This window comes from Centroberyx gerrardi, chromosome 16 (genome assembly GCF_048128805.1).
Source record: "Centroberyx gerrardi isolate f3 chromosome 16, fCenGer3.hap1.cur.20231027, whole genome shotgun sequence".
NCBI lineage: Eukaryota > Metazoa > Chordata > Actinopteri > Beryciformes > Berycidae > Centroberyx > Centroberyx gerrardi.
In genome coordinates, this window is record NC_136012.1 from 3,785,877 (window position 1) to 3,857,965 (window position 72,089).

The window sequence follows — 72,089 nt, forward strand, 5'->3', positions numbered from 1 at the left end:
TGGCAATTAAGATAAATGGTCCGCAGCCTTTTTATTTTAAAAAGTTAACTGCATTAATTAATGAATAAATTAATTTTAAAGCATCTTACAGTCTCCTGCCTGTATGAGAATAACAAAATGAGGGGGAGGGGGAGGCGGAGTTCTCCGTTGTGTTGTTATTAACGTTATGTCTCCAGCAGTGGAGAGCAGCCTCTCTGCACCGTTAGCTCCGGGGAAAGCCATCGTTGTCCAAGACACTGAGCGGGCGCAGGGTTTTTGAGGTGAAACAGACTGAGCTCCAAGTTATTTTCTTCACCTCAGAGTTGGTTTAAGTTGTTTAATGCTGCAGTGTGTGTTGGTCAGCTGGTCTCGTTTGTTACTGCTGATCGCTGCTCCGCTCTGCTAACATTAGTTTCTGAGTGAAGGCGTAGAAAGTTCACAATATACTTCACGTTCATCTCGCAAAGGTAATTATTTAGTCGTTAAATCAAAACATGTTTGCCACCGCTTGCCTTTTTTGAAGATGAACTACAATACAACTCTAGCGTGTGCGCGCTGTAGACTGTCCGGGTGCTGCACTGCCCTCGGAGGAAACGGCGTAGAGGCTGCCGCATAGGAATTATGGGATTGTTCCCTAGGAATTGTAGGAATTGGTGTTGGATGTATGCAGGGGCGGAAATCACGGGGGGGACAGGGGGGTCCGGACCCCCCCTTCCTGGGACTAACAGAGAGTTGTCCCCCTCAATATATCATTGTAAACATAACTATATAATTTTAAATAATATAATAATATGCATTGAAAGCACTTGTGCTAATTATAGACGCAAAACAATGCGTTTTTAAGTTTCGAAAGATTGAGTCCCCCTCTCATACGCCTCACAGTGGTTTGGTCCACTGCCTACCTGCCTCCCCGAACCCCCACACACACACATTAGCCCTCGGTACGAGTGTGTGTGGAGGATCTCTGGAAGTGTGTCAGTGGTGGCTGACCTCCAGTAAGAAGCTGCTTCGCAAAGGTTAACTTAAAACAAAGGATGTGTCAGACATTTTTCTTTACTTCTACCACTCAATAGAATAAAACACATTCACAATTGTAATCAGACTACATTTTGTTCCGTTACCTCGCGGTTGAATCTTGTGCGTCAGCGTGTTGGTACGGAGCCGCGTCTCCTAATGCATGTATGTGTATGGAGGCAGGAGGTCTGTCCACAATTAAAATCATCATAACTCACTGAATTTTCGACCGATTTTCAAGCGGTTTGGTTTGTTACAAATGCCAGACATGTATTTATGATACAGGATAGTTGGTTAAATTAAAATGCGGGATTTCATACCAAAATACTTTATCTTTTGTAGATGGTAACAGTAATATTTCTATAATATGATATTTAAGATTAACTTACCCTATGTAATTAGGTTCTAAGTATATTATTTTTTTCTTACTGCATGTAAAATGGCTGCCACTATGTTATTTTGTTCATAATTTTGGAAATAAATGAAGACTTAATTAATAAAAAAGACATAATTACAACAAACATTATGTTAAATATAAGTACGTTTCTGGCAGGCTTCATAGCGTTCTGGACTTTTACACATTGACAGCAAAACATTAGAGATCTGCTTTTTCGGGAAAACAAAATCTAATTAGGCATATATTAGCTTTAGTTCAGTTAATGGGTGTTGCATCTCACCTACTACTGTAAATAACCTGCATGCTGTGTGTGTGTGTGGGGTGTGTGTGTGTGTGTGTGTGTGTGTGTGTGTGTGTGTGTGTGTGTCTATTTGTCAGCCAGTCAGTTAAAATGGCAGAGAAAAGAAAAACAGACATCCGATCATTTTTCAGTGCACCGAAACGCCAAGTAGAAAGACCCCAGTATTATCAAAGGCAATTTAATAAAATCTTCATAAGAAAGGAATGAAGTGCTTATGGAAATGTTTCATAATGGACCTCTATATACATTTAATACAACAGTACTTTTGGCGGCACCTTTGGTGTCCCCTTCAGGAATTGCTCTTGAGAAATTTTTCTGTTTATTGTCCCCCCCAACAGTGAAATGAAATATCCGCCCTTGGATGTATGGACTCTACGCAGCCGGGGACATGATTTTTAATCGCACAATAGACTACAACTACCAAGTAGAATAGCGATGTGCCATCGATTCACCTCACACACAAACAAGCACACAAACCCTCACTTCACACAAACAAGCGGCTCCACACACACACGCAAAACTGTATCGCACGGGTACTACTGCGGTAAATTCATTCATCGCACAGACCGATTTTTTCGTAGCACGTGCGACATATATGTCGCACTGTACAGCCCTGGTGCATGCGTGTGTGTGTGAGCGTGTTACTGTTATTACTTTTAATAAACCTTGCCTCTGGGTTAGTCACTCAATTTATTCTCTTGAGCTTTATTCCCTCCCGGCCTATCTGAATTCTGTTGTATTGATACAGTGGTCCATAGAAGTTATCGCAAACTAAGACTGTTTAGTTTTGCAATCTCAAAATCAATGTATAGTAAATGTAAGTTAAAGGTGTGTCGCTGATGTAACCGGTTACAGCTCGAACCAGAGTTCACAAGGTTGTTACATAGTATTGGTCCGGCTCATATCACACCGACTACAAGGTCAAGCAGACATATTGGGACAGATTTTGGTGGGAATACAAAAAATCAAACTAGAATGGCACCCAGAGGGCGTTCACATATTGATGCTACACCTTGCCATTGAACTACACTGTAGTACTCTGGGGGACTTTTATTTTGATGACGTAATCCTCTGTGATGCGTCACACATACTTCCTCTGGGGTAGCCGGTAGGTTTCTCTGTAGCTAGTGAGATTTCAAGACATAAAATACGTTTAATGACGGGTCAAATAGCTTTAGAAAAATATCGACAACTTAAAATCAACAACAATGAATTTTAAATGTGGACTAGCATACTATGCTGTTTATTTATGTCTGTATATTCTCATTTTTTCACTCTCAACTCAGGGAGTGCCGACATAAGAGCCACAGAGGGAAAACGTTTAAGAAGTCAGTGAGGTCAGGGTCAATGTTTGAGAAGAGCAAAACGTCCCTATTCTGTTGGATTAAATATATCTACAGAAAAGCATAAACCTGTTGGCTTATTATATGCTAAGCTTTAAAGGAATAGTTCACCCAAAAATTTAAATTCGGTCATTATCTACTCATCATGCCAGTAGAAACTCAGGTGAGTGTTTTTTCCTCATACAACTTACCAGGAACTCAGCAGGCTCACTGCCGGAGAAGCCGTCTTCCAAACACTTGCAGGGAGCAGTCCTTCGGCTTCATAAAATTACTCCATACAGCTCGTGTAGTATAATCCAAGTCGTCTGACGCCATACGATCGCTCTGCGAGTGGAAAAAACACTAAATCTGATCCATTATTTCATGAAAATCGAGTAGATCTGCATTGTATTTACTTCCGCATTATTAAGTTCTTTCATTTTTGTACAATATTTATGCTTTCACCTTTTCAGGTTTTCCCAGGGCCTGAGACTGCGCCACATAGATATGCTACAGGATGGCATAGTAGGAAGCAGTCGGACACTCTCAAAGATGAGTGAGAAGTTGAGGAAGGTGTGCCAAAAGCAATGAGGACAAGAAAAAGGAGGACACTGACATTGGGAGGACGGAGGGAGTTTGTCATGATTGATGAAAGCAACTTCTGCCACAAAAGAAAGGTGTGTATGACACATGGAGGCTAAGTGTAATGTGCGACTAAACCCTAGACCACTTAAGTGAAATTTTTACAATCTGGTTAAAGACATTAATATATACAGTATATATGTGTGTGTGTGTGTATGAAATGAGCCAATGAAAATTCATTAAAGTGGTGTAGGGTTTAGTCACGCATTAATGTTTGACACACATTTGGTTCTGTTATGCTGTATGTCATGTACACAGACCAAAAAAATATGAAGGGAGCAAGTTTACTTTTTAAAATATTTAGCTGTCTTGATGATTCTGTGATTCCAAACAAAGCGCGCTGTTTGTTCTATTCTGTGCTTGCGTATTGACACACAGCGTTACACTAGGAGCACAATGAGGAGAAAGTGTTGTTTGTGTGCTACTCTCGCTCTGACTACTCCCTCTGTCCACGACGACACCTTGCTGTTTGCTGCGTTGATCATGAAAGTGCATCTCAGCATAAATACATTAGATTTTTTTTTAAAAAGGCTGCATTTTCAGCAGCATCGGCCTGCAGCTGCTGAATGCATATGGGGGAAACACTGTATGTGCATATGCACTATTTCCCCCTGGAAGGCGAGACTGTCCTGTATGTTAACATTGATTTAAAATGGAAAGATATTTCCCTATGATCATTTTTAATTATCCAGTGATGTATTATGTTACGTGATCACACCACACAATATAATTGTTTAAAATTAAAGTAAATTAGGCAAATATTTAGTCAATATACTCTATACTTTACCAAGAGAAAAGGGGGGCATAAAGTAGTGTTTTTCTTTTCTCTTTTTTTCTGATTTGTTACAGTATGGTCGAGGGAGAGTTGGGAGGACCTGGAGGAGGAGAAAATGGATCTTCGGAATGCTTGGGCTGAAAGGTGAGAGGAGAAGACCCATTCTATGCCTTGTCAAAAAGTGATCACGCCATTACCTGATGCCACTCATTACACGGCATGTGCGCCAAGGGACCACGATCATCACAGATCAGTGGAGGGTGTATATGAATGCACTGGGCAATGGTGGATACACACATTTCACAGTAAATCATAGCCAGTCCTTTGTGCACCCAATCACAGGAGCCCACACACAAAACATTGAGCGCTTATGGTCAACAAGTCCCAGGTCTGGAGACTCCGTGGAAATCGAAATGAGAAAAGGCTGAAAGAGCACCTTTCTGTCATTGAGTGGACACATTGGCTTGCGAGTGGGCACAAGGATGGTCCGCTTGGACAATTGCTGCATGACATATGCCGCCAGTACAAAGTGTTGCAAAATGTGGATCTTTTATTTATTTTATGTTTTATTTATTTTTTAGATTGGCTATTCTTGGTCAAAGGTGTTTTTATTCAAGAGCATTCACATACAAAAAATTTACGTGTGATATAGGAAAGCTCAGTTTTTACAAATATTAACATTAATCACATTGGACAGAAAGAAGATATGATCAAGATAAATTAAAGGAATAGGCATACATTCAAAACAGGACAAAAAGTATAGAATTCCCCCCCCACCCCACCACACAGCTGCTCAGGGTAGTATCCAACTAAATGCATGAACTATCACTCATCTAACTTATCAAGAAAGTGAGTAAAAGGGTTCCAAATCTTATTGAATTCCGTTAGTTTGTCTTTCAATAAAAACCTTATCTTTTCTAAGTGCAAGGTGTCTGTTAGTTCACTAAGCCAGTTTGACAGTTGGGGGCTCTTTCTTCTAGATTTGCTATTCTAACTGAATTTGCAAAGTACAGTGTTCTGGCCATTTTTTTTATTTTATGATGGCACATGTTAAGATGCTTGTGTAGGTTATTATTAATAATATTTTTATTACATGTTATTAAAATGCTCATCTACATATTCTGTATTAGTCATGTTATTTTCTGTTCCCAATTGGACTTGACAATTGGTTTTATAAAGTTATGACAGCTCACGATTTACTGACTGCATTATTATGGTGAGGACCAGTTGGTGCTTTATTCTGTTAATAAGGTGATGCTCAACTTTCCTTGGGGACAAAAATGATGACAAACGGTAAGATAATCATGATGTAATCATGCATTGTCATTAACAACTGAGTAGTTATTTGTTAAGTAGGGTGATGCTCAACTTTACTTGAGGGGGCACAAAAATGGTAACGAATTGTAAGATAATCATGAAGTAATGATGCATTCCAAGTACCAACTCAGTATGAGTATGCCCTACTTCACCTAAGGGGAGGGGACACAAAAACAGTAACTAATATGGGGCTAATAAGGAAGTAATGATTTGTTATTGTTTACATGCCGTTCAGCACCTTATTCAGAGCTAATCAGGAACTATTCATTAAGTAAGTGGTCATTAAGTGGATTCATAGTTATCAAGGAACTAATCATTAGATACTGGTTCGTTAACATGGTATCTAACAGTCTGTTCTTAATTAACTTACAATTATTTACTTTATAGTACTTGATCATGAGTTCTTCAGGAACTCGTTATTAACTAGCATTTCGTTCATGATTCGTTCCTTGGTAACTACGCGAAATTTTGTGTACCTTATTGTAAAGTTGTCACGAGGGAGTAACTCAAGAGTCTGGACCCAAATGCAAAAGCCGGCAGACAGAGAACTTGGCTGAAGCAAAAGGCTTCAATTAACGAACTTAGGCTTAAGTACAGAACAAAACAGGCAATCCAAAAGGCAAAAACACAAAGAGGCTGGCAAGCGAAGGAAACACAGAAACCAAACCTGGCAAGGAACAAGTCTCAGAAGCCAACGGCAAAACAACACAGGTAACAGAGCAGATAACAACGCAGGTAGCAAAGCAGACAATCCGACAAAAACAACTGGGGAACACAGACCATATATACACACAGAGACTAATTATAACAGGGAACAGCTGGCTGGATGGGGATGAGTCCGGGAGCTGATAGGCTGAAAGCCGGCAGGTGAGGGCGGAACACAGTCACAGGACTAACGGGCTGATGGCAGACAGGTGTGTAGGTGCAGGAGGGACAGAGAACAGACATGCCCACACCACACACACAGAGACAGACTGGGAAGCAGAGGAAAAACACCAGGAAAAAAAAAAGGCTGGGATCGTGACAAAAGTGTTACCATGAATTCATATTAAATGCAAAAGTAATGTTGTTATACATGTTTGTTAATGCCAATGTATTTCATAATTACAAGCTTACTTCCCTATATTTCCAACATTACAGGCAGCCCTTAGTAAGGAGAGCATGGGTCAAAGCCACAGTGCCGCAACAATAGAGCAACAAATATTCCTGTGTCCCAACAGGCCACTTCATTTATTGTGGAATTAGAATAGATCTGGAAGGGCAAAACTATAAAAGGGAGGGTACAATGTCCTATAATGCAATGCTCATCCCCCATCATACCATACAGTAGAATCAGGTCTATATTTGTGGTGACTTCATTTACAGTCAAAGTCATGTTGACTATATATATAATGGTTTGACTTACTGAGAAAGTCATTATAGATTGTATAACACTGGGCAAGACGACTATTTATAAGGATTTGACTTACAGTGAAAGTCAAATAGACTATACATAACTCCAGTTGATGTATGGGTGCCATTAGCCAGATGCTTCTAAACAGCTGTTTGGATGAATGCCTGTCTCTGGCATTTGTTTTTTTTTCTTTCCATTTTCTTCTATGCTGTTGTCTTTTTGTTATTTACAGTGGAAAGGACATGTTTAGGAGAATGGCATGGTCCTTGAGAGCTGTGAGTTATAGTGCACACGGCAATCCATCTGTACCCACTGTACAACAAGTCCCATGTCCCGCATCTATCCTGCATTAGCACCGCCATGGTAGCCAGAATGGCCTCAAGATGTTGCCGCAAATCATTTGCCTTTACTGGTGTCTCGAGTCTGGAAATCATGACCGCATACCATGCAGCAAGTCACGGCTGATCAAAATCGGGGTCTGATACGATGACTTCATCCTTGAGTATATACAAAAGAAATATATGTCACAAATGGATGAAGAAGTTCTATTTCACTATTGAAATCAAATTGGAGCGCTTCAGAAAGTCCACTATTTGCCCTTCTGAGGCTCACTAAGTTGATTTTGACAACAAAATCAAACTTTTGAGTGTCAAGATTTCCTCCAAGGTTGGTTGCGTTCGGGATCAAGGAACAAGTAAATGCAAATTGCAGTGACTTGTTGATGCTGTTCCAGCTACTATAGTGATAGCCTTGATAGACGTCCTTCCATCACGCTTCTATCCTGTATTACTACTGCAGTGGTAGTATTAGTGCAGTGTAGAAGGCCCTGATCCTTCATCTGTCTTTGTGCATCTAGACCTATTCCTTTGAAAGCCATGTACTGACTGCCTGGTTAGACCCTTTTTCTACATTACAAACAGGCTTATTAGGCATCAGCCATTTACCTTTGGTGAGTTTGAGTAAGTGTGAAAGGTACTTAAGCGCATTTAGAGGAATAATAGCCAAGTTTCTATCTAACCAGCTAGTTAATTGCAGTTAATTGCATTCACCTGGCATCCCAGCTGTAAATCAGTCCCTGAATAGATGGCTAGAATGAAAACCAGCAGGGTTCTGGGTCCTGAGGAGCAGGATTGAGAACCATTGAAAACCATTGTTTTACCTTAATACTTCTTAGAGCTACCCATAGTAACCTTGAGCAAAAAGAGTGTATGCTAAGGGGTTCTTTCTCTAGGGAAGCAACACATTATTATTGACAGAAAATATTGAAAAAAAAAAGTTTGTGAAAGTGACATTTTGATGGAGTGTCAGACATTGCTCAAACAATTTTCCAACTATAAACTTCAAGTTTGAGCATAGCGATGCAAAACATTTCAGGCAAACTTAACTTAATATAAAAAGTAACATTTTGGTGGAGGTGTCAGGTAAATAGACAATGCAAACATAAATGTGAACTGTGAACTTCCAGTTTGAACATAGAGATTCATAAACATTTCAGGTAAACTGATTACTATCCATCAGCAAGGTTGCTCAGCACTGTGGGCTCACAGCAGGAGGGAGTCTCCTGGGTTTCCTCCCACAGTCAAACGGCATGCAAGTCAAGTGGCATGGAGACTCTGACTTACCCAGGTGTGAGGTCCATAGGTCCCCATTAGTGTGAGTATCTACTGTATATCTGTGGCTATGTTTAAATGCACAGAGAATTCTGTTAACCCAATTACTCAAGTACCTGGTTTTGGATCGACCCATATCAGCCGATATTAGTCTTCAATCAAATATCGGATATCATGTGTCATTATTGCCCATCTCTGATGTGATGGAGGCTCCTCCGTGACCACAGCTACAGAAAACCTGAAATTAGTTTCATGTTTGTTTGTTTTTTTCACATTTTATTTATTAGTGTAAAAGTTTTCTGTAAATTAATTTGCCACCTAAAAGAATTTCATTAGTCTGGGTTTCAATGGAGAGTTTTAGTGTCTCATGATGGTGTAAACACGGCTTCAGAGGCTTTTCCACCAAGAATACAATCCTTGGGGAAACACCTAATATTTGCAATTTTTGCATGAAAACAGTCAAATTTATTTGAATATCGCCACAAAATATTGGCTATTGGTGACTTTAGTCTCGGAAGTATCAGCTTCAAAAACCAATATCAGTCAAGATTCAATCACAGAATGTCAAAGGTTCATGAAAACAGCTTAACCTGAATAAGGCCTCAACTAGAATATGGCCAGTAGGTGTCCAGGGTGTTTCAGGATGAAGTGGGTGGAGGAAATGAACACTAATCAATAACTGGTTACATCTCATAGACAGGTAATTACTAATCAATCCCAATTCATCTTAAAGAGCAATATGCCCAGCACTGGGTGACAGAGAAGTTTTCTAAGGCCAGCTGGGTCAGAAAGCTTTTGTCTCAGGGATTTCTATTCTATTCTATTGTTTTGTGTAGTATAGCTACATATCAAGCACGACAATACAAAAGCTAAAGCAGGAGTGTGGAAAACAGAGCAAGCTGCTGTATCCTGACATGATAAGAGCCCTGCTGGTTTCTGTAGATTGTATTCTGACCTGTGAAAACCTGGTAGAGGGAAAAGCACAGAGCAGCCGCATAGATGGCAATATAGCATTCGTCAAAGCCTCTCTGACAACACACATTGCTCTATGTTCTGTGTGTGTGTGTGAGAGAGAGAGAGAGAGAGAGAGAGAGAAAGAGAGAGAGAGAGAAAGAGTGTGTGAGCACTAGAAAGAACACAAATACTCACATGTAAGGGAGTTGCTGTTGTTTTGTTGCATGTGTGAATCTCTCTCTGAAACACTATATATATATATATATATCTATACATGTGCCCCCCCTCCACCACCACACACACACACAGACACACACACACGCGCACACTCATCAGCGAAGAGCTGTTTCTTAGCAACGGTCTCAGACTGTTATCTGCAGAAGTAGAGCAGGTTCCTTCTCTCCCTCAAGTGTCTGTCACGGTGATACCAATTAGCGGCCGTCATAGCGATACCGTTTAGTGTCCGTTACAGTAACACCAGTACAGTATCTGTGACAGTGATCCCAATTAGCGCCTCACACTCCACTAATTACCATGCAGAGTTCAACGCCATTTCACACCAGTGTCATGCAAACAGGTTGTGGGAAAATGTGAAAGGTCCAACAGTGAGTCCAGATCAGGATCTGGATTCAGGATCGCTGTCAACGCCGAGTGAAAATGTACAGGAGTTTGTCTTGGATTGGATGGAACTTTAATGATCTTGCTGGGGAAACTGTTTAACATTGCAGTTGTCTTGGTGCTGTTGGTACATACTGACACACATGGCACTATGTAATAATAATGTCATACTTTATTTACCCCACTTTATGTACCCCTGATGTCACCACCCAGTTCAGAGAATGAATGGGGAAAGCCAGTGAGAACCCAGTGGGAAACCTATTAGATTACAACCCATGTTTAATGGGTGTCCATTCACAATGGGAATCCCATAGGAAACTTACCATGGGAATTTTCCATAAGGAATGGGAAAGAACATATGTAACGATGTTCTCTTTTGTAATAAACGTTACTTAAATGAGCTTTTTTTTCTACTCAAGTATATTTTTACACCATAATTTCACTTCTACCATGTCCAACCATGTCCACTATTATAACATTCCAAACATTTTTACATTAGAGTTTTTGTCTCTGAGAAATCAGCACCAGCCTCCTGTTAGCATTAGCATCTGTCAGCAATGCTAGTGCAAGTCAGGGTATCAAACCACTGCTTTCAAAGTGCTTTTTAGCAAGTTCTATTACATATTCTTACTTTTACTACAGCTATGGAAGTATATGGAATGGCTTGCAAGTGATTTTAAGAGCTTTAGCTTCATACCCCATTGACTTGTGCTAGCATTGCTAACAATGATAATAGGAGGTGGTTGCCAATTTCACAGAAATGCAAGCACTAATGTAAAAACTTTTGGCACATTCTTAGACGGGGCTTGATTAGTAATTAATAGGGTAAGCTTATAAAATCATTGAACCTTCCCTTTAAGTAAAGTTGCAGCAAAGTAGCAGTACTTCAACATGAGACGGATATACTCTTTCCACCTTTGCCATTGGGACCTCTTTGATTTCAGTGGCAACTCCTTGATAGATGACTGGCACAATCCACCATGCAACACAGAAGCTGAGAGGTTTTACTGCAAAAGACACTATAGTACACATCTGTCACATTCCTGCATTTGAATCTTATGGCCAGGTAGCAAAAGTGTGTGTGGCTTTCAAAACAGTAATTGTCTTTTCAAAGCAATCTCAGAGTGTGACATTGACACATCTGCTATTATCTTATCAAAGCTAGGAGGAGAGAGAGAGAGAGAGAGAGAGAGAGAGAGAAAGGAACTGGGAAGAGAAAGAAAAGGGAATATAGAGAGAAATGGAGGTGAAGCGAGGAGAGAAGTGGAGGGAGATTTTTTTTTTTTCACCCACTCGCTTGTACAGTAGAAAACAAACTACAGCGGACCCATACTGAGTTAAAGGAATATTACAATGTGAACCCACTGGCTTGTACAGTAGAGAACAAAACAAGCCCCTCTGCATGCTGTCAAGCTGCTTTTTTAAGTGTATGTCCCCTGCTGTGTCTGTGTGTGTGTGTGTGTGTGTGCGTGTCTCTGCATCAAATGTACATGTTGACGATGCAGCTCTTTGTATTGGAGAGAGAGAGAGAGGGAAAGAGGAAATGGTGAGTCACAGTATGAAAAAATTATATTTTACTGTACATTAGGTGTGGTTATATTGTCTAAAACTGTGATTGATTGACACCAGCCGCACATGCAAGCTTCTTAGGATTTATTTTTCAATCACAATACATGAGAGAGAGAGAGACAGTAAGAGAGATGTCAGAGACGAGCATCAGAGCGACAGAGATATATGAAGGTGTTTGAAAGCAAAAGAGAGCCGGAAACAGAGGGAGGGATGATGGGTGATAGGACTATTCTTTTTCTCAATATTTCAGTTTCCTCCCAGTGTCTCATGTCGCTTTATGCTGTGATTGACTGTTGTCAGCTTGAAGCCGCCGACAGCCGAACTTCCCTGTGTTGCGTCGCAGCGCCGCTTGTCACCGCCGCGTCATCCTGTCGCCTCGGAACGACTCGCAAAAACAAGGCTCAAAGAGACATTTTTTGGCTGGGAGTTTTCTACATATTGCGTGACAGTTGCCTCATGTTGCGTCAATGACACAGTTACAGATGCTGGCTTGACTGTTATGATCCCTGAAATAATGGGACCTCTCTCTTTAGGAGTGTTAAAGACACAATCTGGAGCTCCGTGACAAAGTTTTCTCCCTTAATGCTAGCTATGGGAGATAATAAGGAAAGTTCGCTACATGACTACTGCCGAACAGTCCCGGGGCATAGAGGGAACTTGTTTTCAAAGTTGAACTTTCGTTAGTTTGAGATCCTACAAGGCATATTGGAATGAAAGTGAAATAAATATGGGGTAGGAGGAGTGAAAGGGAATGCTTGTGCAACATGTTTGGTTTTGGAAACAGTGGAGTCAGCACTCAATCGTAGATCAAAGTTGTGCTGAAACAGCCATTGCAAAGTTGTGCTGTGCTAAAAGGTCCAATGTGTAGCAGTTTAACATTTAATTACCATAAACAAACAAGACAACACTGAGAGAATTGGTAACCTCTAGCAGCCTCTACACTACATTTTACATTGTGTGCCACGTTGGTGAGAAGGGTCTATCTGCAGCCTGCAGACTCGCTACAAGACACGCCCCATCCCCCCGGCTACGTCAGTACAAGACACGCCCCTTTGATGCCACGTCAGTAAAAGAAACGCCCCTTTGATGCCACGTCAGTACAAGACACGCCCCTTTGATGACACGTCAGTAAAATAAACGCCCCTTTGATGCCACGTCAGTACAAGAAACGCCCCTTTGATGCCATGTCAGTAAAATAAATGCCCCTTTGATGCCACGTCAGTAAAAGAAACGCCCCTTTGATGCCACGTCAGTACAAGAAACGCCCCTTTGATGACACGTCAGTAAAATAAATGCCCCTTTGATGCCACGTCAGTAAAAGAAATGCCCCTTTGATGCCACGTCAGTAAAATAAACGCCCCTTTGATGACATGTCAGTAAAAGAAATGCCCCTTTGATGCCACGTCAGTAAAAGAAACGCCCCTTTGATGCCACGTCAGTACAAGACACGCCCCTTTGATGACACGTCAGTAAAATAAACGCCCCTTTGATGCCACGTCAGTACAAGAAACGCCCCTTTGATGCCACGTCAGTAAAATAAACGCCCCTTTGATGCCACGTCAGTAAAAGAAACGCCCCTTTGATGCCACGTCAGTAAAATAAACGCCCCTTTGATGCCACGTCAGTACAAGAAACGCCCCTTTGATGACACGTCAGTAAAATAAACGCCCCTTTGATGACACGTCAGTAAAAGAAATGCCCCTTTGATGCCACGTCAGTAAAAGAAACGCCCCTTTGATGACACGTCAGTAAAAGAAACGCCCCTTTGATGCCACGTCAGTAAAAGAAACGCCCCTTTGATGCCACGTCAGTAAAATAAATGCCCCTTTGATGCCACGTCAGTAAAATAAACGCCCCTTTGATGCTACGTCATTACAAGACACGCCTCCTCATCGCGACAAAAAAAGGATGTGATGTTAAGCCTTTCAGCGGCCGTGTATTTCAAACTCGTGGCAGAGGAGATAGCTACCATGGTTTCTACAATAAATTACTCTTTGTGAACAACCTCACATCAATCTTTAGGCTATTCATTGTTTAGTAGCTAGTTGAGTAGCTGGTTTAGCTAACTAGCTATCAAAAGACCTCTGATTCTATGCTATTTGGTTAGCAACTTAACGTAGCTAAGTAGCAATCAATCGACTCTGATGCTCTGCTATGTGGTTCGCAAGCTAATTAATCAATGACATGCACTTTTTAAACAAACTTGTTATGATAACTACATTTATTTTGTCCTGTGACTCCCTCATACAGTGATTTTTTCATTTATTCTAATTGGTAATTAGCATATTTAATTTGCATTTTTTATATTATATATTATATTTAATTTAACAAAAAAGGCCTTAGGCTACAGGCCTGTAAAGAAAACATATGTTTTAGTTATTTTTTCAGAAATGTTTTAGTGATCAACTGTTTTTTAATTACGTGGTAAAGGCTGGTAAATAACAAGTTGAAAAACAATCGTTTTCATAGGAAATGGTAATTTGTTTTTCATCTGTAATACTAGGCAATCTCTGCAAAGTACCACTATTTGTGGATACCAACGACCCATTTCAGCCACCATAGTCTCAGGGGGCGTGTCTTGTACTGACGTACCCTGTAGGGGCGTGTCTTGTAGGGAGTCTGCAGGCTGCAGATAGACTTACTTGACACTGGTCGGATTTGGCAGGAAATCTGCTGGATTGCTTTACGGCACAAAACAGGAAGAGGGCGCTGTTCTTCCAGAGAAAGCAGACCTAAAGCTTTCTAAAGAGTTTCTGGTAATGGCAGATGTTAGAAAGAGTTAAAGGCAGTGGGATGCAAGAAATGAATTAAGTGGAGATGGAGAGGAACATAGATGTTAATATACCCAATGCGGAGCACAGTGATTGGTGAGCATCAGTCGAAAAAGAGAATCTCTCCACCCAAAATATCATCATGAATCCCAATAAGTGGTGATCATGTGGGGAAAAAAGAGATCCAAGGCACTCCAAAAATCTGTTAAAAAGCCTTTATTCTATTTTACTGCCCCATTGCCTTTGGAAGCTTCGGTGCCCTGATGAAGGCTAAAATCCATTGGGCACAACATTTAAATTACAATTATCACTAGCCAAATAGAATAAAGGCTTTGGTAACAGATTTTTGGAGTGCCTTGGATCTCTCTTTCCACATTATTACTAGAGGAGCCTTTTTTTCATCCAAGAGCACCCGACCCCATCTTTAACATCAGAAGCTAAAGAGCATTCCAGCCTCCAATGTGTTCTCCAATAAGTGATATTTTACACAACTGGCATTTTACTTTATTTAATGAATGTTACTCTGCTCCCCTCGATCGTACTCTACACCCCTGATTATTGGCTTCATGATTATGTGGAGATGTGTGCTTTGATGCTATGGAGCTGCCTTCCAATGGTATACATCATTATTGCCTCTCCTTGCTTCTTTTGATGCCAAATGAAAGCAGAAAATGCATCATGGGGGCGTCGGATAGAGATGTTGACAATTCTGCTTTTTTTCCCAAAAGCATTAGAGCGTCACCACAACTAATTTTCATGAGAAAACCCTACATATAGAATATTTAAACTCCGGAGCTCACAGCAGCCAATTTAGGCTACTAATTAACATTATTTTAATATTAAATCATAATGAAGGGTTATACAATAAGGAGCTGCAAGAGGGTAAGCATGTGGGATTTTAAAAAGCACTCTGCTGCAACTCACTGGAGCGTGAAGACATATTTAATTGGGCTGTTGTGACCCTAAAAATATTCGCTTTCATTATTCCACATGTTAAAGAGGTCACATGGGAATAAAACAGACTAATTGAGTTGAGACACCAAAGTTATTCATACTCTTTCAGTGTGAGGGAGGCAACAACAGTGACCCGAAGAAACCTCCTATCTTCAGCTTTGCCGGTTTGTGCTTTTTATTTGTCAGTTATTTGCTATTTTGCAGTTATTCCTGAACCTGAGGCTATGTCAAAGTATGGATTAAGCACTTTAACGTGTCAAAAGGGCATTGGGAAAATCAGTTTTTATGGAGGGTTTTTAATAATAATAATATGTACGCAAGCAATAAAGGATAAGAAAGGGGTTAATTAAGCTGTAATAGTAAAAATTGAAATCTCCCATGGCCAAGTACATAGGCCATGACCCATGACACTCACCTATAATCCACTGGAGAAGGTCAATAGTGAGCGGCTGTCAGTCTGAACATGAACTTGTTTTCCTCTGATTCTTGAAAAGTTGACTTCGTGAAGATACGAGTTTCCTCCCATTATGTAAATAAGCAACATAACATGAAGAAGCCCTTGAGTTGTGTCACTAAAAATATTCCATATAGAAAAAGAAGCTAAAACAGCAGGAGCCATCGCATAAGTAGTTTGTTTTGAGCAAGACTAAAATAGGATCAAAGTCAATTACTGTGGTAGTGGGAAGCCTGGCCGTAATAAGCACAGCTGATCCTCAGGAGTGTACATGTGTGTGGGTGTGAGTGTGTGTGTGTGTGTGTGTGTAGGCCTGCATAATGACTATGTTTTATCCTTGGCATTTCAGAGCCACAATCTTGAATAAACAGGATTGTTTGTACTTGAGAATAAACTGCCATAGGAAAAGCACACTCACACCTATTTGTCAGGGAATGAATTCAATATCCTAAAAGCAATGTTGTTGAGTGAAAATCTCAGAACTCCAATTTTAGCATTGAAGGTTTACGTGTTCCTTATTCAACCCTACTATTGACTACTTTCGTATGAACCATAGTGGAAAATGTACTTTGTTATGTAGGTTCACACTACCCAATTGCAAGTGAACCAGGGCTTGTAAACCAAAGTCAAATGGACTCACAAATAGCTTGTTTATTGGACAGAGGATTGGTAACCTGTCATCCTGCCATGTTAGGGAGTCAAAACAAGTCTGATTCCAGTCCCAGTAACTTTAGCGAAACATGATGCAGTAATTGAACTTCTCCAGTGTTCATAGCAGTTAAAGCTGCTATCAGTAGAATTTAAAACTTGATGACTTTGTCAACTCCTTGAGTCCCATAGTGGTAGTGTTTGATGTCACTGTTGCAAAGACAATCTACCACTGCCAAAAATAGGCTGTTGATGGACATCGTCTTGTGTTTAGGCCTCTTGATGACATCACAGATTGAGACCTTTTGGTCTCTTGATGACATCACAGATTGAGACCTTGTGGTCTCTTGATGACATCACAGACTGAAACATTTTTGTCTCTTGATGACATGACAGACTGTAGCCTTTTGGTCTCTTGATGACATCACAGATTGAGACTTTTTGGTCTCATGATGACATCACAGATTGAAACCTTTTGGTCTCTTGATGACATCATTGACTGAAACCTTTTGGCCTCTTTATAACATCACAGATTCAAACCATCTGGTCTCTTGATGACATCATAAACAGAAATCTTTTGGTCTCTTGATGACATCACAGATTGAGACTTTTTGGTCTCTTGATGACATCACAGATTCAAACCTGGTCTCTTGATGACATCATACACAGAAATCCTTTGGTCTCTTAATGACATCACAGATGAAATCACAGGGCCTTGGTGTTGTGGTTTTGGGTTAAATCAAGACTAAATTGAGATTGTGACAATATATGCAAATTCGACTTTAAGGTGGATTTTCCATTTAGATCCTTTAAATTAATCCTGCATGACCTCCTGCTTTGATAAACACATCCAGCAAAATGTATATTGAAAACCATTTCCAGTCACAAATGCAAGCAATTTCATGCACGTATGTTCTATTCTTGATGCATTCTGATATTGTCAAATCAACATGGCTCCCAGCCAGGCTTTCTGTTTGTGGGCTGCACAGCACCAACTGTATTGCTGTTTGTTGAATGAAAGCTTCATAATTGTTCTTTTCCATTTACATCACTCAAACTGAAGGTGGACATGGTCCTCTTTGTGTTAACCAGTTTTCATAATACAAGCGTGTGCGACACCTCCTAATGAAACATTTTGTATTACTGAAAAGTTGACTTCTCAAACATAAAAGTGTTATATTTCTGGTTTCGGGGGAAGTGTGGGAACAAATTTTCTTTCGCCAAAAATGTTGGATGCAAAGTGAAAAGGACCCCCACAGAGGAGGATTTTACAGCAGTCCCCCTCCTGCTGTTTTCCAAAGGATGTAACTGTCAACTGGCTTTGGCTCAATACAATGCACCACAGAGAACCTGGAGCACTACCGTAAATCCTCTAATATTGGCCCAGGCCTTTATTTACCTCAACTGCAGAGGGTACCAGGCCTTTATTGGAAGCAGGCTTATATTAGAGACAGGCCTTTATTTCTAATTCCCTCTGTTTGATAAGTATATTTGCTCATATTTTAGTACGAAGCCTCCTTGTTTTCTGATCTGCTTCTGTTGGGGTATGTTAGGTAGCCGTTTTTTTGTTACTGCAATGCATTACGATAATTACGGTAATCGACGACGGCATGCTCCAGAGACTTCCGCCGGCCGAACCATCTTGTGGCACTTGTACGTTACTACAAACTACAGTTACAAACAGGCACCAGGAGTTTACCGGTATCCACCGTTGTTTACATGTAAGCTGAAGCTAACTGAAGCTAACTGAAGCTAAGAATAGAATCTATACAGTTATATCATATCGTCGTTGGAGGTCTTGTTTCCTTTGTTTTTTTCCCCAGCCTGTATTTGAGGCCGGCCTTTATTTGTTCGTGTCGACCACGCCCCCGGCCATTATTGGAGACCCGGCTTTTAATTGACTACAGGCCACTATTAGAGGATTTACGGTATGTTGTTATGTTGTTGTTTTTTCCCTATTGAATCCAATTCAGTTCAGTTGAGGTCATTTCATTGCAGTTCCGGCCTTTTCCTCACATTTATCCTAAAAGATACAGTTAAGTAGCTGCTGAGGCTCAAGTGCGACATAATGCTACCTTCACGTTGTTTCAGAAGAAGCAAAAGAATGGGATGACATTTTGTTGCTTCAAGCATTCACATGTTCAACTATTTGGAATGCACACATTCAAAATAATTTTAATTTATTTTATTTTTTATGGATTTAAAACAAACTGCATGGGGTGATTCTTACCAATATCTGTCATACACAACTGCTTGTAGGATGTATGAGGTTGATTCAATTCCTATATCGGGATGTGTGCACATTTTCAAAGTGCTGCATAATTACACACACCTCATCCAATGTAGGTAGCTTGATTAAATCTTGCACAACCAGCACCAGGCTCTTGCAAAATAAGTACAGGAGCTTCTGTGCTTTTGTGCACACCAAACCAGTTAGCTATAACTCAGTGTTCCACAACAGCCTCCAAGTTTATACGATGCTGCCACTCTCATCATAAGGAGTATAGACGGTGACATCCTGGAGAAGAACAGGACACAGTAGTTCACACAGCTCCATTCTAAAGTTCTCTCTCCACTCTACATCACTGAACTCCTTCAGGACCGCCTGTTCCCACCAATCCTCACTCTGTGTCCTCATCCACAAACACCGGGTTGCCGGGTGCAACGACTGCATGTGTCGTCTCCTCGAAAAACACGATGTGGTAGAGCAGAATCATAGCTCTAATTCCACAATTCTTCTGTATAATCAAAATGAGTACTCCAGTCATGTAAACAGGATTATTTTAGAGTTGTCAGTTCATGCAATCATGCAAACGGCTTAATCTGACTATTGCTTTACTCACATTATTGGCAATAGCGGCATTATTGCGCACATGTAGCCAAATATGTACCTCCTTTCTCTGAGATTTGAAGCCTGATTTCTATGCAGATGCTCATCCTCATTTAACAGCATAGTCACATCAGATCCTGCACATTGGTAAATGCCTGCTATCGAATGGATTAGTTTCAAAAATCTAATAAAAACAAAGCTAAGCCAAATTACATTCAAATTCCAAAAGTAAATTCAAAATATCGTAACCCATAAGCTAACCAAACAGCACTCTAAAACAAACTTTATAGTCTATTGAGGAGCAGGGTAATCTTCTCCAGTCAGTCACTCAGAATGATGTAACCTGCTGCAAGGGGACCAACTGATTTACCATGCATTACTTTCCATGATTGTGTGTGTGTGTGTGTTTGTGTGTGCGTGTGTGTGTGTGTGTGTTTGTGTTGTTCTCCCTTTTGAACTAAAGCATGTTTGGTTTCCCTGTCTTCGCAGTCCAGACCTTTCTGCCATAGGCAAGAGTTGTTCTCTGTGTGTGTGTGTGTGTGTGTGTGTGTGTGTGTGTGTGTGTATGTGTGTGTGTGCGCGTGCGTGTGCGTGCGCGTGTGTCTATGTTGTGGTTGTTTGTGAGTGTGGGTCATGAGAAAATGTCGCTCAATATCATCCCTGTCGCTTTGCTGTGATTTGTATTTGCGCACGCACACACACATGCACACACACACACACACACACACACAACAAAGCTATTTGCATCATGACACACGCATGTTTGAGCTGATTAATCCCCTCCAGTGCTCAGCACAGAGTGTCCCGTTAACAAGACTTCACAATGCTGAAGCACACAGGCTTAAAATGAGATTTTACACACACACACACACACACACACACACACACACACACACACACACACAGCACAAAGCACACTGTGTCCCTCTGTTCCCGGCAAATTTTATATATCATTCTCTTAACTCCTGCTGAGTTATCATTATTCTCATCTGTCTCCCTCAGAATATTCATCATCACGATAATTCAAATCAAAACCAGCGCAGTTATGAAACATCTTCACACTAATGAGTCTTGTCAGAAAAAGTCTAATTATTTTACTTAGATGAGATGGTCCCTCTCACTGTGTTAAAGACTCCCGGCCCTCAGTGGAATGTATAATCAGCTCCAGCTCTCCTTCTTGTATTTTTTCTATATTTCTGTATGTCTCTGTCCTTGTACCTGTCTCTCTGAATGTCTACATCTGTCTTTCTCATCTTCTCTAGGGCCATTTTTTTTTTTTGCCTTTTTAAAAAAATCAGATATCATCCAGTCAGTGTGGTCCACCTCTGATATGATGGAGGTTCCTCCCTGACCACAAGTACTGAATATATTTTTATTATTATTAATTTTCGATCAGATGTCTGACCAGAGAAATCTTTCCAGTGTGGTGTGGGAGGATTTTACTCAACAGTCTGTAAAACCTGCAGTGAAACCTGCCTCACTGCTAACCCACCTAGAAGAATTTCATTAGTCTGGCTTTCAATGGAGAGTTTTAGTGTCCCATGATGGTCTAAATGCTGCTTCAGAGGCTTTTCCACCCTGATGACAAATGTAATTCTTGGGGAAACAATAATTACTTACTTTTTTCAATCCAAAAATATAGGTATCGGCCTTCAAAAATTCATATCGTTCGAATCCCACATATAACATGTAATTGTTTTCAGGATGAGAGGGCAAAATTAAACACTGATTTTATTACTCACAATTATCAGATTCAGTGCAAATGAGAGGAGACGAGAAAAACTAGCTAATAACATTCAAAAAGTCTTAAGGGGGGGTATCCTAGGATGTGGCAATTCTTAATATTTCTCTTGATTTTGATACTTGGAGGTGTGAAGTAATCACAGTAAAAAAAATGGAATCATATTACTATGCCATTTCCCACAGTCACCAACTATAAAACACGCCCCCTTGTACAAGCCTGTCAGATTTTGCTCCAGTTTCTATGTAGACACTGGACTCCTTTAAGACAAGCTTTATAACAGCTATATATATCATCTATGGAGAATACAGTAACGCTAGGCTGACTAGCTATTTAACATTAGCAATTGTACCGCAACTGAACCGTTAGCAAACATAGCTTATAGTAACATACGTAGAAGCACTGCTTATACAACAATGTGATGTATCATAAAAAGATTTAAATATGACTATACATCACTATAATGGCAGCAGTCCTAACTAATTGCCAAAGAAAACAGAAGTACGTTCTCCTGTCGTATGACGTTAAATTCATTTGCTAAGAACGATTACTGGTAGCCGTGCGTAAATTCACAGCTAATATGTGAAGATTCATAGTTAAAGTTACATTTTCACAACAATACAACTTTTACTTCCTTTTATGAATGAGATACTGCTCAATAAAAAGCAGACTTGAACTGTAGAAAATGAGTTCCTGTACACCGGGATGTAACGTGATAGCCCACAGGTACAGAGGAGTGATGCGTCTCACCCAGACTGACTGACCTGAATCTGCCTCTTGAAGATTCAGAGATTTGTGACATGATGGTGGTATGATGTGCTGATTTATTATGGGGGGGGGGGAGTTCTGCCCTTGCGAATGTCTAATTGAAAGAAATTGCCCAGAAGCTAACCATGAATATTTGCCATTGCCCTGTCCTTGCCTTTTCAGACGTGTTATCGTATTAGTTACTAACCACCTGGCTGTTGATCCTCTTCACCTAAATACGATGCCAATATGAATATTCAAGCTTAAATGCACTGGCAGAACAAGATGGAGAGCTGTCATCTGCGTGATGTACTAAATTCTGGGCCAACCCATTTGACATTTGCATCATTTGAAAAACAGCAGGAGTTGGCCTGCTCTAAAATCTCTCTCTGCAGGGGTCCTTTTAACTTGGCATCCAGCATTTCTGGCAAAAAAAATAAATAAAAAATATGCTTGTATTCCTGGTCGCACTCAGCCTGAAGCAGAAGCATATAACACTGCTGTTACATGCTTGCATCTCCAAAGAATACGCTTTGTTTGTGGAAATAATGCAAAGGAATTTATTTCATAAAGATTCCTAAGTACATTTGAAAGTAGCAAATGTGTTTTAATGTGTTGCATGGGTCCTAGCTTCAAATTTTAGCTTTAATTTTTTTCTCACAAAGAGGTCAATGTCAACTTTTGATTCAAAACCACTGAAAATGGGGGAGTGTTTTATTGTGTTTTATTGGGAGTTTCATACACCCTAGTATTATTAAACTTGGTTAACACATAGATGACCATGTCCACTTTCAGTTTGTGTAATCAAAATGAAAAAAAAAAAAAAAAAAAAAATGATAAAGTGCTCATTAAACAAACAGTGATATGAAGCCCATACACATAAAGCCCAGAGAGCCTGGCTGGAAGCCATGTTGATTTGACAATAACAGAATGCACCAAGAATAGAAGGCACATCCACATAACAAGGCTGAGTATTTATATTATGGGATTAGCAGCATGTAACTGCATTTAGACAGTGGGTTTTCAATTTTTGCAGGATGGGAAACGGGATGTATTTAAAGGGTTAATCCAACTTAAAATAGATTTCGCAATTGCAATCCTAAATAACATCGATACAAAATTAGGAGATTAGGAAAAAAAATGGAAATGAGACAAGCAATCTCATTTGATACATCTGAGATGGCCGCCTTGTAATTGAAATATCATTGTCAGAATGAATCTTGTTTTGTATGTGTATAGTGCCGGAGTCTTTCAATGCTGAGACGTTCAGGAAAATAGTCTATGGCAGCCATCTTGTCTACCAGTCAAAATGTCATATGTAGCAGCCAAATGACGGCTCACGAATGTGGATCTGAGTACAAATTCCCTTTTCATCCCTTGTAACTGCCCGGATGAAGAGAGAGCAATGGAAAGGACACAGTAAAGAGTCTGTCAGACTGATGTTAGAAATATTACACAGTGCACAGCAAAAATGTCTATGTTAACAAATCATTTAGTGTTATTTTTCTTAAAAGAAGCGCAAAATCCTACCAGTAGGGTGAGGTAATTCCACTTGTTTCCAATGCAGTTTCATTTGTTTGAAGGATTTTCACGAAACGACTGTCATTTTCTTCATACTAGTCAAGTGATCTGCCTTGTTTTCCCTTGTTTCAAGACATTGATACTTGATTCAAGAAAATTTCTTGAAACAGTTTGCTTTGGAAAAAAGTGAAATTGGCAGATATTCTTAAAGAGTAACTAAATCCCAAACCCAAATCTTTGGTGAAGCCTGACACCTAATGGTGAAATGTAGGGTACTGAACTGGCCATCTGCTATTGGCTGGTCTTTGTGCCAGGTGATGTCACCACCAGTTGTACTCTACAGAGGGTGACATCACCTGGCCAGCCTATAGCAAGACTCAGTCCTAGATTAAATGACTTCCAGACGAGACAAGCATTTGATGGACAGTGACGTATACGATACAACCCCTTAATAAGGTTTACATGACGTGTAGGTCCAATGTCAACCCAAATGAGCACACAGTTTTCACTATATGATATTATGGCACAGTAAAAATTCATATTAAAGGGTTAGCTTTGGAAACTGTTTTGAACTGATATTAGAAAGATATTTAGGTTGTGATTCCACCAAACGATGCAGGTAGAAGCTATGGACGACTACGAATGTTTTCAACGTTGGTGCAGGCCATCGTATCATCTATTCAACGTCAAAATGTCTGGGGGGTTGTTAAGACAGATGACTTTTTACAGCAACGTACTAGCAAGTTACCATTCATTTTTTTTGGAATATTTATTTATAATGAGAGTATAGAAGAGGGAAGGTCAGCGAGGAGAAGCGGAGTCAAGGAGGTACGAACGCGAAGACAACGGCGAGGCAGGGAGAGCCGAGCGAGACGGGCGGAGTTTATCTCCCACCAGATAAGTTCATCTTCCCCACGTTGACTGAAGCAGTTATGACACATCCAACCTTTGGCAGGCATTCGGAAGGTCAATGATAATAATGTAATCTCTTTTTAAATGTCTCGCTCAGAGTCTCTGCCCTGCTCTCTCTCTCTCTCTCTCTATCTCCTCTAAGCACTTCTATCTTGCTTTCTCTTCCTCTGTCAGTATCTCTCAGCTCGACTCGCGCCCTAAAACCAGGACTCCATGGTTGTAGGTTACTCATTAGGAGAAGTTGCGTTTTTGCCCCCTCAGTTGAGCTGTTTCATTAAAGGTTATGCACAAAATGCCACTGAGTGATTAACTAGGTCTTGGGGGGGCTGCAAGCAAACCTTTTAGGGTCTTTTTTTTTAGGTGTTTCCTTACTGTAAATCCATCTTTTCCCACTGCTCATTGGCTAATATCACATTAATTTCAGTTAAGTTCGCTCATGGCCAGTGACCAAATTGACCAGAAATCTCCTGAATGTGTGTACAAAGAGAAAGAGACGGAGAGATAGTAAATGAAAGATGGAGAGAAAGGGAGACAGAGACTTACCGGCCATTAGGAGTTCAGTCTCGGGCTCCAAATGTCAACTGGAAACAATCATCTTTTCAGGTGAGCGAAATCCAAAGATCCGGGCAGAACATTTATCATCTTAGTATTTCTTCTCCAAATGTCGCTCCCATTTTGGTCCGCCCGGTTCTGGCCACGGGCGTTATCAATATCCATTGCGAAAAAACCCCCCAAAACAAAACGATATTCATAAGCTGACAGACGCTGAATAGGCCGAGAGAGATGGATTTTGAAAATGAAGCAATAACTGGAAATGAGCCATTCATGCACCGACTCAATGCAACCGAAGTGAATGAGTTAGAAACTAAAGTTCAAGAAGTTCTTATTGTATAAGCCCAAGGACAATATGAAGGTGTTGTTGGCTCATTAAGACCACATAACTCTGATTTTGACTGTATATTGTGTGTATTCAGTATATTTTACAATGACACTCCTTCAAAACCCAGGTTATAGTTTTTAAAAAAGACCTAGTTGTCAATTGGAAATATGTTTCATGACCCTAGGTCCAATGACACCCATTGATACCGTTTTAAAGGCATGGGTGTCAGTTTTTCTTGAAATATATCCGACTTCTTCATCCAACAGCAGTAAACATATTAGTGAAATGAAGAGGTGGGTGGTTAGAGAGAAAATCAGGTCAGAAGTCATCTATTAAGCAAAATGCTCATCGGTTTCTTCAAAAAGTGTCTGTCTTGAACATTCATAGTGGAAAAATGTAAAGGTTTTATGCTTTACTTCAAATATTAGAAATGCTGGGTGTCCCTCATTGCTTTAATGTCGCCTAGCAACAAATCAAGGATCAGCTAGGAGGAATCTGTTTTCTCTGTCAATAATATATACAATGGATTGGCAATGGTAAACAATTTGAAAGGAGGACATGTGACATAGGCTCATGTCCCTTATTATGCATTTTTATGAAATATTAGGTAATTTGCATATGTTACACAAAGCAAATAAAGATCAAATACACAAAAGTCTGTATTTGTGTCCATATTCAACATATACAGTATAATTTCATTCTGATAAAATGAAAGGGATTTTTTTTAAATTTACCTGCGGTTGGTATCAAATCCAGAAATCAAGTATATAAACAATGCAAACAATAATAAACAATGTTACATTTGTATTTGAGAGTATCTCTAATTCTACATTGAAACAAAGAACCAGACACTCTCGCATCTCGCACGAACCTCCTTGCATTGCACTACTGCATGCACACACACACACACACACACACACTAACACACACACACACACACATATTGTCTACAGCTCTGTCTCTCCCATGCCTCCCAGCATTACTATGTTAGCAGCCTGTGTTGTCTTTATCTCACCAGAACACCTCTATGCCCCAAGCAGCTGTGCATGTGTATGTGTGTGTGTGCATCTGTAGCATGTCTTAATGTGCGTGTGTATGTGCATGTATGTGTGTGTACAGTGTGTATTTATAGTTGTAAGGCATGCAGGTTAAGTTGAGGTTGTGTGTGTGTTGAGTGATTAGAGCGCCGCTGCCAGCTTTCTATGGTGTGTGTGTGTGTGTGTGTGTGTGTGTGACAAGTAGACGGCACAGGAAGCGTGTGTGTGTCCATATTGTTAAAGGTGTGTGTTTTTGTGTGCGCACATCCTCCTAATGAAAAATGACTTCCTCTTTCAGGCCTGGAAAGAGATACAGGTCAGCTATCACACACACACGCGCGCACACACACACACAGATGAGGTTGAGCCTGAGATGAGCTCGTTTCCACTTCTCAACTTGAGGTAGGCCCTACCTATCTTTTCATTGTGTGCGTGTGTGTGTGTGTGTATGTCTCCTTGTCCCTCTCTGGTACTTTTCCATTGAGAAAAGCCTCATGCATATTGATTTTCTATTCTCAGGTATGAGGGGGAATAATGGCTATGAGAGCTCAGTACTCGGACGCTTTCATTGATCGCCGCATTTTGCTCATATTCAGCTCCATTCCCACGTATTGACCTCTCTCTCTCACACACACACACACACACTCGTGCAAACACTTATTCATACATGCACTCACTCTCTTTGTCTATCACATTCGGCCTCTTACTCTTTCCTTCCTCACTGTCCCTCTCACTCAAAATGAATTCAAATCAAATCTGTTTTATTAACATGACAGGTCAGAAACCTCTGTTGCCAAACCAGTGTCAGTTGAGGTGATACTGTATCACATGACTGATGAGTAGCAGTTAAACAAAAATTAGTTACGTTTTATCAGCAGTAATATAATAAAAAAACATTCAACGACAATTAAATTCTGCTATTCTATTCAGTTAATTATAATGTCAATATAGGTATGTAGGACAATAAATAATCCAATATTATTATAATGTAGCCTAATAACTATAATATACAGTAAATATAATCAAAATTCGAAATATATAGATGTAATAATATAAACGTTCAATTATAGAACATCATATATTATTATATATCTAAAATATAATAATATATATAATTATGCATAATTCAGTTGATTATAACATTAAGATGTATATAGTTATGTAGGATATGTTTCTCAGCATTTACATTTTTGCCATATCAGGTGAAACACAAATGTTTTCCATACATAAAAATGCATGCAATTTTTTTTTTTTCTGCCAGTATGTTCATTCATTCATTCATTCATTCAGTCTCTCTCTCTCTCTCTCTCTCTCTCTCTCTCTCTCTCTCTCTCTCTCTCTCTCTCTCTCTTCTTTCTCTCTCTCTCTCTCTCACACACACACTCTCTTGTTCTCCTTGCAGCTCTCAGAAATGCAATGACTCCTGAGAAGATCTCATATTGAACTATGGTTATCATTAACTGCTCTTATGACTTGCTGAATAGCTCTGAAGGACAGGGTTGAAAGGGAGGGACAGAGACAGTGGAATATATCTATATATGTAAATACAAGGAGGACATAATTGAGTGGAACAGCTTCATTAAATTGTTATTGGATGTTTCTTTATTATATTGATACCAGTGATATTTCACTCCCTCCAAGATTTTGAGGAGGTTCTTTGTTGTTATTGTGACCAAAAATGCTTTTTTTTTAATGTTTTAAGTGTTTTTGGAACTGGTATACATCGGAAGTCAAGGACGTATGGTACTAAAGTGGCACTGAAGAGATACCAAAAATGTGGATTTTTATAACTACCTCTTATTAAGAAAGATAATGATGATTATGATTAGCACACTAGCTAACATAGCTAAAAGATAGCTAGTAGCTAGTGCATCATAACATCAACATCTGCTGCTTTGCTAAAAGAGCCTGCTGGCTAGTTAGCTAACAGTTTGTTCAGGTTAACTGAGCTGACTCTTCTCAAGCTACAACTCAAGACTAGAGCTAAAGACAAGACTTTTTTTTTACTGTAACCTACATTTGGAAACAAATCCACCTTATCAGACTATTCACTTTTACTTATAAAGTTACTGAATGGATCCATAGCCACACCACAAAACACTTTTTCTCTCTTTTTCTAGCCTGGTTATGTATTTAGCCAATATTTGCACACAGACAATTCTCTAATGGACCTCCATGATGGCGCCGGTTGTGGATGATAGGAGATTTTCGACCAAACTGCAAAGCCTCTATAAAGCAGATTTGAACTGAATTGAATTGAGAGAAGGAAAAGGAGGGAGGCAGATAATATAAAGAGAAGGCAGGGAGATTAGAAAAAAGAGTTATGAGGAGAAATAAGAGGAGAGGAATAGGCATATGGAGATAAGGAAAAAAAGAGGGACAAAAAAGAGAGAGAGGGTGAGAGGTGGTTAGGCAAAAAGACAGAGTGGCATACACACACACATACACACAAACTCATATGACGGGCCAGTTATCATTCTCTATGTCATTATGTCCTTTCATATATTTAACAGCACCCTAAGGCCCACCCCATCTATGTTTGTATGGTATGTAGCCCCATGCTGTTTGTTTACAACAGTCAGTGTGTGTGTGTGTGTGTGTGGTCTTATCTCACCCCTAACTGTGAGTTTTAGTCATGTACATGATTAATGACTCTTCATATTATGTCACTCTCCCTCTCTCTCTTTCACACTCTGTCTCACACACAACCACACACACACACACTGAAGCAGACAGACAAGTTACTGTCCATACTTACCCTAACTTACTTGCACTTGTCTGAGAACACAGACACGTACACACACACACACACACACACTGGTAGCTCTAACGAAACAGCATGAGGATGTAAGACGGATTTGAAGTGTGATTTTGAACTGGAGGCTCCAAGCCCATCACATTATCTCACACCCTCCATGTTAGCAGCCCCATGGTGTGTGTGTGTGTGTGTGTGTTAGAGTTTATGTTGTGTGTGTCACTCTCGCTCTCCCCACCTCTCTCTCACTCTCTATCTGTGAGGCTAAATTATTTTCTTGGGCAATAAAATGTCAAGCCAGATTAGCAGAGTTTGGAGAGGAGACAAGAGGAGTGTGGATGAAAACAACAGAGAAAGAAGAGAAGAGGGTGCAATGAATGGGAGGAGAAAAGAGAGGAGAGGAAAGAAGGGGTGGTGGTTAAAGGAATACACCAAGATTTTGTTAGATTGTCCCATTAGTCAATTTATCCATTAAGTGATGAGGACAAAGGCTAAACACCACAATCATCCATATTTTCCATAGATCATTGGCTCTGGTGCTCCATGCTAACACTTTAGTACTATGTTGAGTTATAGTAGGCTCCATGCTAACACTTTAGCATACACTCTGTTGAGTTATAGTAGGCTCCATGCTAACACTTTAGCATACACTATGGTGAGTGATAGGCTTCATGCTAACACGTTAGCATACACTATGGTGAGTGATAGTAGGCTTCATGCTAACATGTTAGCATACACTATGTTGAGTGATAGCAGGCTCCATGCTAACACTTTAGCATACACTATGTTGAGTTATATAGGCTCCATGCTAACACTTTAGCATACACTATGGTGAGTGATAGGCTTCATGCTAACATGTTAGCATACACAATGGTGAGTGATAGCAGGCTCCATGCTAACACGTTAGCATACACTATGTTGAGTTATAGTAGGCTCCATGCTAACACTTTAGCATACACTATGGTGAGTGATAGTAGGCTTCATGCTAACATGTTAGCATACACTATGGTGAGTGATAGCAGGCTCCGTGCTAACACTTTAGCATACACACATACATACATGTTGAGTGATAGGCCACTAACATTATCTGAAAAGGGAGAAAATGAAAACTTGTAACAGCTAAAGCTAAATGGTATGAAATGTTAAATGATATGCAGCTAAGTCTGTCTGTATTGTGTTACAGATTGGTAAAATATGCACAAAATTTGCAAAAATAACATACTGTTTTGAACTACCAGGGATTACTTTCCCCGTTTCCATAGGAAGTGAAGGCAGTGGGAGTATGGAGACTGTGTAGCCTACAGTTAAAAATCACTGCACAGCCGATGAATACAAGGTTGCTCACCTGAAATAGTTCCAAAAATAAGCAACAGTTGATGATGATAAATGAAGTTAATGATATTTCATTTTAAAATTTTATGATTCTACAGGATATATGATAAAAACTACTAACAGATTTTTCTCACTAAAAGGCCAGTCTAATTACTTTGAATAATGCTAGTGGCCTATCACTCAACAGTCTATGCTAAAGTGTTAGCATGGAGCACCAGAGCCAACGGTCTACTGGGGACACATGGATGATTTTAGTGTCTATATTCTCATCACTTAACGGATAAGTTGACCAACAGGGCAATCTCTCAAAATCTCACTGTATTCCTTTAATGGAAGAGAGGAAAGAAAGAGTGAAGAAGAGAGGAGAGAAGAGGTGAAGAGGAGTGTACCGGGGGAGAGATGAGAGAAAAGTTCTGAAAAATGAAGAGCATTGGAGAAGTTGGGTGGGGAGGGGAAACAACAGTTGTATGATACATTGTCAATTGCAGTCGTTATTCTATTTTACAGTTCTGACAAAGATTAAAAAATGGCATCAGAAAACACCTTTCAGCTTCCAATCTTCTTATTTCCTTCCCCACAGGAGCTAGATGTGATGATTTCCCGTTCATTGCTGAAGTTAAAAATGCTGTCCCAATCACCGAGGCTGAAAGACGTAATGGTGTTTTTTAATCATGCCTATGAAACTGGCAAGTAAAAGCATTTAAAGTGGCACTCGTAAACTTTTAAAGTGGTGACATTCTGCAAGTTAGTGTTGGTTGATTTTAAAGCTTTCAGCCTTTTTCTTTTAGTTTTTGTCAGAGATGTTTTTGCTCTTCTTACTACCAGGAAATGAGAGCAACTGAGAAGTTGTCCTTACTCTGATGTTCTCCCAGGTGGGCGGTTCGTGTTCGTAAAAGATTGGGAAAGAGCCACAGCAAATTGATTGGAGAACAAGAAGCGTAATCGAATGATGTAATTGATGTCATTCATGGTGTATAGCAACCTATCTTTAAATGTGGCGTGGGAGCGAACTGTAAAATCTTTCAGTTCGGTTTTCTGCTTCTTTGGTGAGAGCTTAGTCACCAGTGAAAGTTGCGTCTTCGTACTTTGCATTTTGCATTGTATGATCGGTTTTGGCTTCAACCTGAAGTTTTCCTCTGATTGTTTTTGAGAGCAAGGCCTGGGATTACACTCAAAAGCATCTGTGGAGTATTTGGCCAGCAGAGAACTTTCATACCGAACAAGGCGCCCTAGATGCATGTTTTTGCCCCTGATCTTCACCTAAATCAACACCCTTTCACACTGACAATCTACCCAGGTCTACCTAGCTTTTTTTTCGCAGACCTTTAAAGGTCCCATATTGTGAAAAACAAGTTTTTCCTTTTTGCGGACCTTTTGGCGTAGGAGTCCTACACTTTGCCTGCACTACAGAGGCGTTGACCCCGAAACAGCTTTGCTCTTCTTGTTTCCAAATCTCTTTATCTCTCTTTTTCTCTTCCTCCTCCATTCTGTGTAGCTCAGTGAGTAGAGCATGAATAGGAGCTGAGCCCACTCATACTAAAAATATATGCACTCATGGCACTGTTAGTGGCTTTGAATAAAGGTGTGCACCTAATGGCATATGTTTATACACACCAAGACCCCATCTCTCTCGCACACTCCCAGTCTTATATTACTTTTGGGGACCTTCCACAGAGTTCATTCATTCTCTAACCTACATGTGTCAGACCAAAGGGCCACGGCCTGAATAAAGCCTGCCATACTTTATCAGCTGCTCTTGTATTCATTAATTTAGTAAAGGCCAGATGGCACAAGAGACTGAAGTGAAGGGCATTTACAATATTGGAGGCTACTTCCTCACTCATGGCATCCCATAAATAGACAGACAGATAGAAAGAGACAAAAGCCATTTGTTTCTATCCAGTGAATTTTGCGAAAACGTTTCTATCCAATGAATTTTGCGAAAACGTTTGTCGCAAAAAAAGAAAGAAAATTAGCTGAGTCTTTCAAGAACTGATTAGTATTGGACAAGTTCTTATTGTTCTTTGGTGTCAGCTAATATTAGCCATATTTCATACTTTCATCCAAAGACAAAAATAAAGAAATGCACGTGGCAATATTCTAATGCACCAACTAATGGCTGTACAACCTTATACATGGAAGAAATAGGGTGTACGACAAGTCTGGAGGCCCGTGGACAGATACGCCTATGTCATTATTTCTTCAACAAATGTGTTTCCATTGATATTTATCACAGAATTTATCCAAAAAGAAACAACTCTTCGAGTGAGCGTAGAGTGCCATATTAGGGAAATTTCTATAATTTTGTAGCTTCTATTCAGATTTTCTAATTTGATATGTCATAATATGCAAAAAAAATACATAAATAACCTACCTAGCTATAAACATAGAGATAAATAAAAAAATAAAAAAATAAAAAAAAAGTCAGTGTGGGTATATGTGAATGTGAGTACATGTATGATTAGCATGTAAGATATGTGGGGTTTTTTTTTACTCTCGACATTATAGGTATGGGTATGTGTGCATGCACATGTGTAAACAGCTGTGATTAGAAGGCAAGATGTGATTTTCTGCACCAAGACCCATAATTCAGAATGAACACAAATAGCCCTGCCTGCATTGTGAGGAGGTTGACTGATTCCATTTGCAGCCCACAACACTGGGTGCATTTAGAAGCTTGGGTGTGCTTCAAAGATCCTGTGTCAGCTCCTTGTTGCCATGCTTGTCTCCGCACAGTGACATACACTATGCAACACAAAAACCTTTAGTGAAATCCTGGATTTAATTGATCTAATTAGAATCACTTCACTTGATTTCAAGTGAAGGCAAATTAGCTTTGTGCATGCTTTGGAATGGGATTAGCTGAATCTCAAACACAATTACAACCACCACTTATGAAGGTTGTGCACACTTACGCAACCAAATTGTTTTAGTTTTCTATTTTTAATGCATTGTCTGAAATTAATACCCTTTTGTTTGTAGAAAAAGTGATTTTTAATGAATTTATTTCAGGCCTTAAAGGAATAAAAAAATTCTAAAAGGGTGTGTAGACTTTTCATATCCGCTGAAGCTAGCATAATCACTAAGATTTACTAAAGGTTTGCACAGGGAAGAGCGAACCATATCAGCACCATATCACCAAAATTACCAAATCAGAAAACCATGCTATTCACTAACAGCACTGTCCAAAAAATAAAGCCTCTTTGTGCCTGTAATGGTCACACAAATGTAAACTATATGCAAATCTTATTATTTTGCACAACATAATAGTTATTTGTAAGTGAGGCCATGCAAATCGAGATTGCACCCAACTGCACCCATCACCAACTCCCCCAGATTATTGTAGCACATATAAAGGCTGTGTAAAAAGATTGACCATTCAGAATGGCTGCTATTATTGATGTAAGATGCAGGCATCATCACCACCAAGTCTGATCAGATCAGAGAATGCTCCAATTATAAAGGGGCTTTAGGACACAAGGGTACAAGTCTTAGTGGATTAGTCCTAAAGCTGAAGCAGTTGTACTTGATGATGAAGGGGAGTATTTGCTTGTACAGTGCTCTTTTCAAAGGCTTGATTTGCATACATTTGTTAGTGAATAAGACGAGAAACCCTGCACTCTTAGCTCAAGCAACTGGGGCACAGAAAATGTACAGATTGGCTCCAACCTTAGTGAATGTGGACCTCAGTGTGCTGCTGGTTGACGCAGGCTAAGGTCCTTCCATGTTGATAAGGACGCTGGGAGGATTCAGCACCATGGACAGAGGCCACAGTACCATGACCAACTCTGCTCTGCTCTACCCTGCCAAGCCACTCCAAACCAAGCAGGTTGAAATCACCAGTCACAACACCGGTGCAGAGCAAAGGTCTCAATCCATGTTTAGAAAAGTATCAATATGTATGCAGTGTATAACAATGAGAGAGATATGGAAACTTAAGATTTTACAGATCAAATAATGTACACACACACACATCCCCAAAGTGAGAAGGTTTACAGCCACAACAAGCGTGTTCCTTGTCATATGTCAGAAAAACAACACAGTCCTCACGCATCAGGATGACAGAACATATGAGCGTCATTCTCAGAGAGGATGAGAAATCTGCCAGATTTTTTTTTATTGCCATTTATATTCTGCTATATTCTCCTTCTGACTTACAGTTCTTGGGCATGACAGAAAATTATTACAAAGAGAAGCATTTTTGATATTTGAGTGACAATCTTTGGCATCCAGTGGCATGAATGAACAGCTGTTTTATATAAAGTTTATGGCTTATCTAGTCACCTCTGTCTACCAATATGGGGACTAATGCCTTGTGGTGTGTTTACTTGTTGCTTGTAATTTATAATTCATGCTAAGAGGAGCTGGACTAACTATTATTTTGATCCTCCAAGGTTACACTTGTGTCAAATGATGTGTATATATACTGATTTGTCATCTCATTGAACTTGGGAAGCTGAAACAAAATTACTTTTCAATGGCTGTAAGTCATTCTTTCATATTATGCAATTGTTTTGATAGAATTTTGAATGTATGTAGAATCATGTGCCTCGAACCCGCCTTACTATGAAACCACAAACACAGCACAATCAATCAAAGGTTGAATAATACCATGCCTCTCCAATGTCCCTGGATATACACCCACATCCGTCTCTCTCTCTCTTTCCATCTCACCCCCTCTTCCTTACTGTCTCTCTCGCCTTTCAAAGTAATATTAATCAATCAATCACTCCTCTCTCTCTCGCTCTCTTTTCAATCCGCGTTTTGTCATGCATCTCCCCGCTTTTAGCGTTTCCTGCAACCAAATGTCAATCAATCATCACCTCTCTCCCTTTCGCTCTCTCTCTCTCCTTCCATCCCTCTCACTCTCCCTCACATATTATCAATCACTCCTTTCCTTCTTCTGTTTCTTCATGCCTCCCCTCTCCCTCTCTCTCTCTCTCCTCATCCTCCTCTTTCTCTTGTCTCTTCACCGTCTCTCCAATCTAATCAATCATCAATCCATCCATGGTTCGGCCTCATTGACGCCCAAAAGATGGAAAACCACTTTAGATACCTGTGTCTCTCTCTCTCTCTCTCTCTCTCACACACACACACACACACACACACACACACACACTTACCTTACTGCACATTCAAGCCGCAAGCACACCCAAACACCCGTTACCTTGCATATACACATATATGAGGACACACAAACCTGATGACACTGATGTCACTCACACACACCTTTTAACCTCAAACATACATACATCAACACGCATGGAAAGTCCCACAGGACTGCTGTTACCCGGGGAAATCCACTGATTTGTAATAATTGCGGAGATCAGCAGTGATTTTGCTCTATGGCAAAAACAAAACCGCAATTAGGAAAAGGTCACTTTGCCCCTTTCGCTCTTAACTCTCAATATATCGTTATGGTAAACCATTCGCTCCTTTCTGCTCTGGAACTGAAAACTGCCCTTGGCCCTGTTTACATGAGCAAACACACCGAGTTGACACTAACAAACAGTGTCCCAGCCTGTCTCTGGACTCTCTCTAACCAAGAGTCATACAGGAGGGTTGCAGATATGCTTGACATGACCAAATCCGCTGTCTCAGCACATCTGCATGAATGCTGTACTCCGGTCTATACGCACCAGTCACACCACATTTCTCGACCCACAGGGCAGTCCCTGCATCCTTCAGAGTTAGGATTTCAGGCAGCGGGATTCTCCCAACGCTATCCGTGCTGCTGCTGTTCCAATTGTGAAACCACACCGAACGGCATAGTGTAATAGAAAACAATTCTATTCGGTAATACTAACTGGGTTCTGTGACAGCCAACGGCGGCTCTTGTCATGTCAATGTGGGCAACCCTTAGTGGCTGGCATCACGTGCGAGCATGTGAGCTGTCACAGGTTGGACCGCTGCTGGAGGAAAATCCCCACTCCCTGCTGCCAGAGGGAATGCACATCACTGGGGATCCTGCAAACTTAGTATTGCCCAAGCTTATGAGCTTATGAGTAGGGTTGGGTACCGAAACCCGGTACCACTATGGCACCGGTTCCTTCACGACCAGTACCTACCGGACCGAACTGCAACGCAGATTTCGGTGCCTCATTTCGGTGCCATGCCTGAGCTGCCGATTTAAATATTCGCCCTCCGGTGCTCTGAAACCGCCACACGCGCCTTCACTAACATTATCGTTTGGAGCGCGCCGCTTGAAGTCCTCTGTATTCCTCTGTATGATGCACCGCCGCTTTCCTCTCCCGTGCAGCTCGCCTTCCAACTTTTGGTCGAGAGCCAAACAGCAGCGGCGCTCGTCAATGTCACATTATGGTCGCTTACCCAATCAGATAAAAGAAGAGGCGGGTCGTAAAAGTTTTCACTACCGATAACGTCCGGTTCATACAAACTGTCAGTTATTTGTTAACATGTAACATGTGAAAAGTATATGAAAAGTAATTAAGGACAAATAGGTTTAGTTCATAAAAAACTTTTAATAACTAGAATGTCACAATAAGTAGCAAAGTAGCAAATGCTGATGATGTCAGGGAAGCAGACATGGTTATATTTGGGCAAAAGGCATTCAAATGGTTGGCAATTTTTGTTTTCTCATGTCATGAGAAAACAAAAATTGCCAACCATTTTAATGCCTTTTTTACCACTGTAGCCTCGTCCCTGGTTAAGAAGTTACAAGCCTGTAAGGGATACTATGGGTTTTCCTTTGTTCAAAACTTTTACCAAAGTTTGAACATAGCAAACGACATGTTTGAGTTAGATATGGTAACAGAGAGCAGTGTCTTTAATCTTCTTTGCAAAATGAATATTACTAAAGCAACTGGACTAGACAATTTGCCAGCTAGATTTATAAAGGATAGTGCCAGCATAACAGCAAAAATTCTGATGCATATTGTGAATCTTTCTATACGCACTGGAAAGTTCCCAAATGATCTGAAATTAGCCAGAGTCGTTCCTCTGCATAAAAAAGAAAGTAAAACCCAGGTTAGCAATTATAGGCCTGTGTCAATCTTAAACATACTATCCAAAGTCTTTGAGAGATTGGTATATAATCAACTGGAAGAATATCTTCTCAAACACAAAATACTTTTTAAGTACCAGTCTGGTTTCAGAACAGCTCACTCTACAAACACGTGTTTGATCAATCTTTTTGATTACATAAAAATGGAGAGCGAGAAAGGGAATTATACGGGTATGGTCATGTTAGACTTACAGAAGGCTTTCGATACCGTTGATCATGGTATTCTTTTAATGAAATTGAAATGTGTGGGCCTTAAAGACATAGCTGTGAATTGGTTTAAATCTTACTTGGCAAACAGGAAACAGGTGTGTAAAGTTGGTGAGGCCCTGTCCACAGTTATGGAGGTCACATATGGGGTACCACAGGGCTCCATTTTGGGACCATTGTTGTTTTTAATTTATGTCAATGATATGCCGGCAGCAGTGACATCTAAAATGAGAGACCATTTTATTTGGCACTAAACACAAGCTTAAGAAAAGCGATACAATCAAGGTACAGTGTGAAGGAAATATTATTGAATCCAAAACCAGTGTCAAATACCTTGGAGTCTCTCTCGACCAATCTGTCTCTGGGGAGGAAATTGCAGCTACAATCTTATCTAAAACTGCAAAAAAGCTTAAGTTTTTATATCGTTACACTCGTTTTTTTAATATTAAGGTTAAGAAACTTTTAGTTGCCTCATTAATCCAGTGCCACTTCGACTATGCCCGCTCCGCATGGTATAGTGGACTTTCCCAAAAGCTTAAAAACAAAATGCAGGTAGCGCAGAATAATGTTATCAGATACATGCTCAATGCTCCTCCCAGGACACATATAGGATCTGTAGAAATGAAGGAAGTTGGATTATTACCTGTTGAAGATCGAGTTAAACAACTGAAACTTAACCATATGTTTGATATAATTCACAAAAGGGCCCCAGAATATATGAACTGTCAAATTGATATGGTTGGAAGTCAACATAATTGTAACACAAGAGCAAGCATGTCATGCAGTGTTCCTCGTGTTAAAGGTAAAATAGCAAGAAGCTCATTTTTCTATACTGGGATCTCCTTATGGAACAACCTGCCCCTGCATATTAAACAAAGCCAAACAAAGGCAATTTTTAAAACAAAAGTTAAGGCGGCTTTGTGGGGAGTGTTGATGGGTCACTTTTAAGGGAGAGAGTTTCAACCATGGGCGAGGGGTTGCAAGGGGGACTAGTAGGTTTATCCTGTAATTTTGTTTGTTTTCCATCAAATTGTTTGTTTCCATGTATTGTGTTTGTTTGTTTCCATCGAGGACCACTTTGGAAATAAGTGTTTTTAGTAATGCTTTTAAGTGCTATCCTCTGGGATTTTTGTGTCATGATACTCCTTTGAGTTGTTGTGCTTTTAAATTCCTAATAAAAAAAAAAAGAACTGTTTAAGTAGAAGAATTTGTAGAAGAGTAGAAGTCTAGAACTTTGCACTTGGTATTTCTTTTGCTGTTATTTATTAGTATTGTAACTGTTACTTACTGTTAAATTATTGTAGTTGACTTAGGTTTTAATTATTGTTTATTTATTAGTATATTGTTCAATTTCTTTGCATTTGCAATAAAGAAAACGTTCTTTAATGTTGTTTTTTTTTCGCTTTAAATTGAAAAAAGTATCGGTTCAGGCACCATTTAGGCACCGGTACCGTTTTAAAAGTATTGTTTTAGCACCGGTATCGGAAAAATACTAAATGATATCCATCCCTACTTACGAGGCACCTATAGGGAAAGTTGGCTGGTGCATGTGTGGTCATTTAGCCTCGCATCCTCAAAAGTAAGTACAAAACGCTGAGATGTCTGCACATGGAGAGAATAAAGAACGTTAGCACAGCAGTCACAGCCTATTGTGTCCTCTATACAGGGCCGTAGCCAGCTTGGCGAAGTGGGGGGGCTGTCTTTCCCCCCCCAAATGTGGACCTTTTTATTGCGATCCAAGGCCTTTGGCTTACTATAGGCTATCAAAACACTACTTTGTTTAGATAAAGGCACAGGAACCATTTTCTCACCTGGTTTTCCAAGACTTCCAAGAGTGCAATCCTCAAAATCTGCGCTGGCCCTGCTTTATGAATTCCTTTGGGTAAATATGTAATATGAAACAATAAATTAAAATAAAAGTAAAGATAAACTATTCTTCAAAGAAAGCTAGAAAGCTTGTATTTTGTTAGCTGTTCGTTTCAGTGTTTTTTCACCTCCAAAAATCTTTTCTCAACAAAACTTAACACTTCATAATTTTCACTCCAATATGTTTTTTCAAATTGCGCAAAAAAACAAAACGTGGCTCTGGCAACAAGATGTTCCTGTTTTTTTCATTGTCACTAATGCATAACTAGAAAAAGCAGGGGCAGGGCTTCCATACATGCAAAAAATCACTTTAATTTCAATTTAAACTAATGCAGAAATAACATTACCAAGCCAGTGAGCATGCGATTGAGTTTGCCGTCTAACATTTTCGTCACATGACACAGAGTTGAAGATGAATAGTAACCTATATACACAAAATCAATCAGCAGTTTAATGGCACACTCATAGTCTAGCTAGCAGTGAGTGAGCCGGTTGTCAACAAAGAAACAGAACACAGTAAACTAGACTAGTAGTGGAAAGTGGAAATCAGTTGAAAGTGGAAATCAGCAAGGGATCCATGATGAATGTTTCAGTAATGTTATTATTGCTTTTTATATAAATGCATAGTCAAGTAGAGTAGCGGTAATTGGCTTCAGTTGGACTTTTGCTCGTTTGGGCCGGGTTAAATGACCCAATCAGCCTATTACTGACTACGCTTGTGCAATAACATTTCAGAGCCTGATGACCAAGCTGAAGAGGATGAGCATGTTGAAGAGCAGGTTGAAGAAGAAAACGATGAGCTACAATCACCACCTTGTGCTAATTTGCATCTTGGCAGAGATTTTGTGTAAATCTCATCTATGCCAACCCCACACATTGCCTCCATCTTTTTCATTTTTCTCCCCCCAGTTACTCCAAGGTGGAGGGTAGGCTCCCGTCCCGCAGGGCGATGTGAGGCACTTAATGTCGCCATAAGTTCATGCTTGCCATTCCACCGTGTGCTTCCTGAAAACATTTTTGTTACCAAGCGTGAATTTTATTTTATGCATTGCCTTTTGAGAATAGTGCCTCTCCATCAGCGGGGCTCCCGCTGTGCCTCCAAGTGGCAGGCTCGCGGAAGCCGGTCGATTTCAGACCCAGGCTCAACCAGCAGGGGATCTTGGGAGCATCAGCGGTCCCCAGAGGCACTGTGACACTTGGAAAATTGCCAATGCGGCCCACCAACCACTGCCCCATTCTTTGTAGCGCTACAAACCTTGGATATGCCTTTTTTTTTGTACTTATTGGAAGGGCCGAGAAAAGCTTTCACACAGGTACTTCAACCAAAACCTGTAATGCCATTTGTCACTGTGGTGAGGGCTGAAATAGGCCTTGTGGCAACAGAAGGGGGGTTGGATGGGTTATGTTTTGAAGGTAAGTGTTGGTGGCTGTGGATGCTGTCAAACAGCCAGGCCCTGTTCCACATGAATGGAGAAAAAACCCCAACAATAACAGGTTCATAATACAAGCACTTTAATGTGATTTATTTGGTTAAAATTGAAAGAGATTACCTTGCTCTCTTCCTTAAGCTCCGACTTGCTGGGGCACATGGGCTATATCATTTTTATCTGTAATACGCAGATAACCCTGGACAAATCATCATTGTTATAGGATATTAGGATTACAGGGAAAATTGTTTTCTCACCATTTTTCAGACTTTCAGCAATGTTCGCTGTTTCTAATACAGTTTCCATTTGTTCATCTCCATGTAGGTCAGCCATAATGAGAAACCAGACCTTTGGGTTCCGTAACGAGGAATCATTTTCAAGTAGCTTCGCGTTGAAGTGCTTTTGCATCAAGACAATTGATATGACAATTTCCTGCCAGAAGCTGGCACACATGCTGAGGTAAACACTTTGGAATGGGAAACGCAGAGGTGTTAATCTCGTGTTAATCTCATGCAGCAACATGCCCGGCCTCGTAGGCACGGCCTGGAATGGGTACATAGATGTGATGTGTTGCAGCTTGTTAATAATGTGAAAAAGCTCTGATTGCTGTGTAATTGCTTGATTCATGAGAATATTCCTCACTTACATGCATTGTGCGGTAGAAATAGGAAATTATCCTACATCATTGAATAGAGATGTTACTGTATCCTAGTTACACATTCATTTTAATCAATATGTATTTGGTAATTGTTATTGTATGGGATATGTTAAACAGGGCTGAATACAGTATGTATACAATTACATCTTGCAATTTTAGGCCAAACAGCAATTAGAATTACTAGACTATTAATGTTTTGCAGGTTAATTATTGCTTGGATCTCATAGAAATACTATCCCACCTCACTACAAACTGTTTTCAATCAAGTGTGTCTTCATTTTTTTTTTAAATAATTGGATACAAGGGAGTTGAGCGCTTCATATGTTACTTCCCAATCAGTTTTAATCAGTGGTTTGGATCCAGTTCATTTTGATAGACGCTGCAGAGAGATGGATGCAGACAGCATTAATGGAAAATGCATAAAAGCAAAATCCTTTAGTTGCTGCTTGACAGTTAATGGAGTAACATATTGCAATAACGATGAAGAATGTTGAACTCATAGTCTGTCAAGGAATCCTCGATAAAAACTGAAGTCTCTACATTTCTTTGTAGGTAGCGACATTAAACTTTGATGAGCCGGCGAGGCGCTCGGCTCAAGTTGTTTCCCATCATGCATGAAGTTCTGCAGCTGGTGGAGAGCGACTCGTATTCAAGAACTGCAAAGCGGTCGCCTCGGTCCCGTCAGATTTCGGCGGCGCGGTCGTGTCTCCGGAACGAGACGGACAACATTTGGAACCGTCGTGCCATGTGCTCGCTGGTCAAAACTGCACACATCCGACTCATCTCAAACACAGTTCATCTCTATTTTATGCTAGGATCACACTGCAGGCCTGCATGCTCAATTTTGGATGAATGTAACCCATATCCCATACCAATGTGAACTGACAGCGATGTTGAAAAGACACACACTAGGCACACTAGAATATTCTCCATATACATCAACTCCCCCTGTACAAACATAGATTCCGCAATAGGTATAGCTGCGGTAAGTAAGGCCTTTTTGCGTTTTGCGGACCCCCACTGCCCACATAGTTATTTTGGATTTACTTTACTTAAGATTAACAAGAAATTATTTTGAATTCAATGGCAAATATTTGCAGATTCATGGTACAGCGATGGGCAAATTTCCCCCGGCCTATGTCAACACTGGGAGAATACAGCTTTCTTGAAATACCACAAAACACCACTGCTGTATCTTAGACATTTGGATATCTTTGACCTGTGGACTCATTCCTTTACAGAATTCCAACAATACTTATATTGAAATATTAAAGCTCATAGTCTGTCAGCACCCCGCAAACACCTGCAGAGAAACTGGAATTCTCTGAATACTCAGCAGCGGCGTCATTAGGCCTGGGTGTCCAAGGCTACAGCCCCGAATGTTTTATGAATAGCCCCGGATCTAAAAAAAAACAATAAAAAAATTTGAGTTAGTAGTCAGAGCGGGCCGGTTATTTTACGTGAGCCAGCTTTGGGTGCATCGAGGTACATGCCGGGACACAAATCGAACTCACCTGTCACTGCTTGCTACGTGTGTCTGTTTGGTAGCGGGCTCTGCCAATCTGTCATCGTGTAGTTTGAGTCGAACTAAAGGAATAGGCTACATTATGGATGATTTTAATCGCTCTGTCCTAGTCTAGGTCAGAGAAGGCAAGGTGGGCTACATACAGCCAGCCACACAATGCAACACAATGTCAGGAAAAGACAAGACAGATTATGGATCTTCTTCACGTTTTCAAAAGAGGAAGAAAGGTAAGATATGTTATAGGTTAGTTTAATCAAGTGATTGATTATCCATATCTGGAAAGACAGCAAAAATCAGGCAGCTGTGTGGTGGCGAGTTGACTGACACTTGGTTGATAGCTTCATGGTTAGATGCCTACAAGCTACAGCAGTTTTTTTTTTTAGCTCAACATCTTCAATATAATATTGGATCACTGTAAACAAAATGTTACTATTTCTCTCCAGTCAGCTGGTTAGTCAGTTAGTTACTGAATCCTCCCATTCAGGTCTACTTATGTGGGCTGCTGAACATTAAATGCAAAAACTAATTCTCATATATATATATATATATATATATATATATATATATATATATATATATATATATATATATATATATATATATATATATATATATATATATATATATATATATATATATATATATATATCTATATCTATATATATATATATATATATATCTATATCTATATCTATATATATCTATAATATATTTTTATATATATTTTAACTAATTCTCTTCACATGAAACATTCTTTTCAACTTAAGATATTGTTTCCCTTAAATGTGAGAAAATGTTTAAAAATGTAATTTTTAATTTGTGCCTCTGTATATTTTACTATGCTGATAGACTCCTCCAGCCATTCAGAATGGATTAGGCTTTTCATGGTGATCTTTGATGTGGCATTGAAAATATCAGCTTCCTAACAGAAGGACATCACAGGTTAAATAATTTACTTATTAAAATCAGTTATGCTTAAAGTTAAGTTTCCATACGTAACAAACAAATTCTAGATTGGATCTTTTTTATTACAGTAAAGAGACAGATGAGGAGTGAGGAGCACATACTGTATATCATATATATAAAGTTTTATATATTAATTGATAACCGTCTGTTCATTTTTTGCAAAACCTGAAATGAACAAGAGAGAGGAGGAGACAGAGAAAAAGAGAGATGAGGGGAGGAGACAAATAAGTGAATTCAGGAGGCAGGCCTGAGGAGAGAGACAGACAGACTACAATATACTGTATCACTGTTGGCCTGTACAGACTGCTGCTCAAACTGTTTACTATGCTGCTTCATTTACACCCTTATATGTTCATGTCAAATTACACCAGATTGATGCATTTTGCTGTTTAAATTTTAAAAAAAAATCTCCCGGGGGGGGATGCCCCCGGACCCCCCTACTATGGTTCTGTGACTTCCTCTGGGCTGAGCCCCGGATGTTCTGAAATCCTGACAACGCCCCTGATACTCAGGTTTTCTTCCTGGGGTGTCCTGGAGATGCGAAGACACTAGCTACAAAAGTGTTTTTTTAAACCTAGAGACAGACATGCTCTACACCACAAACAGTTACTACCCCAGACACATTTAGAAGTATTACTAAATCACAACTCATCAGATCCCGTAAAATATGTTCCTAACAGAAGGAGCAGAAACCTAAAAGACTTCAACTTACATTTACAACCGAAGTTGGAGCTCTAATACAGAACAAAGTGGAGCTGCACACTACAAATCGTGACCTTGGAATTATAAGGTTCTATCTGACTTTTTTGTCAAAACTAAGTTAGTCACATAAACCTATTCTATGCTGTAACTTTTATTGAATATATATTTTACTAAACATTTTAAGTTTGTTTGTGTGAGTTATTTTATTTTGTCCTGCTGGAGCAGTTACTCAGCATGGGTAAGGATGGAAGCTCCACCTGAAGGAAACAAACAAATGTTCAGTACTTAACCTAACATGAAATGGGTTTTCATTGGTTGGTTGAATATCATGATTTGGTATGGGCAAGTGCAATATTTCTAAGTGCAATACCTTAAGTGCAATATATATTTCTAAGTGCAATACCTTAAGTGCAATATATATTTCTAAGTGCAATACTACAGTGGTGCAATGTAAGGGTTTTAATTGTTGGTTCATGCAATCACTTACCTGTGCTGTCTTGTCTGTGTTCCAGGGTGTTCGGGCAAAAGAGTTCCCCGGGGTGTCCGAGCACCTATATATAGTTCCGGGAGGGACCATGTGATGGGATAGCAGAGGGGTGTGTTGTGTGTGTGGGTGTTTGAACTCAAATGTATATTGTTTGTATGTTGCAGTATTTATTGTTTGAGAGCAACATCTATTTAACTGTATGTATCTGATAGATATGTAGAATGGTAGGTTAAAGGGGCCAGTATATTGTATTGTTGAATGCTATTCAAGTGACCCCTATAGTTGGTAGCATCCAGGTTAATTACCTGAGGCAGAGTATAAAAGGCTGCCAGTGTTTATCTGACTCTGCTATTGGTAGGACCCTGGAGAGCTGCTCACAGCCATGCTCTCATTTTTGCGAACTAGCTTTGTTTTGTCTTGTTATTTCATTTTTGTGGGTGAATAAACACCTTTGGTTGCACCGTACCACCGCCTCTTTTGCTGTGAATCCAGCCGCTAATCGGGTCAAGCCTAACATATGCCTGTTAACATCTGTGTGGTGTTTTTGAGTCTGTAATTTCTAAAACAAAAGGACCCATCTCCTTGTAACTCAATGGATGCTGAAAACGTTGAAGCTCAATATCTCAGAACTATCCTGACGGCAGATAGAACCTTATAATTCTAAGCTCACGAAATGTGGTTTACTCAATACATTGCAATAAATGTAAACTATTATGCGTGGGGGAAACATCAAAGCCCTTCACACAAGATTAACCTAAATTAATTAACCTTCATGTGGAACACCTGTGCCTGTGCACTGCTACATATACTGTAACCACACCTTACCCTAACCAGAGTGCATATCCCATTCATAACACTAACCCCATTCCTAACTCTTATGACCTTTCCCACAGGCCCAGTAAAGGAAGTAATTTTTCCCAGCAGCCACATTGCCTCTCATTCACCACACACAATTCATGCACCGGAGCCAGGCAGTAACATTATACCCATTATCAGTACATTCTCACACAATGCTATGTCCATACACAATAAATTAAAGACAGCTTTTACTCACACACACAACAAACATTCCCACCACTACAACAACTTCACATTATATCAGTTTACAGGAAGAATCCTAATCTACAAGATCTTTTAGTTCATGCCAGATTTCCCAACAGACCCAAACTACAGACAAACCAGTATAGGCAGTATTTCAGACAGCTCACACACATACTGTATATAACCTTACAGACAAGAACATAGTTTATGTGATCACATGCAAATCTTGAATTAATGTAGGTAGGGGAAGCTAAACATTCCATACTAGTGAGACTAAAACAACACTTTTACACAATTAGAAGAAATATTTTAATAAATATTTTATAAATTAAAAACCAAAGCCCCCCTAGGACTTAATGTCATGAGAGTAGGACAGAGTAGCTGTAGCAGGTAGGAATTTGGTCCCACTGGGGAAGGCTAGGTAACATAGGTGGGTTCATATATATATATCTAAAAAAAAACAACAACATATTTTTGATTAGAAAACTTTATTTATCCCTATGGGGAAAGTGGATTTGCAGCAATTTCATTACAAGAAACCACAATAAAGAACAATAAAACATGGTGTACACATGGATGGGCAAGACGTGTAGTGCAGTAACGGGAAAGTGCTGGAAGTCTAATACATGGACTAAAAAGCTGGGTGTTATGGCTCTAGGGACCATTGAGTTACTATAGTGGTTGGTCACATAAGGGGACACAGAACCCCTGAGACCATTAAAATCTGAAATGGGACCCCAGACACCCTGAGCCTACACCCAGAGTGTCAGGGGTGTCGGTGATTGGATAATAGGACACCAAGCAACCTTTTTCCTGGCTTCCCCCACTGTGGTTTTAACTTTTCACCCTATTAATTAACTGTTTCACCCATACTGGAAACGGCCTCTTACCTTTAAAACTACTGACAGGCAATGTAAAACTGGCTGGTTGGATGCTGATTGTATAGCTCATGAGTTAAGCGCATGTTTTGAAATAGGTTGACCAGAGCTTGAATCCACTCCATTTTTGTTCTCAGTCTGGACTGTATATAGATTGAAGTCTGTAAGCCCCCATGGCTCAACAACTTGCCCCCAAGGGTCAAGAGACTTTCATATGAAAGAAAGAATGAAATCCCACCCTGTCACAGGGTGTTTCTCAACACACATGGTCAATCAATACAAATATGTCCTTCTTACATCCAAAATGTTTCTTTTCTGTTCTGTCTGTTGTTTTGTTTTATTTTATATACGAATGTGGATTGGTGCAGGAAGATGTTGATGAACTTTAAAATCGGTTAATCGGTGCTAGCTTTGTCTTTTCATTGTCTTTTTCCTAACCACTGTTTTGGTCAATGAGACAAATTTCCACGCAAACAGACAATAAAGTGTAATCTTATTTTATCTTATCTTAAAATCAAGTCATAATCCTAATCCTTTTCGAACAGGCATCATTATTATCATTATTATTATTATTATCATTATTATTATTATTATCATTATTATTGTTATTGCTGGTACAGGGTTAGCAAACTTGTGTATTTCATTTTACATGCAAAAATGTCTTCATTTCACAAAAATGTTCACACTTGACAAAAATGTCCTCACTCCGAGGGTCTAACACTGGTTCTCACAACGATAGAAGCCCACAAACACACACACACACACACACACACACACACACACACACACACACACACACACACACACACACACACACACACACACACACACACATCAGTGTCAGCTCCTGGTTGTCAGTGTAAATCCCATCCAGGTGACGGCGGAGCGTCATCCGTCAGCCAGAGGCCTTCCTAATTACCTGATGCCGCTCCCTAATTACTGTCTAATGCCTGGAAAAATAGCTTCTCATCACAGCAAGACATTCCCTCCGTCTCTCTGCGTCTTCCCCTCTGTCTGCCTCGTTCATTACCTCTCTCTTTGTCTCTCTTTCTGTCGATCTGTCTCTTGCCGAAGATGCCACTCGACCGTCCGACATGATCCATTTTGCTCAAGCAGCTTTCGCCTGCTATCGCTCCATCCCCAATTACCGGCTAATGTCGGGGAAAATAGGCCTTCATCACAACAAGACCCGTTTTGTTTCTAGTCTCTCCTTTGACTGCTCTGTAGCGTTTCTCTCCTGTCGTTGTGTCTCTCTCTCTCTCTCGTCTCTCTTCCTGTCTCACTCTTTCTGATGCTCTTTCTCTTTTGTAATTTTTGTTATTCCCCATTTCATTCCTTTATAATTCCCTCATCACTGCAAGCGGATTCTCTCTCTCTCTGTCTTTCTTTCTTTCTTTCTGTCCCCAACTCGCTCTTGTTCTGTCAGTCTCTGTCTCTCTCCCTCTCTCTCTGTCCCTTGTCTATCCATCTCTCCGCGTCTCTCTCTCACCATTTATTTCCATTCTTCCTCTGTTTCTTTCTTACTATTTGCTGCAGGTCTCACTCTCTTGCTCTGCCTATCTCTTGCTCTCTCCAGCCCCCTCCCCCACCTCTCTCTCTCTCTCTCTCTCTTTCTCTCTCTCTCTCTCACACACACACACACACACACAGACCAGTAGTTGGAGAGCTCATTTGGAGGATGGAGGTGTCGTGTTGCTCTGTCATGATCAGGATAATGCCTCTGGCATCACTTACCATTAATCACATTCTGGGGGAAATGGATGGGTTACAAACACACACACACACACACACACACACACATACTTGTCTTTGTGGCATTGTGGTGACACCTGACAGGAACATGCATGGTGGGAACCACCCTTTCTGAAGGTTGTACAGCACTGAAAAAAATCAGGCAGTATACTGGAGCGGGCATAAACAGAGATGTCACTTCAAATTATCAATCAGACAAAGTAGAGTTCCGTGACCTGACTAGACCACACTTCCTGGGGACTTGTCAGGTATTTAGTTATTAGTGGGGTCAGCATATACACACTATCTGGCTTTTCTGTCTTCCTGAGTACCACTTAACACACATTCAGGTTAAACTTACTTTGTAGAGCCACTTAACGCTTATGACTGGTGAGTGCCAAGATATTTGCTGGAGCTTAATTTCTGGCAAAATCTAGGTTCTGTTAACTCATTGTACAACACAATTACATTCCATTTCTGAGTACTGATCAGGTTTAAATAAATATTTAGGCCAGTAGAGTATTATATTATTAGTCAACATGCTGTGACACCTGCACGGATGTAGTGCACCAGAAGTGTCCCTCTCATTAGTGAACTGTTTCCACTCTCCTTCGGTCAGAAAATAGGTCCCTTTCTCCAGGATGTCTGAGCTTGTTTGTGATTATTACAATTTCAATGCTACCATATGAAACCTAGTATTAAACGCAGACAAAGGTATCACCATTAAGGTCAGCATTATTACAGGACACAAGTCCCATGTTGGGACCACAACCAAGTTGGGACTCAACCACTCGTGTAGCATCTTACCCTAGCTATCTTTGTTGTATACCAGCAATAGGTTAACCTAGCAATTATGAGTGCTTGAAACTTGTTCTATTGACATCCTTACTGTACCGACAGCGATATTGTTGTTTCATCTTTTTCTGACAAATGTACTTACTGTAAGTCGCTTTGGACAAAAGCGTCTGCTAAATGCCCTACATGTAAATGTAGTGGGGGAGTGGTTAGGGGTGGCGTTAACCAGCTATTGTTCCCACCCATTACCTGCCTGTGAGAAGTGTGAAAAAGCTCTAGATCTTTGAGGGGGATTTTCTCTGCTACTTGATTTTAGGTGTACCAGCATTCAAATAAGCATATCTTCTTCAAATATTTTCAGATTTCAATGTATGACATCATTTGAAAGCTTACAATAATCTGCACTTTCATAATCTGTAAAAAACTGAAAAATGACCTTGCCCTTTTTGGGAACGAAAACACCAGACGCTGTCACATTTTACCAATTTCAGTATTTTTACTTATTTTTTCAACTTCTTGCACAGCTACTTGAGTGTAGACAACATTCTACATTTGAGAACTTCTTAGTTAAATGAACAAAACACAGGGTTCCCACGGACATAGATCAAGGTTAATTACTGTTACAACACTGAGAATTTGTCTGCTGTGCTGTGTTACAGTGATGGCAGACTATGTGGTCTCTTGCCTTCTCTAACACAAATATATAAATTCAAGCACTTCCAATGACCCATGTCTATTTATGCCTATTTTCAAAAACTTTCAAGGCCTTGATTATGACCCGAGGGGACCTTGTAAACATGCGACACAACAAGCATAACAGGTGCCAACAGGACAGTTTTAAACTTTGTTCTTGAGAGCTGTGATTCGATTCTTAATGTAGAATTTAATGGCCAGCCAATTTCTGTTTTTAAGTGCTACTTTCTCCAGTTCAAGGCAGTTATCACAGTCACTTTTCCCCGGAACACGGCATGAAGTGATGAAGGATATCATGTGCTTCTCGACTGCAAGGATCTCTTCTTCCTCCCACATCCTTCTCTTGAAAGGTTGGCGACCTGTACAGCAATTAACACAAACAAAGAATGTGGCACTCAAACATTACATTTTTGAGCAGTCAATCTTGAAAGAGCATACAGTAACAAAGTTTGATATCAAATAGAGGAAGTGCATTTTGTTCAAAATGTAAATTTCAAAATAAAATTAAAATATCTAAAAACTTTACCTTTTTCCCTTTTTCGTGACTTGCGATGACGGCTGATGATGATGGCTTGTGGAGGTGTCATGGTGCCCTGCTGTGGTGCTGCATCGCTATGACTCACATCTGGCACTGTTGTCTCATTCTCTTCCCTCTGACTAGATGACACCTGACTCTCTGAAAACCAGAAGAAAACAAATTACAAAAAAATAGCAATTATGAAGTATTAGTCATACGACAGTAAATTAGAGCTGTCCTGAGACAATCCTAAGTATCGGTATCAGGGCCAATCCGGGCATTTTTTAATGGATCGGCACCGGCTAAAATAAAGCCGATCAAAATCTGATCCTTTCTTAACTGTACTCTAGTGTGTTTCTTTACTGTACTCTACTGTGTTTTGTCCACCTCAGTCTGCTAGTGTTGCAACACTGCTCTTCTTTACAACAGCTGCGCTGTACAGTACAACATTTCACTGCATATGAAAGTGAAAACTACAGTGTGTGAATGTGAAAAATTCTTTGGGCGCACCGGTGAGTTAACCTGACGCGCCAGATGGTTTGTTACACAGAACCATCTGGGAAGTCGTCCTTTGAAACTGTTTGGAAAAGGGCAGGCACTTTCAAAAAATACCTGGCAGGTGATTGGATGAACCATCTGTCTATCACCGTCTATCACCTAACTACAACCAATCCGAAGATCAGCCGAAGAGGAAACACAACAACAAGCCGCAGTCTGAGGAACTTTGAAAGCTAGCAAGCACGCTGATTGGTCCGAACCACTGTGGTTCGGCCACAAGCGCATAGATTGAAGCCTGGCAAGATGGATTCTCGCTCTCGCGAATCCAGCTGCCTCACAAGGTTACTGGTGAGTGACTGAGTTCTGGCACTCAACCAAAGATTATTTTGTGAAGTAGCTCCACTCTGAAACACCACTGTACAGTCAGAGTGGACTGAGTGTTTCTGTAGTTCCAACAACGTGTGAGATGTTTTCGATATAGCTGATCGTGTCATGTCAATTTCAGGAGTGGCATTCCCCAAGTTAATCACTCATTTATATCATATCAGTAATTTAAGTTTATCAACTTAAGCTTTTTGAACCAGGACCTTCAGTATTTGGATCAAGTAGCTCGTGAACAATAAGGTGTGTCAGATTTAGTATCTACAGATGTTATTTCAATGTTTCAGATACATATTAAATCAATATTTAGGTAAATATAAGTATCAGATTGGACTCAATATCAGCAGATAATATTAAAGGGAAAAAAAGCCTTGATCGGAACATCCATATAGTAAATGGACAATTTTGTGGTTATCCTTGAATACATAAGCATGGTAAGATTTAGGACCATATGAAAATACTTACCTTCTGAGTCTGACTCACACACTGCCTCAGGGTCGCTGTCCAGGTGCACATTATCTGTGAAGGGTTGGAAGAGGGGAGGGAGGAGAATGACTGTTAGTGAAAGCAGAATGCAATTCATTTGATCCTGACACGCTCCAATAATGCCTAAGAAAAACATGTATGAGACATAACTATTGTTTAATCACTTTAGATAAGCAGATTTTCTTTTATGTAGAAATCTGTGTAGAACAATTAAATTAGTACCATCGGGATCAATTCTGATGTCATCCAGGGTCTTGCCCTTGAATTCTGCCATGCGTCCCTGGTCCAGAGCCATGAGAAGTTTGCTAATTTTAGCAAGTTGGAGGGTGCCCTCAGGAAGTCTGTAGAACTGCCGGTGCACTCTAATATCATGGCCAAGAAAATCAGCTAACTGATCCAGCTCTGTATTACTGAGGTTGAGAACTTGAGACAGGGTTCCTGTTTGTTTGCGTAGTTTTGTAGAAGTGAGACTTTCAGGAGTTTTTGCACCACAGACCTTGGCAAAGTGTCGAAGGCAATCAGACCCACGGTAGCAGGTCAAAGCGGATGGTCTTGCAAATAAGTATATGTTCTCCAGAGGAACCCCACTTTCCTGCCGTTTGCTGACGAGCAGATCCAATGTTTTCTGCATTGCTGGGGTCAAAAGCACAGGAACTTTTCTTCCCCTTTTTCCTCTTATCTCTATCCTCCTGAAATGCTGACAGAGTTTCTTCTCTAGATCTGAGAGGGCTTCATTCACATCTTCCTGTGGGTCTGATGGATTTTGAGATAAATAAGCAGAAAGGGGAATTTTGGACACCTCCCCAGCTCTTCGTCGGTTGAACAAAATGACTTGTGTCAAAATTACCTTTGCCAGCTGTGTCCATGTCTGGGGGGATGTCTCTGTGGACAATTTACTGTGAAAATCTTGTTGTTGCACATCTAAATAGGAATGGAGAGTCTGGACATCTTTTGTGAATGGAAGCAACAGAGGAGTATTCCACTTGGACTCCTGAAGTGTTCTTAGTGATGCAGCCGATATCATTTCATTCCATCTAGATTCATACACTCTGCGGAATGTACGAGCATCTTTTGCTGCACTGTAGTTGCTCTGTACATTTGCACGGCTTTCAGCAAGCATTGAAATCTTTGTCAAGCTGTGTCCAATTTTGAGAGCTAGACTTGGGCACCTGTATGCTTTGGTTTCACTGTCATAGCCTGCCAGGTGTTTCACTGCTTGCACAACATGCATAAAATTGGCAGGTTTGATGTGATCTTGAATGGTCTTCAAGGGAGTGGTTTTCCTTGAGCATATCAGAAGCCTTCCCAGCTCTCTCAATTTCTGACGAATGTATTCATGTTTGCCAACATCATATCCAAGCCTGTTATACAGATGCTCACCATACTCCATGATACAGACATCAGATTTGACTACAGAATATACTTCATCTTGAACCATGTTGTTTAGCAGCTTCCAAAATTCTACCATGACACCAGGTGGTGGAGGTACAGCAAATGCGCAGAGGGCCTGGACACGTGTTTTGCCATGTTTTTGTGAAACACCAGGCTTGAACTTGCAGATCTTCATGTGCCTCCAAAGGATTTTCTTTGTGAAGAAGCCTTGGCAATATACACAATGCAGGAAATTCTGTGCTTGAGAATCCTGTTTTGGTTGCTTGCGAGGAACAAGATTTCCAACACCAGTATTTAATACCTCAACATTGTGTGCAAAGTTGCCCCTATTTCTCAAATGTTCCATATGCAGTCGTCTTTCTTTGGAGCCTTTTGGGAAGGACAGAGCCTGTGCAACCTCTGGCTTATTGTGATGAGCACGCTCCAAATGCCTTGCCATTTTTACAAGTCCCAACTTACAGTACAAACAATATTGCTTTTTGTTGTACATTCTTGACCCATTCTTCTTTTTACAGACAGCAGGTATGGAAAGTGAACCATCAGCCACTCCATCTACTGTAAGGAGGGAAGAGGCACTGTCAGGAAGATTTTGCTCCCGATCAGGTGTTGAGTTTTCTAACAGGGCTCCAGTGTCTCCCCCTCCACACTGTTTTGTTGAGTGACCACTACTTGTTCGTGTTGTAGGACAGGATACACTGCTTAAACATCGCCTTTTACGTCTCATACCAGAGTTGTTTCCTTTTCTTGAAGGTGAGCGTCCTCTGTTGCGCATTTGCTTTGAAGAGGCATTGTTCAGTTCTGTCAGTGAGAGACATCCATCTCTGACGTCAGCCATCTTCCCTAAGTTTGGAAATCTGAGCATGCTCTTTTTCTGGTCGAATGGGTCAATAGCTTCGCTTGTGTCTGTACCATCAGAATCCTCACTACTCTTAGGAATATATTCCTCTCCACTGTCGTCTGAGGTGAGGTCAAAAAGCTCATCTGAATCAAAATCAATCTGTCTGTTCATCTTCAGAAAAGAAAAAGTAAATTCAATTAAAGTCAGCACACTGATTAAACATTTGCTATGCACAGTTTACTTAACACAAGATGCAAACTATCAGTAAAGAAATGTTAAGCACATGCATTAATCTCTACATTGTGTGTGTTGCTTACCTGTATGCTTTTGGTCCTCCTCAACCTTGGAATAGAATCTCTGTCCTGGTCGGTGAGGCTAAGTTGAGACTCAGAAGTCAGACTCCATGTCTAGAGGGTCCAAAAGATATGTAATTTGCATTTGTACCAATGTACAAAAAGAACACATGTAAATGCTCAAAAAATGTATTAACATCACAATACCTGGCAGCTTGAATTAAACTGGGTGGGACTCGTGCATGGACTCTGAGATTCGTCAGAATCTGTGTAGTCTACAAGGGAAGACTTCATTCCAACATTGTTCGTTGGAGGAAGGGGTTCTGGTTCATCTGAGCCCTATAGAAGATCAAAGAAATAGTGAAGAAATAATATATGAATGACAACACACATACACAAACGTATACATATGTACATAAACTGGCATTTAAAAAACTTTGGAATCACCAAGACATTTTCATATTTTTAAAAAAAAGTGAGATTAACTTCATCATGGTGGCATTAAATTGATTTAAATATATAGCGAAGATATTACTTTTCTTAAGAATTGCTATTAAAGCTGGCAATGACAGATTTATAGATAATTACTCACATAAAACTGCAAAATACAATTTCAGCAAACATTACCTTAGTGTCCAGATAAGAAATTAATTTGGCTTATACTTAACTGGCAGAACTGAATGTACCTGTGACCAACAGCTGGTATGACTGGTACTATTTACACGTTTCATGTATCTGACTCAAAATCTAAGTTACTATTGATAGGTTCAAGTTGGCTGTGATTTCTGTCATACGCATGTTGCCTGCTATAGGACTGCTGTAACCTGAGAACAAGTAAAGGTGAAGTCTGGCAGGACTGAATTTACCTGTGACCAACAGCTGGTATGACTGGGAGAAAGCAAACTGAGCTCAAGTTCAATGACACATGTCATACATGTATTTTTTTTAAGTTTATGGACAGAAAAGAGACATTACTGTAACTCAATGTCTACAATATTATTTAGTTAGCGTGGACCCCACAATGACACGAGACCTGACAGGTGTGCTTGTATGAGAGGGAGTGGTCACAACCATAGACTGGTCGGACCCCATTAAATCACAAAAACCAGAATGTGCTTAATAGCTTACGTTGACTTCAGAGTTACACTGATGTAGACAAAACTAAAATTGACTTCCAAGTGCAAACATTGCACAGATTTGACTAAAACTCCAACAAGTAATTAAACAGAAGAGGCTTCAAAACTAAAGTAAGAACCAGTGAAAGACAGGAAAAGAAATTCAGACAAAAATTTGTACCTGCATCTTGGAGGATGAAGATCTCTCAGGAGTCTGCTCTGTTGTTCTGGAGATGTCAGCCTCGAAAGACTCGGTGGCATTCCACTGTCCTTCAACCTGAAGAATGAGTTCAACATTATTATTGAGTAGATGGTCAGCAGTAACATTATTTCAATTCAAACATAATATAAGCACATGTGAGAGACAAGGAGAAATGCATGTGGTGGCATTGTTTACACGTTTCCCGTATCTGACTCAAAATCTAAGTTACTATTGATAGGTTCAAGTTGGCTGTGATTTCTGTCATACGCATGTTGCCTGCTATAGGACTGCTGTAACCTGAGAACAAGTAAAGGTGAAGTCTGGCAGGACTGAATTTACCTGTGACCAACAGCTGGTATGACTGGGAGAAAGCAAACTGAGCTCAAGTTCAATGACACATGTCATACATGTATTTTTTTTAAGTTTATGGACAGAAAAGAGACATTACTGTAACTCAATGTCTACAATATTATTTAGTTAGCGTGGACCCCACAATGACACGAGACCTGACAGGTGTGCTTGTATGAGAGGGAGTGGTCACAACCATAGACTGGTCGGACCCCATTAAATCACAAAAACCAGAATGTGCTTAATAGCTTACGTTGACTTCAGAGTTACACTGATGTAGACAAAACTAAAATTGACTTCCAAGTGCAAACATTGCACAGATTTGACTAAAACTCCAACAAGTAATTAAACAGAAGAGGCTTCAAAACTAAAGTAAGAACCAGTGAAAGACAGGAAAAGAAATTCAGACAAAAATTAGTACCTGCATCTTGGAGGATGAAGATCTCTCAGGAGTCTGCTCTGTTGTTCTGGAGATGTCAGCCTCGAAAGACTCAGTGGCATTCCACTGTCCTTCAACCTGAAGAATGAGTTCAACATTATTATTGAGTAGATGGTCAGCAGTAACATTATTTCAATTCAAACATAATATAAGCACATGTGAGAGACAAGGAGAAATGCATGTGGTGGCATTGTTTACACGTTTCCCGTATCTGACTCAAAATCTAAGTTACTATTGATAGGTTCAAGTTGGCTGTGATTTCTGTCATACGCATGTTGCCTGCTATAGGACTGCTGTATTCTGAGAACAAGTAAAGGTGAAGTCTGGCAGGACTGAATTTACCTGTGACCAACAGCTGGTATGACTGGGAGAAAGCAAACTGAGCTCAAGTTCAATGACACATGTCATACATGTATTTTTTTTAGGTTTATGGACAGAAAAGAGACATTACTGTAATTCAATGTCTACAATATTATTTAGTTAGCGTGGACCCCACAATGACACGAGACCTGACAGGTGTGCTTGTATGAGAGGGAGTGGTCACAACCAAAGACTGGTCGGACCCCATTAAATCACAAAAACCAGAATGTGCTTAATAGCTTACGTTGACTTCAGAGTTACACTGATGTAGACAAAACTAAAATTGACTTCCAAGTGCAAACATTGCACAGATTTGACTAAAACTCCAACAAGTAATTAAACAGAAGAGGCTTCAAAACTAAAGTAAGAACCAGTGAAAGACAGGAAAAGAAATTCAGACAAAAATTAGTACCTGCATCTTGGAGGATGAAGATCTCTCAGGAGTCTGCTCTGTTGTTCTGGAGATGTCAGCCTCGAAAGACTCGGTGGCATTCCACTGTCCTTCAACCTGAAGAATGAGTTCAACATTATTATTGAGTAGATGGTCAGCAGTAACATTATTTCAATTCAAACATAATATAAGCACATGTGAGAGACAAGGAGAAATGCATGTGGTGGCATTGTTTACACGTTTCCTGTATCTGACTCAAAATCTAAGTTACTATTGATAGGTTCAAGTTGGCTGTGATTTCTGTCATACGCATGTTGCCTGCTATAGGACTGCTGTAACCTGAGAACAAGTAAAGGTGAAGTCTGGCAGGACTGAATTTACCTGTGACCAACAGCTGGTATGACTGGGAGAAAGCAAACTGAGCTCAAGTTCAATGACACATGTCATACATGTATTTTTTTTAAGTTTATGGACAGAAAAGAGACATTACTGTAACTCAATGTCTACAATATTATTTAGTTAGCGTGGACCCCACAATGACACGAGACCTGACAGGTGTGCTTGTATGAGAGGGAGTGGTCACAACCATAGACTGGTCGGACCCCATTAAATCACAAAAACCAGAATGTGCTTAATAGCTTACGTTGACTTCAGAGTTACACTGATGTAGACAAAACTAAAATTGACTTCCAAGTGCAAACATTGCACAGATTTGACTAAAACTCCAACAAGTAATTAAACAGAAGAGGCTTCAAAACTAAAGTAAGAACCAGTGAAAGACAGGAAAAGAAATTCAGACAAAAATTTGTACCTGCATCTTGGAGGATGAAGATCTCTCAGGAGTCTGCTCTGTTGTTCTGGAGATGTCAGCCTCGAAAGACTCGGTGGCATTCCACTGTCCTTCAACCTGAAGAATGAGTTCAACATTATTATTGAGTAGATGGTCAGCAGTAACATTATTTCAATTCAAACATAATATAAGCACATGTGAGAGACAAGGAGAAATGCATGTGGTGGCATTGTTTACACGTTTCCTGTATCTGACTCAAAATCTAAGTTACTATTGATAGGTTCAAGTTGGCTGTGATTTCTGTCATACGCATGTTGCCTGCTATAGGACTGCTGTAACCTGAGAACAAGTAAAGGTGAAGTCTGGCAGGACTGAATTTACCTGTGACCAACAGCTGGTATGACTGGGAGAAAGCAAACTGAGCTCAAGTTCAATGACACATGTCATTCATGTATTTTTTTTAAGTTTATGGACAGAAAAGAGACATTACTGTAACTCAATGTCTACAATATTATTTAGTTAGCGTGGACCCCACAATGACACGAGACCTGACAGGTGTGCTTGTATGAGAGGGAGTGGTCACAACCAAAGACTGGTCGGACCCCATTAAATCACAAAAACCAGAATGTGCTTAATAGCTTACGTTGACTTCAGAGTTACACTGATGTAGACAAAACTAAAATTGACTTCCAAGTGCAAACATTGCACAGATTTGACTAAAACTTCAACAAGTAATTAAACAGAAGAGGCTTCAAAACTAAAGTAAGAACCAGTGAAAGACAGGAAAAGAAATTCAGACAAAAATTAGTACCTGCATCTTGGAGGATGAAGATCTCTCAGGAGTCTGCTCTGTTGTTCTGGAGATGTCAGCCTCGAAAGACTCAGTGGCATTCCACTGTCCTTCAACCTGAAGAATGAGTTCAACATTATTATTGAGTAGATGGTCAGCAGTAACATTATTTCAATTCAAACATAATATAAGCACATGTGAGAGACAAGGAGAAATGCATGTGGTGGCATTGTTTACACGTTTCCCGTATCTGACTCAAAATCTAAGTTACTATTGATAGGTTCAAGTTGGCTGTGATTTCTGTCATACGCATGTTGCCTGCTATAGGACTGCTGTAACCTGAGAACAAGTAAAGGTGAAGTCTGGCAGGACTGAATTTACCTGTGACCAACAGCTGGTATGACTGGGAGAAAGCAAACTGAGCTCAAGTTCAATGACACATGTCATACATGTATTTTTTTTAGGTTTATGGACAGAAAAGAGACATTACTGTAATTCAATGTCTACAATATTATTTAGTTAGCGTGGACCCCACAATGACACGAGACCTGACAGGTGTGCTTGTATGAGAGGGAGTGGTCACAACCAAAGACTGGTCGGACCCCATTAAATCACAAAAACCAGAATGTGCTTAATAGCTTACGTTGACTTCAGAGTTACACTGATGTAGACAAAACTAAAATTGACTTCCAAGTGCAAACATTGCACAGATTTGACTAAAACTCCAACAAGTAATTAAACAGAAGAGGCTTCAAAACTAAAGTAAGAACCAGTGAAAGACAGGAAAAGAAATTCAGACAAAAATTAGTACCTGCATCTTGGAGGATGAAGATCTCTCAGGAGTCTGCTCTGTTGTTCTGGAGATGTCAGCCTCGAAAGACTCAGTGGCATTCCACTGTCCTTCAACCTGAAGAATGAGTTCAACATTATTATTGAGTAGATGGTCAGCATTAAGAATAATAACCATAAGCAGTTTCAAAAATTCATTTTTGACAAACCTGTTTCCTCCAAGGCCAATCAGTTCCACCATAGTCATACGTTATCTCTTCTCCTGCATTAATGTCCCTCAAAGCAAATAGACAGAGGTGTGGTTTGCCTTTTGTTATGACCCTCTTCATTTTGCAGTTTGGATGCTTGTGGTCATCATTAACTAGTCGTCCAAGGCTGCCATCTTCTCGAGCTGCATCAACACTTCAGAAAGGTAACAAATCACTGATTAGGCTTCATAAAATTAAATCACTGATTGTAATTTACCATCAGTCCTTAAAAAGAGAACTTCAGATACACAACACAGGCTACTTACTGATGGCTATAGTTGCTAACTAAATGACCATTTAATTATCACACATTTGTTTGAGATATGAAAAAAACTCAATTGTTCAGAAATGTAAAATTCAATCTAAGCCTTACCACCATGTTTTTTCTTGCCAGTAGAAGTCAAACATGAAAACAACACATCTACTGTGATATGCCCTCCTCCTCCTTAGAGATTCTTCAGAATTTATTAATTCCCCTCTGTACTCCACCACAAAGTCTCCTTTTCTGAAATGGGCCTTGGCAAACACCCCTCGACCTAGTGCACACACAGATACCATTACACTGTTGAAAGCTTTACAGTTATGTTATTTTTTAGTATCCCTAAAAGCTGCATATGCAGGAGCTATTTTTTTCATAAGACATCAATAACCACATGAAAGGATTAATAAAGGTTATAACTACAATAACCCCCAAAAAGTGAATAATAATTTTCTAGCTTTGGTTTGTGCATCCGCATCCAGTCAGGCCACCAGACCACAACTAATGTCATGCCCTAGTGTTGAGGATGGGAGAACAAAACGCAATGCCATTTCTATGCAACTTTCCATTTCTTTTCTTTACTAAACCCCTGGGTACAAGTAAGAGGTAAGTTCTGCTAGAACAACAATGTAGAATATAAACACACACACACACACACCTTTAAAAGAGTTAATGTATTGCACGTCCAAGTCTGCTGTCTTGTCCAGGACCTTGACAGCATGTTCTTCTGCATCCTGAAATGGTGGTTTCCTTCTTCTCCTTGCAGCCATTGAAAATCCTATAATTAAATACAGTGCAGTTTTAGTTATGTTAGACAACCAAATCTAGACCACTGGAGTGTTTGTCCAATGAATATGATGTAATCAGCGCGACAAAGTATTAAATGGCGGACACACGGGAGCTAACTAGCTAGTTAGCTAGCTAGCTAACTAAGCTATCCCGCTAGCTAGCTACTTCGCTAACGTTAGGTAGCTAACGTTATTTATTCTTTAGGTAGCTAACGTTATCTCCCAAGAGTAAAGAATATGCAATGCGCAAACTTTGTTGCTTTTTAACTTTTTTTAAACAGAACTACTCATGTTATTTGTAAGAAATTATCATGTTTATTTCAATATTTTAATGTTAACTTAAGCTATCTGACTCATGTTCAGGTAAATGTGAGCTTTTACCAGGTAAAAAAACGTTTCTTCATGATTTGACCACATGCTGCATTTAAATCATATCAAATCGGCTCAGTGCACTGAAATAAATCTTAATGTCATGTAGGCATAACTTACCTTTTTATTAACACCAGTCTCACTGCCATGTGCAGACACCAAAATGCCGTCGAAGTCTCCTCCGTCCGTGTGTCGAGTCAAGGAGCGCTTGTTTTGTATAGTGAGCACGTCCTATAAGGGTGGTCACGCTGTCATACATAACACTCCACAAGTCCGCCCACCAGGCATGGCACTACACGCCAATCGAGGCCACCCAATCTGTCCATTTCATACCTGTACAAATAAGACTATTTATTTATCGATAGCAGTGGTGGACTGGCCATCGGGAGGACCGGGACAATTTCGGGGTGAGTGAGCGATGCCCCCACCCCTCGCAAACGGAGCGTCAGATGAGCCGATCAGCGCGATAGATAAAGATAAATATTATTATTTATCTTATACTTATTATACTGGTCAACTATTAAAAGTTTAGGGAGGCAAACATCATTTATTTTATATGTGAATATTATGGACATTACTGCATTTACAATAAACATTTCAATAAGCAATAAAACAATAAACATAAACATAATTTAACCATTATTCAGCGCTGATCATAGTAATTAGCCTGTGTTTGCAGTTAATTGGTTCAGTTACCTTAAAATTAGCTTAGCGTTAGCAGCTAATCAAGTTATAGTTAGCCTACATGGAGGTTGGCTGCTTGCACATGCGCACATGAGCACAGTGTGTGTTTGAAATTGAAAAGTGTGTGTTGAGGCTGTACCATCCTCTCCCACTAGGGGCCAGTACTGAGTTACCCCTCCTAAGCACACCTAAGCACAAACCGTTGGTTTTTGTGCATTGTGGGGCAACCCCTGAAAACTTCACAGGGCATTTCCTTGACCTTCTTTTCACTGAAATTGAGGTTATTTTTGTGGGGACCAGGTTTTTGGTCCCCACAAAAATTTTGGTCCACACGCTGTGAGTGTGCTGTCAGGTGTTGGTCCACACGATGTGATAAAGACAAACACACACACACACACACACACACACACACACACACCCCACACACACATTCAGACACATAGCTACACTCAAATGTGGATGGATGAGACTAACGAAGGCTGGAGTACTTCCAAAACCACTAGAGAGAGGGAGAGAGGGATACTCTGTACCTTGCAGAAAGGGCAACAATGACAAATATACTCCACACAAACACACACATGCACACACACACACACACACACACACACACACACACACACACACACCCTGGCACAGCATCAATGCAGATTACAATGTCAAAGAACCCCTTCCTTCGTCGCTATTAGAACTCTTTGTAAATGCTTCTGGTAATATTGCAACCTCACACAACAGCTGTGCTCATACGCCGTAAATGTACGAGGAAGCATCTTTTAAACAATGGCTAAGGCCATAATTGAGATATACTGTAACATCACAATGGAAATGCTGCATTATGCTGAATATAAAATAATGTTGCAAATTATTGTTCCACGTCCTATTTGCCTTCATTGCTGATTCAAAGGATTAAAACTGGTGCAAAAATGGTGCAGTCCACTCAAAAATGGATCAATTTAATATGCAGTCGTAGCCATTGCAATCTACCATATATAAACATTGCATGATTTTCCAAATAATTAAGTTATTTCAGTCAGAGTGAAGCCACAATACAAAGGTGGATTTATTATGCAAGGAGGCAGAGGCTGTACAAGTGAGATACAGCATGATATAGAAAGGTGTGCATAATTCATAGGTTATGCAAGCAGATTTTGCAATTATACAGATACACAGAGACGTTATACACAGGTAATACAATTTAAACCTTTAATTTGTATTTCTGTCAGCCTGTCATGATGTTCACAATCTTGACTCATACCTATTTTTCTCTCTCCACTGTCGAACTGTTAATTGATGATAACTTTTTTTGTATTACCTCACTTCCAGTTTTCCTGCAACAATAATCCAACATAATAACAATTGAATGGTTATCAATATACTTCTGAATTGTTAGACAATAGTCAGTGGATAAAGTTAGGGTTAGTGTGCATTTTCCAATTTCACTATTATGAATAACTAAATAGCTGGTAATTTACAGAGAAATTTGTGAAAAATATTGTTTTTTTTTATGAATTATACGAATACGTTTTTATGTAAAATACCCGCAATTAAAAAAGATGGCAAAAAGCCCCATTTAAATTATCAGCTATCTCTAAGAAGCAGCAGTTTGGGGGGGAAAGTGTTTTTTATAAAGGGAGTATTTGATTTTGAGAAAATGGCCATTCAAGATTTTTTAGGCATAAAACTCTAAAAATGAATTAATTTAACGATTTATAGTTGTTTTTTTGTGATTGTTTTGTATATTTTATGAAACTCCAGTACTAGAAGCAAAATATCATCTCAAAATTGACTAATGGCGCCTCAGCTTACTCTTGGCCTTGTGCTGAACCCCAGTCTAGCCTTGCCATATAGCTGTATCCAGCCTGCAGTTGAATCATACACTGTGTGATTCACTGCATCATATTGTTTTTACTCCATGTCAATGCTTTTCTCAGTTTTTTCCCCCATTCTCTTTGTAGCGCTAGTGCATTCTCCCTGGCTTTCAGCGCCGGCTGTAGCTGAGCTCAGCACGCATTGTTTCATAATTGATGCGTAAGCTACTCATTAACAAACAATAGGGAGTTTGTGTGCAAAGCAAGCGCAGAGAAACTTTCAGTAAATAGAAGAAGACAGGCTCGCTGTCAGGAGGTGACAACCAGGATGGATGCACCGGGTCTACATTTCATTTTCAATTCTGTTTATTTATTTATTTATTTTGCACTGTCCCACCGCTGCCTCTCTTTCTTCTTTCCAACAGCAGCCCACTGTGAACGAAACAGTTCATTTCTCTATGCATAGATAAAAATTAAATCAATCAGTTACTTATCATACATTAGTTTCCTGCCTGATTGGTGGCCTAGAGCAGTGGTTCTCAAATTGGGATCCGGGGGCCTCCAGAGGTCCTTGAGGGGGTTCCAGGGGGTCTCCAGCAAAATGAAGAATAGTTAAATTTCACTATAATTTAACTCACTAGAGCTTATCCTAATTAGAGAATGCATACTAATGTCTATTCTAATCACAGGTTTAACTCTCACCACTGTTACTACTACTCACGTACAGTCTAGACAGCTCTGTGATCACATGTGATCAAATGAGGTTCTGTGGCCCTAATGTGGGTCTATTTGGGCGTCCGTGACATGAACGATGAAGACGCTGGACGATACAGGGTTCGATCCAAACCCGAGTTTTACCAGACTTTAAAAATGGGAACCGGTTCCTCCCTGCTTGGCATTTGAAGACATGGATTGACGGGAAGCCGCTGTGTCGATCCGGAATCCTGTCCAATGCGGATGTATTGGTACTAACCAAGCTGCATTACCTCTAAACAGGAAAAATCCTGGCCTCGTATGCATAAAGCTTCTCATAGTGACATTTCTCTTAAGCGCAAGACATTTCTAAAAGGGAGGCAAATTTAATCCTACTTTTAGAAGCAAGACTAGACTGGCATTGTGGTTTTTAAGTGTTGAGAATACTGTCAACCCAGTCAGAGAAGAAGAGCGTGTAGGTTCAAAGTGAGGAAGATGGAGTTGTTTCTTACAGCCTGCACAAATTCATAAAACAGAACCACCTTGGCCATGACGGTAATGTTGCTGATGCCATGGTGAGAGATGCCACAACATCAAGAGCAGAGCGAGAGAGAATTTGGCTCAGTGCAGAGAGGAAGGTTGTTATGACTGTTTTCTGATGAATTCTAAAAATGCAGCAGGCCAAACACGACGACTTTGGTCCACTGCAGTCCACAAGAAGTTAGACAATCATGGCCAACACCAAACATAGTTAAGTGATTTCATTTCCCAGATAATTTCAAAAATACTGCACATGCTACACTGGAAAGCCTAAATAACCAACTTAAAGAGTAACTAAACCCCAAACCCAAATCTGTGGTGAAGCCTGACACCTAATGGTGAAAAGTAGGGTACTGAACTGGCCTTCTGCTATTGGCTGATCTTTGGTGCCAGGTGATGTCACCACCTGTTGTACTCTATAGAGGGTGACATCACCTGGCACCAAAGATCAGCCAATAGCAGATGTCAGGCGTCACCACAGTGGTTTAGTTACTCTTTAAATAGCCTGAATAACTTTGTACTTCATGGCAGGAGTTCTCAAACTTTTTTATTTACTTACTTACTCTTCATCCCCTATGGGACATAAGGCTGCAATGAGCTCTCTCCACTGGCTTCTGTCCTCGGCAACCTGTTGTACCTCTCCCCATGTCAGGTTCATCTTGGCCAGCTTGTCCATCACAGTCCTGCACCAGGTGGTTTTTGGCCTCCCTGGTCTACTTTTCCCTGGTGGTGTTCATCTTAAGGCAACCCTTGGGATACGGTCCTGTTCCATTCTAAGAACATTTGAAGAACACGTCTTCTGTGTTGGGTCTCTTTTGTGATGTTCGGGCTTCCTGTTTTTATGTATAGCTGGTGGTTGGAGATTTTGTTGGGTCAATATAAATGGTATCTGTTGTGGAAAACTTTGAGCCTCTTCATGACGCTTTTGACTGCTCGCCAGCATTCAGATCCGTACAGTGGAATAGATTTCGCTGTGCTGTTGTAAAGGCAGATCTTTGTTTGGGGGCTGTGTTGTTCGGATATCTATATGGGATGGAGTTGGGAGAAGGAGCCCTGGGCATTTGCCAGTCTTGCCTTGATGTTGTTTTGGGCCCCACTGTCCATAAGAGTACCCAGGTATGTGAAGTCTTCCACAAACTACAGTAGCAGGTGTGTGAAGTCTTCCACACACTCCAGTGGCTCACCTCAAACTTTTTCAATCCATGCCAATAGTATTCACTCAAAGCTAATGTGAGCATGTTCATGCAAATGTTTTAGCATCTACTTTTAGGTGAGATTTGTTTTTGACACCACATTGGGGCCCAGCTCTGAGAGCGCATCTGAGAGTATAACATCAGATAGTATGATTCTGACCTCTCATAGCTGCTGGACAGTTTGATGTTTGTCAGTTGTAAAGTGAGTTTCATTTCACATTGTCAAGTCACATAGTGTGGTTAGTACTGTCACCTCACAGTGAGAAAGTCTTGGCTTCGCATGTCAGCCCTGATCCTTTGTGTGTGGAGTTCCTGATCCTTTGTCTGTGTTCGCAGGGGTTTCCTCCCACAGTCCAAAGACATACACGTCAGGTGGATTGGGACTCTAAAATGCCCATAGGTGTGAATGGGAGTGTAAGTGTGTTTGTCTATCTGTGTTTTTCTGCCTATGTGTAGCAGGTATAGAAAATGAATGAAAAGTCACACAGAGCCTGACAAGCAGTCCAACTTAGATTGAGATACTAAATGTCAAGATTGAGACATTGACTGTTAAGATTAAAGGGGCATTAAGTTATTTATGACTTTGCAACAACATTGACAGGCCTCTGGCACAGCTCATAGGTGGCCTGTAATTGACAGAAATATGAGGCACTTTTTCACAATAGAGAGGAGTAAGCTAATTAATTAGAGAAGAGATGCAACAGAAACATCTAGGGAAGAGGTAATATATCACCATGCTAAATACTGGAATAATACTGCTTTGTCTTTTGCTTTTTTGACTTAAGAAATTAAAAAGGTTTTGTGAAATGTGCTCACTCATAGCACCATCCTCCATCGTTGAACAGTTGAAAATGTTGGTAAACGGGGTGTCGGGGATTTGGGACAGCCTTGAAACTCCAATGGATGGGGAGTTTTTGTAGTACAGGCCTGAAAGTGAACTTTGAAATCCAGAAATCTCAGCAGCTGGCCAAGTAATGGTTGAGTCATTGGGATTGATCAACAACCCTATCAACCCCCCACAGATATAATTATGGTAATTTTGTGCTATGGGGCAGGACAAATCTTACTTAATGCCCCTTCAACTATGGTGAAGGCAGCTTATTGAGTGGATCTCTACATCCTCTCATGATACATGTCATATACTGGACGTATATGTCTGCTGCTAGTCTGCTCTTTTGGTTCTCTCTACTTTGCCTCGCTTTATTTTGCTCTACATTTTATGCCTTGGCCTGTGTGAGTCAACAGTCATCCAGCAGATGATGGTGTCTTGGAGTGTCTGTTCTCTGACATCTGAGGACATTTGACATCTCTCTGACATTTAATTACAGTCACTTGGCGAAAAAGAATTTGACAAACCAAGCATAATGTCTTACATTATCATTAAATTCAATGCAATCTAGCCATTTAGAAATATTGCTGCCTTGGCCTTAAGGGGAGCAAATGTGTGGTGCCCTGACATCTGCTTTTTTTCCCCTCTTTTTTTTCTTTGTATTGTGTTGTATCACACAGTTCTTGCAGATATTTGCATAAATGTATAAGCCAGTCTGCTGTCTGTCAGACTGCATGGGTGAGCAGTCATAATGCTGATGACAGCATCTTGGCAATTTCACTCCCAGCCAATCATATCTCTGTCATCTAGCTTGTGGCTCTTGTAACATTGGAGCTCCAGCGCTCATCAATGTCACATGCATCACTAATCACCAAAACATCATGGTCTCGTAGCTCCATTATGCATCAAGCTATGGCCAGAGCCATTGTTTGAGTGAATTTAGGAATAGATACATGGTCTGAACCTTAAAGGACTACACCAACTTTTTGTCCCATTGGTCACCTTTTCCAATATCTGACAAGAAGATTGTCACCAAAATCATCTGTGTGGGTCCAGTTGATGACTCTGCGACTATATTATCCTAAAAGTGAGAAAATGAGAACTTGTAGCAGCTCTAAGGCTGCATGGTTAGTTAATTTTAATGACACGTGTAAACCTGCCAGGCTTGTTTAGGGGACTGGTAAAATAGACATAAAATTCAAGAAATGCCCTCTTTGGAACTACTTTTAATGGCAGAAGATCTCTTTTCCTGTGAAACTTTGAGCTTGTTTTGTTTACACGCTGTTGACTTGCAATAGACTACACTAATGATGAAGATTGAGATTTTGTTTTCAGAAATTATGAGTCTACAGGCTGTAGAATAAAAACCAATATCAAGTTTGGATTACTAAAACGTTTATCTTCATACTTTGGGTAACGCTAGTCAGCTATGATTATTTAACATAATATATGCTAAAGTGTTAGCATGCGCCCCGGACAGAACTATCTACCGGAGACACAGAGATGATTTTGGTGCCAATTCTCTCATCAGATATTGGGTAAGGTGACCAATGGGCCAAACTCCCAAAAAGTTGTAGTAGTACTTTATACCAGGACAAAATGGCTGCATAGTTCACTTACCTGGGGCATAACAGACAGATGGATTTGTAAGCAGGGCGGCCGAATGATAAAAGAGGCTGTCCTTCATTATTATGATTAGTTTGAGAATGATAGTTAAATAGATAGATAAGACAGATAGATAATAAATGACTTAACACTAGAATGACTTAACTTTTATTTGATGATATTTATTGAAATTTGCTACATTCCCGTTCTAAAAATTACACTAAGCTGCCACCTCTTCAAAGCCCCATTGCCTAAGGCCTTCTTTGTACCAATTACATCACTGTAGCAATGTTACAACCAGTGACCCTGTAAAATAAAGTGTGTGTGGGGTTGTGTGTGCGTGCATATTATTGGGTCTATTTGGCCGTCTGTGTACTGTGTGTGTGTGTACATCTGTGTGTGTGCACGTGCAGGGCCCTGTGCAGCACTGCATGGTGATGGGGTTGGTTGGATTTCCGTCAAGGGTCGTCCCTGGCCTCGGGGCGAGCAGACCTTGCTGACCGCAGCCTCACCATGCCTGGAAATCACTGGAGAGAGCTGAGCAAGCAAGAGACAGGGACCAAACACAAACACACACACACACACAGCGTTTTCTCTCACACACTGCATTCGCACATCTACAAAAATATGTGCACGTGTTCACATGTACAGTCTTCCTTACATAAATGCGTACATACAACATTGCTGTGACACACACATGCAATCATACTGTATGAGCACAACTCCGTAGGGCTATGAAGCGCACATATATACACACGCACACACACACACACACACAGGGTCATAGCAGTGCTGACATGGGTCTGCAGAAACAGAGAGAGCTATATAGCTTGTTTTGCCACCACTGTCACGTACAGTAAAACGTAAAACTGCAAGGTTCTTGGCAAAGGTGGAAAAGCATTTATGTATGCAAAAAACCTACATTGAAATCAATAGGAACTTTTTAAATATTCTTTGAAACCACATTCAGAGCATGTAGCCTAATATTAAAACTCCCTACTGAAATCAATGGTGGAATTCTCTGAGACGGTATTTTGACCATGTATCATTAAAACTTTCCACTGAAATCAGTTTTCTTTGGAACAACATTTAGAGCATGTAACATTAAAATTCCCCATTGAAATCAATATTGGGATTCTTTGAAACAGTATTTTGACCATGTAATAAAAACTCAATTGAAATAAGTATCTTTGGAACAACATTTAGACAATGCAATATTAAAACTCTCAATATTACAATATCAATATTACTGTAATGAAATTCTTTTAAACAGCATTTAGAGCATGTAACATTAAAATTCCCCATTGAAATCAACAGTGGGATTCTTAAAAACAGAATTTTGACCATGTATCAATAAAACTACCATGCAATATTAAAATTCTCCTCTGAAATCAATAGTGGGGTGTCTGAAACGTGTCCAATGAAACCAGAACAATAAAACTTGACTCTCCATTGAAACCAATGCAACTGAAAACCGTTTGAATCAGCATTTTTAGGCTATGTGACACTAAAACACTGCACTGAAACCAAGACCTGTCTCTGTTCTTTTAGGTGGGCTGGAAAGCAATGCGTCCCGCTCTGAAATATGCTGCAGTGTCACATTCTAATGATAAAATAACACCGTGTATTTAAGATGTGGGTCTAAATCTGGTTCATGATCACTGTTGAAGGTCATGCTCTCTTTTTCTCTCTCTGTGTCTCGATCTCCATCATTCATGTCACTCTGCTTTTAGTTTTACTACTTTTCTATTTTTAAAGCTGAACTAACCTTTGATATGGGAGTTTTACGTCACCGAGTGCAAGTTTAAATAATTAGCTCAAAGAATGTGTGCAAAAACATATGAAAATAGCAACAGAATAAAAAGCTGGAGAAATGAGAATGCAAATCTAGACCCTCAAATAATAATTTTATTGTTTGTTCTTGTGTCTTTATTTAGTGCCCCAAATTTACTCTGAGAATGATTTAATTATTTGTCTTAGGACACTGATGTTGAGCTGATTTTGGACAAATGTAAATGTAAAGGCACAGATCATCATTCAGTTCATAAATTCAGTTCCATCAATCTTTTCGGGTCTGTTCAGTTCAGTCAAAACTTTATTGACAGCACAAGAGACGCATTACAAACCAGAAACAAAATAGGCTGAAAACATGGTCTAGCATTGAGACTGATGTTGCAAGACAAGCCAAAAGAACAATAAAAACCTCAAAATCACAATGGTAGTGGGTTAATGTCTACATTATTAGATTATCAAAGGATCAATTTTGTGTTTTTGGACCTACATATAATTTGTCATTTTGGAGATACAAGGTTTTCAACCGTCAGCGACGTTATGTAACCTGCATCAAAACACTGCCTCACCAGCTGAATTGTGTCTGTGTGTCAGCGTCTGACACAAAATGTGCGTCATGTAACTCGTTTCTTCATATTATCAGCACAAAATACAGAAAAAGAAAAAGGATAGTGCGAACATGCCCTAAAATAGCAGAATAGCAGGTCTCAAATGATGATGAATGATGAAATGAGAGTTGAAAAGTTGTTGGTCTGGCACAATGGCATTACAGAAACAGAGAGATAGCGTGTGTGTGTGTGTTTAGATATATCACTATTAGGGCTGGGTATCGTTTAAAAAATTACGATACCAGTACCAATACCAGTACCCTTAAAGTGATACCGATACCAATAGAGTACTTCATTCGATACCTTTTTTTTTTAACGTTTTGGTGGCGTCTCGGCCAGAGCATGTGAGCGGAGCGGAGCGGTGAGAATTTCCACTCCTCGCTCACGGAGCGGTCAGTTCTCTCCGCTCCTCGCTCACAGCCGCTCCGCTCCAAAAAAGAAAAAAGCTGCATTGTATTTTAATTATAGCTTAAACACTAGCCTGGCATCGCCAGACTAATTCTGCGCAGATGCATTTCTGGGTCGGACTCGGGCGTGCTTCGACATGGTGTGAGCGGTACCGGAGCAAAATTGGA